General features: G+C 39.1%; 3 protein-coding genes across 3 annotated transcripts in view; all 3 read right to left on the minus strand.

Moving 5' to 3' along the window:
• Positions 1-2,483: 2,483 nt before the first annotated feature.
• On the minus strand, positions 2,484-3,062 carry LOC109731091 (large ribosomal subunit protein uL22-like; the record flags this gene model as incomplete). The annotated part of the gene is made up of 1 exon (XM_076005348.1): positions 2,484-3,062. A coding segment is annotated over one exon (579 nt), but the record flags the coding sequence as incomplete, so codon positions are not given.
• Positions 3,063-11,275: 8,213 nt separating this feature from the next.
• Positions 11,276-39,057, minus strand: LOC105876420 (short-chain dehydrogenase/reductase family 16C member 6-like). The gene is made up of 8 exons (XM_012774101.2): positions 38,931-39,057; positions 36,971-37,089; positions 36,090-36,436; positions 31,746-31,877; positions 22,966-23,065; positions 22,378-22,522; positions 12,967-13,092; positions 11,276-11,440 (listed from the first exon to the last, which is right to left on the minus strand). The coding sequence occupies exons 3-8, from the start codon at positions 36,408-36,410 to the stop codon at positions 11,314-11,316; spliced, it is 951 nt and encodes a 316-aa protein (XP_012629555.1). The 5' UTR covers positions 36,411-36,436; positions 36,971-37,089; positions 38,931-39,057; the 3' UTR covers positions 11,276-11,313.
• A 32,988-nt stretch (positions 39,058-72,045) lies between these two features.
• The window catches only part of PENK (proenkephalin), a 5,954-nt gene continuing 5,910 nt past the window's right edge, over positions 72,046-72,089 (minus strand). Inside the window, exon 4 of the mRNA XM_012774095.2 lies at positions 72,046-72,089. This exon is cut by the window's right edge and continues 945 nt beyond it. The gene's annotated coding sequence lies outside the window, so the exon portion shown is untranslated.

Here is a 72,089-nt window from a genome sequence, read left to right on the forward strand (position 1 = left end):
GAGGCTCCAGGAGAGCAGCCCGAGCCAGCGTACACCTGGGACAGATCTGGGTCACAGGGATTGCACATTCGTTCTTTATTTGGGTGAGAGAAGAAACACGCAGGCCATGCAAGTCTGGAACAGCAGGTGCAGGGGAGCGCGCACTGCCGTTCCGGTGCTAAGGATGTGTCTGCTCCGGGGGCAGCGGGACAGCGTGGGCGGCGCCGGGAATGGCGTGGGGGCGCGGGTGCGGGTTCAGGCCGGCGCCCTCGCCCCGGGGCACTGCCGGGAAGGGCTGGGGAGCGCAGAGCTGCTACGGAGCAGGGCAGGCACATTCAGGAACTGTAGGCACTGTGCTGTGCGGGCGGGAGACATGCGCCCCTTGTGCTTCCCGCCACAGAAGAGGGGCGCCGACCAGCCTGCACAGGAGCAGGAATGGGCCAAGGTGTGGGCGTGAGCGGCACCGGGCAGGGAGAGTGGACTGAGGCACAGAGTTGGGTGATGGGCCTCAGGCCCCGCAGCCTGCCTGCAAGGGTTCACATGGGTGGGCATGGGAAGACACCAGCCTTCCGTCATCTTCATGGCTTCTCTGAGCAGAATCCTGGGCTGTCACTCTTCTTTTTGGTCAGAAGTCCTGGGTGGACCTCAAGAAAGAATTCTCCAGAGCTTTTGGAAATCTCGCCAATAACCAAATGTGGGAGTACATCTTGGGGCTGCTCTGATGGTACAGCGGAAGGAGCCAGAGGTCCCAAGTCAACGTGGGGGGAACTCAGCGGACTGGCCATAGTCCTGAGCGCTAAGAAAGGATTTCAAAAGGGACCTTTTCCTCAAAGGATAAGAATGGACAATCTCTGATAGAGATGCTCAATTTGCCAATAAACATATGAAAAGGTGATCTAAGCTTATTCGAGATTTCTTTGACCTTTGAGCCAAAGAAATACATATTAAAACATTTCTTGACTTCCAATTGACAGATATTTTTTAAAAAGAGGATGTCTTCATGTGGGGGTAGTGTAAATTATGCATTTCTGGAAAACAAATATGTATCAAGAGCTAGAAAGTATATATCCTCTGACCCAATTCCAACTTTATCTTTCTTTACCAAATAATCAGGTACTGTCTGTGGCCTTCAGGAGGGAAACCAGGTCACTCGGAGTCACAGGTGGGAAGGAGACTTTTCACTCCATTGAATCATGTTACCTTTTCAGGAAATAAGTGTATTAATAAAAATAAATGGAACATTAATTTTAAAGAAGTATATGCAGATGGAGTACTCTATAACCATTTTTTAAAATCATGTTTTTCAAAGATATGGAAAATGTTCTTCACATATGAGTTTTAAAAACATAGTACAAGACTAAGTATATGCCTGTGATCCTATTACTAGTTTTCTATGAATATTTTATTTACATGCATTAAAAACACTGGAATTGAATTCACCATCTTAACATTTTTTATTATTGAGTAGTAGAATCATGGTTAATTTTAATTTTTTCTTTGTGCTTCTTTTGTGTCTTCCAAATTTTCTGTTATGTACATATTTGTATTTTATTATAAAATTATTTCTGAGGACAGATATACACAGATGCTTCCATTCCAGATGGCAGACTGAGCATATGCATTTATAGCCAATTTTCTTCCAAAATTCCTTTGACATGAAAAAGACGATATAAAAATGCAAATAAAAGCATAATAATGCTAGAAATAAGAAAGAGGCTACCAGTGAGGGCTGCCTAGAAGTTAGCAAACAGATGGATCCTATTTCCAGAAACCAGAACAAAAGATACCTTAAGCTAAAACACACTTGGGGAAGGCACTACAGCAATGAGTCATTGTTCCCAACAGAAACCCGGAGCAACTCCAATTCAAAACAAACACAGAGAGTGGAACTGGGACACAGGACACCCAGATTGAATAAGAGTGTTATTATAAAAAACAAAACTATGAAAGTATTGAAATAAAATATAGAAAATTTATTTTGTAATTTGGGGCTAAGCAAGGGGAAAAAACCCAGAAAGCATAAATTATTTATTTGACTACATAAAAAATACTAACGTCTCTACAGCAAGAAAATATCATAAGTAAAGCAAAATGACAAGCAATGGACTAGGAGAAAATATGTTAACATAAAGAATTGACTACTGTTAATTAGCCATGATATATAGTATTTCTACAGACCAATTTGAATAAGACAGTAGGAAAAATGGTTAAAGAAACGCACAGGCAATTCACAGAAAAAATCAGTACAAATAACTAAAAACACCTGAGAAGATGCTAAATTTCGCTGGTATTCGCTGGCACGTTGAAAAGGAATATCCTTTTTTTCATCCAAATGTCCACATATTACAAAAGTTAGATAAGAATCCAGGATTGGGAAGGGTGTGAAGGTCAGGCATTCTCACACTTTGTAGGGATACCCTGCAAAGCTGGTGTGTTCTTTATGGACAGAAGTCAGGCAGCAGCTGTCATGCCTTTTTTTTTTTTTTTTTTACTGTTATTTTCATTTATTTTATGTTACATCTATTTCCGTGCCATAAGTTTTGTTTCTTGAGTTTCTTCTGGGATATCTTTTTCTTCTGTGCAACCTCCTCTTCTGGTTTTGGAACAATTTGTTCCTTTTCAGTGAGGATCATCTCGATGTGGCAGGGGGAGCTCATGTATGGATTAATCCGACCATGAGCTCTGTAAGTTCGGCGACGCATCTTGGGTGCTTTGTTCACCTGGATATGCTCAATGACCAGAGAATCTACATCCAAACCCTTAAGTTCAGCACTACTCTCTGCATTTTTAAGCATGTGCAGCAAAAATTCAGCACTCTTCTTGGGCCACCGACCCTGTGTCCAGCCCCACGGTTTGGCCAGCGCACACCTACCAACTCCACCATTGTAACGTCGGAATGGTACACATTGTTTCTTTAAAGTGACATCTTTCAGATACTTGGTGGCTTTTCGTATATGCATACCCTTGATGGCCTGGGCAGTTTCACGAGTGTTCTTGAAGTGAACACGAAGATTTGAACCTCTTGACTTGCATGATTTTGTGGGGTTTTCTGGGTCAAGTGAATAGTGAACCGTTTTCACGAATCACCTCAGGCCGCTTGAGGGGAAGAGATGTCATGCCTTTTGACTGGTATTTCAGATCTAGAAATCCCTCATTTGTCAATCCCCCATATTGACATTTGTGCAGAAAGCATTTTCATTGACTAGTTTGTAACAGTAAATTAGAAGCTACTTAAATGTACATTTATTCCACGTATCATGATATAGTCTTATGATAGAATTCTGTGAAGCTGACAAAAAGAATGAAGTTAGAAATATATTTAACTGTCAGGTAGAGATCTCTAGAATGTGGCAAGTGAGAGAAAAAGATGGGATTATTCCATCGAAGTTAAATTTACAGAGTTATTCACAGAGAGCTTCCATGTTATCAAATGTGTAAGTTTGGTTTCCCAAATAACATACCACAATCTTATCTTTAAATTTGAAGAATGACACTAGTAATAACTCCGGAGAGTCACCTCTTTTAGGTTTGCTAGTAGGAAGCGCTGTCCTACCGAGACTGGGGCCAACAACACCCATGCCCTGCCAGCCCTAGCAGCCTGTGTACCTGACTTTCTCCCACCATCGGGGGCCTCCTTGTGCCCTTTCTCTGCTGCCACCCATGCGCTCCTCTGGATCCCAGCCTAGCCCCTCCCAAAACATGCCTGTTCCTGAGGAGCAGGGTCCCAAGGATGAATGAAAAAGAGGAAGAGGAGAGAGCCATAAGATAACAATCACATCTGGCTCAGCAACAAAACTGAGGAGGAAGCTGAACTCTGGGCGTGTGGTCAGAGGCTGGCAGGCAGCAGCATCATGTAACTGCACACCATCATCATTGGTCTGCTGGTACATTTCACCTGTCACGGGCAGTTCAGGTATGTCAGTATATATTGGAGAAACTGCAGGTGAGTGAAATTCACGTGTAGAAAAGCCGACGCAACGTTCGCAGCAACTTAGGTGGAACTGGAGACCGCGATCCTAAGTGAAGTATCTCAGAAATGAAAAACCAAACACCTTATGTTCTCACTAATAGGTGGGAGCTAAACGATGGGTACACACAGGCACAAAGAGATATAAAGGACATTGAAAACCAAGTTGGGGGGGTGGGATGAGAGGGGAGGTGAGGGATGAAAACTTCCCCGTTGGGTATAATGAACACCATTTTGGTGAAGAACACACTAAAAGCCCTCACTTAAGCTTTATACAAGGTATCTATGTAACAAAAACATTTTTACCCCCTTATATTTTGTAAACAAAAAAATTAAAAAATATATACTCAGAAAATAAAAAAGCCAAGGAGGTGACGTAATATAATTTTGACTTTTATAGAATATTAGAGCTACATGGAAAGGATTTTGGAAATCAGTTAAAGCCAGAAGTTTTCTGTGGATTTGCAGAAGTAATGTGGGAGATGTGGGATCCTCACCACCAAATTAACTAGATCAGTTCTGCTTAGAATGTTCTCTGTATGGGGGAATAGCAAGGGTTATGGCCTTAGCTTTTGGAATCCGCCCGAGCTGGATAGAGGTTGTATAGCCTTGTGCTTGAGATCTAGTTCTACCCCTTATTGGCAGCATGACCTTGGGTAAACTGCTATGTGACCTCTCAGAGTTTCAGTTTCTCATCTATGAAGTGGACATAACAGCACATACCTATTCTGGTTGTTGTGAGGAATAAATTATGATAATGAAAAATATTCATAGCTAACATAGCTGAGTACTTATAAGCACCAGGCATTTTTCTAAGTTCTTTACATGTTCTAACCATTGAGTTTTATTACAGATGAGGAACCTGAAGCATGGAGAGATTAACTTGCTTGGACTTACAGTTAGCAGTTAGTGACACCAGAATCGCATTCCAGACGGGAATAATCTTAACCACAGCCATACTCTTAACCATGGGGCTCTCTTGCCTCTTGTCATAGATAACAAAATATTGACAGCTATAATTTATTGTGCATTTATTCTGTGCTAGGCACTGTGCTAAGAGCTTTATGTGAATTGCTATAAAGCAATTCCTATAGCAATTGAGTTGTGGCTTGTTATTATTCCCATTTGACAGAGAAGAAAACTGGGGTTTTACAATTCTATTTGGTCAGTTGGGAGTTTGAATTTGAACCAAGGAGTTTCACTCCACCATGTGACCTTTCTTACAGAAGATTCAGCACAGTGTGTGACAGAGGGGCAGGGCCAGCTTCAGGAACCTGTTAGGTTGCAGAGTCTTCTGCTCAGAAGGGCCCTGTGCTTAGTTTGATGCTTTACATTTACTGGCTTAAAATCCTTCATGATTTATCTTTGAACTTGTGTTTTGTAGGTGAAGTTCAATGGGACAATGGAGCACGCACATGTGCACAGATGGTGTGCCTGGTGGCAGTATGCACACGGGGTTGTGGTCCAGGAGCAGCCTATGTGTGACCGTCAGGCTTCAGGTACAGTGGGCTCTGCAGGCAGATGCATGCCTTGGGGGAGTTTAGAGTCCTGTGGGGCCCCAAGGAGGTGGATGAGCCTGGACCTGGGCTCAGATTGGGGGCCTGTGGTGTCAGCAGCAGCAAATCGGGGGAGCCAGGGGCTGTGCTCACAGGAGAACAGTTCCACATGGGGACAGTACCAAGATCAGGGGTGGAAGGCTGGCTTGCCTGTCATATCCAGAGTCTGTCCCCAGGCATATGCATGAAATATTAACTTTCCCATCTGAGCACCAGAACAGGAAAAGCCAGTGCTTGGCCAGTAAGCTGTGTCAGTAAGTCATCACAAAATAAGATTGTATGCATGGACATTTCAAGAAAGCATTTCACAGAGTTATTAGAATTCTTCAAAGATTTAGAATTTCTGGTTTTGAGAACTGCTACTATGTTACAAACCAATCATTGACAGACTTATAGAGATTCACAAGTTACCGGAAAAGTCAGAGGAAACATTAAAATGCCATTGTATAAATTAGCACTTAAAATTAGACTTCCATGTAACTGATGTGTATGAGAAGTTCAATGTTGGAAATATTGCGAGGAGTTCAATGTTGGAAATATTGCTCCATGAAATTCATCAGCTCTAGACGTACTAAAATTTATGTTTTGAAGTAATTTGTCAGAAGTACAATTTGTCAGTAATGTTGTCAGAGCCTATAACACACTCTTAACAGTGGCATCAGCAGAAAGTTCCTTCTCAAAATTAAAAATTATTAAAAATTATCTGCAATCTTTTATTTGCCTACAGTGACAGGTGTCATTTTCAATTATATTGACTGAACATGAAGTTGCTGAAAGTATAGATTTTGATGATCTAACAAGTAAATTTGCAAAAAAAAGTGAGTCTGAAAAATTTTCTGACCAATCAAGTTATCACATTAATAAATTATTATTTATTGTATTATATGAAAATTATGAAACCCCAAGTTTTACAATTATTTGTAATTTATAAGTTTCTGTTGTTACCCATATATGAGAATTATCACTAGTCTATTTTATAACTAATGCAATTTTTTAAAGAAAAATGCTGGGCTGGGCGCGGTGGCTCACGCCTGTAATCCTAGCTCTCTGGGAGGCCGAGGTGGGCGGATTGCTCGAGGTCAGGAGTTCAAAACCAGCCTGAGCAAGAGCGAGACCCCGTCTCTACTATAAATAGAAAGAAATTAATTGGCCAACTAATATATATATATAAAAAAAATAAAATAAAATATGAAAGAGAAGACAAGTGGCCCCACTCAAAAAAAAAAAAAAAAAAAAAGAAAAATGCTTTACATTTTAGTACCTTGCCCAGCACCTTTTTTCCCCGCTTTTTGAACAGAGGCCCCACATTTTTATTTTGTACCAGGCCCTGCACTTCCTGTCCCAGCTTTGCACAGCAGTTCTCTCAACTCTCAGCTCCCTCTTCTTGGCAGCGCCTTGAAGCTGCCTAGAACCACGGCCCCCAGAAACCTCTTTTCTGCTCCTGACCCCGTGGTGTTTGCTAGAGGCATCTTTTCTTCGTTTTGAGAGGAAATTGTGTATAGTCCATGCTTTACTTTCCTCACCATTTCTTTGATTTGCTCCCAGTATTTTTTTTTCCTTTGTCATCATGTGATCCAGATATTGGAGCTTTTATGGGCCAACTTTGCTTTCACCCTGGATAGACTCAAAGGCCATACTTAGCACTTTGTCAATAACATCACCCCAAACAGATCCATCTAAATAGGGCACTAATCGAAAAATTTTGTGAATAGATGAGAAACAGAATCCGTATCACATAACACATAGCAGAAATACAATAAAGCCCCCATTTCAGGGCTTCCCTGAAAGTTTCTTTTTCTCTAGCTAGCATGTCACAATTTTTTTTTCTCCCCACAGTCTCTCAAGAACCCTTCTAATGTCTTAAGCAATTCAGATCCAGCCCTAAGCCTGCACAACAGAGTGAACCAAAGGCCAGTGGGGAGTCAAGGGCCACCTACTCTTCTCAGTCCTGCTTCTTGGTTCAGGCCTAGGGATGGGGTCTTTCTTCATTGCAAGAAGCTTCTTAAACTCCTCCCAGAAAAAGCATGTTTCATCCTAAGGTATAATTCTTCTAGGAAAAGATATTGTCCATTTTCTTTTTGGCGTCTCTACTTACCTTTCATTGTTTATTTTTTCTAAATTCTGCAAATTTATCCTTAGCTTTTTTAATTTTCTTTTTCTGTTACTGAGTTTTATTTGTGAGTCAAAAGTATGTTTAATAATTTCACAAATATTTGTGCTGTACACTTAGTTTTTTAATAAAGACTTATTACAAGAACAAGCCCTATGTGATTCTATTACTCTTAGAGATTTTCAGGATTGGAAAGGGTCAGAAAATTTAATCATTAACCTCCTTTGATTTTCAGAAATGGCAAACTTATTAACACTCAAAACAGTCATTTTTATCTTGGGCAACTGTTATTATTAGAAAGCTCTTTCATATATGTTAAGGCAAAAGCTGCCTTTCAGTATTAAAGAAAAGAAAAGGAAAGGAAAGAAAAGAAAAGGAAAGGAAAGAAAGGAAAAGAAAAGAAAAGAAAAGAAAAGAAAAGAAAAGAAAAGAAAAGAAAAGAAAAGAAAAGAAAAGAAAAGAAAAGAAAAGGCTTATTTGAAAAAATGAACTCAGGCAAAAGAAAATGTTATTTTTCAAAAGCTGTTGGAGATTCTAAGTAGTCTCTTTTAGAGTCATCACAAACTTATATTTCATCAGTTTTTAAAATGTTTTCAAGCAATTGACTTTAAAATGACTAATTCATTATTAAACACTGCTTTCACATATTTTTAATTTTTAATATTTCAGACTATTTTTACTGCATTGGACTGGGAAGACTTTCGTAGGATGAGAAAAACTAACAATTATAGTATTGTGCTAATGTAAACATGAATCTTCAATTTTCCAAACTGACATGCTTGTGAAGTGTTTTAAGTACAGACTGCTAGTAAGGTGGGAGTTATGCATTAAAAGTCTTATCATATCCATATGCTTTTTGCGAACTGGTTGGAAGGAAATAATAGAAGTGACCAAATTGCAGACCAACTCAATTCAGTGTTGTTACTTTTGTTAGATTTCATAAGCATAAGAGAAGATTTAGAGAAACATTACATGGACAGCTGCTATGTGTTCTGAAATTTCAAAACAGGAAGAAAAAGTACAATGCCCACTAGGGAGACTTTTAAAGTTCAAGTTAACATTCAGACTCAGGAGACAAGCATGAGAGAGAGCCTGCTCAGAGGCTGGGAGAAGGAGCCACAGGTGTCAGTGGGTGGTGTTGGGCATTCCTCCCACCTGCTGGGGTAGGCCTTGCAGCAGTCCATGCAGCAGTCAGTCAACACATAGGTCTGCACAGGTTTTCTCTTCACATGCCAGCTTCAGTGTGGGAAGACTCACACAAGGCAAGTGAGTACTTGCCCTCATGTCCCATAGAGCCAATAATTCCATTAGCACAGCTTCCAAGTTCCAAGTTACCAGAATCCCTAGCCCATGGAAGCCCGAAGTGTGGTGTCCCACCTCATTGAGTATTTCTAATTCATTTATAACTTCTCCCAGTTGATTGCAAATTACCAACCAGAGATTCTTTTTATCATAAACAATGTTGCTTAGAAACATATTTGACATTTGATGCTTACTGGGTTACCAGGGGAACACAGCTAGGAAGTTAACCTAAAAGAAAATTTTATGCAGAAAGGCAAAAGGTTTTGTTAACATTTTATCCAAAATATGTAAATACAAATGAAAGGTAACAGAAGAATATACTGTGCAGTTTCTAAATATTATAAACCTAATGAATGAGAATTTAGACTTTCAATAATATTAACCAGGGAACAGGTAAAACCAAATCAACCCCAAAGTTCCTGTGTAGCTAATAGCTATTAGAAAGATTTTGTACCTTATTAAGTGACTTCCTTATTCAGCTCTATATTTTTAGTACCATAATTAGTAGGTAGCAAGTAGATATATATTAATTGAATGAATAAGGGAATGAATAAAAGACTCTCCTTAGACTAGACAAATAAAAATAAGACAGGCCCTGTCACTGACAAGCATGCCCTCTCCATTGGTAAAACCACCATATGCCCATGTACAACCCTGGGGGCCTGAGGTCCAGCCTGTCTGAGATTTGCTACCATTGCCAGTGACCTCAACCCCTCCAGCAGAAGAGATGGCTTCATGCGTGTGCACATCCCCCTAGAGCCCAACGACTGGCTTATAAGGCATCCTTGCCCTAAGCAAAGCCACACCACAGTAACTGCAGCCTAGGCCACTGGGGTACTCACAGAAACTGCTAATGTTGGTTATAGCCAAAGAAATTATAAACAGACTACACTACTGTGTCCACCCAGAACATAGCCAAAACACTTTACCCAATTGACACTACAGGACACATCTATAGGAAAAAGGTCTTTCTCTACAAAAGCTACTCCATAAAATTGAAAGAAGTGACTGTTCCACAGTTGTTCAGATATCACCATAGGGACATAGGAAATATGAAAAAGCAAAGAAACGGGACACCTTCAAAGGAATGCAATACTGTAGTAAAAGACTCCAAAGAAAAGGAAACTGATGAAATGCCTGAAAAAGAACTCAATGTAATAATCTTATAGAAACTCAGGAAAATATAAAAGAACACATATGGACAATTCAGCAAAATTATAAAAACAATTCATGATCTGAATGAGAAATTCAACAGAGGTATTAATACAAATCACAAGCATGAACCAAATGGAAAACTTCTTGGAACTGAAGAATTCAATAAATGAAGTAAAAAAGACAAATGAGAGCTTCAACAATAGACTAGATCAACAGAAGAAAAAACTTCTGGGCTTGAAGACAGGTCTTTTGAAATAACCAAGTTAGAAAAAAATTTAAAAATAAGAAAAAAGAATTAAAAAATGAAGAAAGCCTATGGGGCATATAGGATACCATTAAGTGAACAAATACTCACAGTATGGAATTTCTAGAAGGAGAAGAGATAGAAAAAGGTACAGAAAACCTATTTAATGAAATTATAGCTGAAAATTTCCCAAGTCTTGGGATAGATATGGACATTTAGATATGGGAAGCTGAAAGATCAACCCAAAAGGTCCTCTTTGAGGCACATTATAGCCAAGCTATCAAAAGTCAAAGACAAAGAGAGAATTCTAAAAACAGCAAGAGAAAAACATTAAGTCACATATAGGGGATTCCCTGTCAGACTAACGGCAGCTTTCTCAGCAAAAACATTACAGACCATGAGAGAATGGGATGACATATTCAAAGTGTTGAAAGAACAAAACTGTCAGCTGAGAATACTATATCTAGTAAAGCTAACCTTCAGAAATGTAGAAATGAAGTCTTCCTCAGACAGTCACAAACTGAGGAAATTCATCATCGCTAGACAAGCATTGAGAAATGCTTAATGGAGTTCTACATCTGGAAGCAAAAGGGCAGTGTCCACCCACCATCATGAAAATATCCTCAATATAAATGGTAGATCATATACATGAGTAATAAAGAGAAAATAATCAAATGTAATCACTTCAGAAAACCACCAACTGCAAAGATAAACAAGAGAGGAAGAAACATATTATATTTAATGCCCATTGAATATAATGGGCTTATTTACCAAAGTAAAATGATGTTCTTACTTATCAAACTAAAAAATGATAGAAAAGACTAGATAGGTAGTTTGAATGCTTAGAAAAACAACTGATGTGTAATTTGTGTCCTGGGAATAAAGTCAGCACTTGTGAAAGCTTCAGTGATCCTTGATAGACTGGAATGCTTTAAGCATTAAGATGAATTCCAAATAGTCTATCCTTATCACACTTTGATCACCACATTTGTGGCTTCATTTATTGGTGTTTTCTTTTGGTTTCAATCTGAAGTTCATTTTCTTGCTCTCTCCCTTTGAAAGAGTCCATGCAAGTGTCCGCTCCAAGGTACTCACTAAGGGCAATCATCATTTTTGGAGATATTATTCTAGAGGAAAGCAGAGAAAAAATTATATTCCTTAAGAGCAATAAAAGAGAATACTTTGCAAAGATTAAGTGCAAATTACACACAGTTCAAAATATCACTTAGTGGGAGGGCTGAACAGAGACGTGCTATGTCACACCTGAGTGCCATCAACATCCTCAATGCCAATGGCTTTCAACTTTGGCTACACTTTGGAATCACCCTGGAGCTCTGAAAAGTCCCAATGGTCAGACCACAATTTATCCATATATCACACTCAGTGAGTTCTGTGAAAAGACTACATATATTTTTATTTCATAGACTAACAAACAAATGGTAGCAAAATCTAGAAAGAAAGCCAGACCAATTAAAGCAGAATCTCTGGGGGGTAGGGCCCAGGAATCAGTAGTTTTAAATGTTCACCAAGTGATTCCAATGTGTACCCAAGGCGAGGATCCATTGCTTCAGTTCCTTGAGGATAGAGGCTGTATATTCAGCTCAGTTCTGCTTAAATCAGCTCAGTTCTCTCAACTCAACTCAACTTATCAAATATTTCTTGTATGCTTATTAAATGTTGGGTACTGTCTTGGGCCACAAGCCTGGAGCAGGAAACAATTCAGTCAATGTGTTCTGTCCTCAGGGAACATGTAAGCTAGCAAGCAACCACTGCTGCAATGAGTGCTCCAAAAGGTAGGGACAGGTATGATAGGATGGTACAATGAGAGACTTTGACCTACCTAAGCAATCAAGGCAGCTAAGGAAGAATAGAAACTATGTTGAGTAGATATAAATAAAATATTGTATTTACCAATAACTATAATTTTATAATAGTGAATCTCTGCTTGTGCTTTCTATTCTGCTAGCACTTATAGCAGAGGATGATGGTAAGAGTTTAAGCTCTGTAATTAGATTGGAAACTTTGGTTTGAAACTTTGTCCCATCATGTATTAGCTGTTTAACCCTGAAACAATTACTTATTCCCTTTAATACTCATGTTCTCTAAATGCGACACAAATTCATGCAAAGCTGTAAGTGTAGTAGCTGGCATATAGTAGGCACCCCATAAATGTTAGATATGGGCCTAGGCAGAATCTATTTACAAATACCTTGGAGATCATTGCACAGGCCTTGTCTGAAGTTGTAGGAGCTCTTTCACTAAAAGCAAAGAACTTGCCAAACTTGTTTTTCTGGCAAAGCAACACACTTGGTTTTCTGTCCCTTGTTTTCAAAATAGAACTTCGTGTTAGTCAAACTAAATTGTTGACCAAAATCAAAAGCATACAAACAAACTAAAAACTTCAAACAATTTGTGTGCTATATTTTTCTGTGTTGCAACAAAATGTGCTCTGCAAGGGCTGAATAGTTGCTAAATTTTGGTTCAATGTCTGAAGTAACCAAGACACAGCTAGTAATAGTACAACAAATTGTCCTTGTACTATCAATGGTCTTCCTCTCATCATTTATAAAAAATAAGAAGTTGCTTCTAGGCAAGATAGTAATGACTGGACAATTTGTTCACAAATAACCAAGTGAGGCCATTATTAACTTACTGTTTAAGAATCATTGTGAAATATAAAAATTTGGGTATTAATACATAAACTTGTTCCTCTAAAATAGCATTTACAATGGTTTTGGCCACATACTCCTTCTCCAGTAATGGTAACAGAAATGGATACCTGGAATAACAATAACAAAAAGTGAGATAATCAGAATGGCAATTTTTATTGTCATCATGAGCATCGATTAATAAATTTCAGATATGGAATTATAATATATAGCTGTATATATATCGAACAAAATGTAAATCTTAGGAATTACCTTGTGTTTTCTCTCATGACCAATATTGGGACCAGTGCTAATATATTTAATTTCCTAGAGTAATTCTTCATGCTTTTGTTGATTTTCTGCTATTTGATGGTCTGAACATACAGAAGCAATTGCTTTTAGATATATATATTTTTTGGTATCTTTTTTCCCTCTTTCTTCCTCCCAAATATCAAACAATTGTATGTCATTAAGAAGCAAAAATTCAAAAATTATCTTCTGAAAAATATCTTTTGAGCATGTGTAATGTATCATTTTAAGCAGATTATTGTTGTAGCATTAAGCAGAAATAGATGTTTGTGAAATCAATAGAAGTTGAAATGGATAAGAATATAAATAAAGATCCCATAAGGTATTACTTTGACATTTTATACTTTTATATTCTTCTTCTCAATTACTTAAACCATATCCCCTCAAAAAATTCTGTTTATTTGGGGTGATTCTTGGAATCTGATCAATTTTCCATAATTGAATGTTGACAATTAGTCTTTATATTTTATTCTCCTAAAGGTTCTTTAGAAGTATAACCTAAAGGGCTCTAACATTTATTTAAAAATATATGCTACATATAATTATTTCATTCTCTAACGTTTTAGGATCATTACTCTTTCTTTTTCTGGAGACTCCCTTTTTAGCTTTTGTGAACCTAAAGACCCCAGGCTTATGAAAGTCATCATTTAACATCTTTGCCTCCACTAGCTACTATGCTCCCATCCTGGCTGCTCGTGCATTCCTTCTGTGATCTTGATAATCTAGCTTTTAATTGCACTTAGTCACATATTATTATCAATTCTTACTAATATTGTTATTTTAATAATAATGTTAGAAACAAAGAAGTAAAGACAATAATTTAAAAAATGTATATGTAATACAGTTACCTTATATATACATACATAGGTATAAATACGTAAGTTTATTATAAATATTGCTGATATAAAGCATGTATAGTACATGATTTACTATGACTAATAAAATGCAATACTTTTTGTTATAAATTCCATATAGTCAATTACTTCTCTCAGAATGCTTTTATCAATTTTTGTTGAATTCTTATGTCACAAATATTCTATGGTAGGGATATGCCACAGTTTGGTTAACCATTCATCAGTTGATGGATATTTGGATTGTTTTTGCTTTTTAGCTGTTATGAATAATGCTGCATGAACATTTGTGTACAAGTTTTTGAGAGGATGTATATTTCATTTCTTTTGAGTATATATCTCAGAATGGAATTGATGGGCCATGTGGTGACTTATGGTATATTTAATATTTTGAGGAACTGTCAGACTAATTTCCAAAACAGTTGCATCAAATTACAATACCACTAGCAATGTATGAGGGTTCCAATTTCTGCATATCCTCACCAACACATGTTATTGTCTGTCTTTTTTAGCATAGCCCTAGTTGATGTGAAGAGTTGCTCATTGTATTTTATTATAATAGTTTTGCTGACATATAATTAATATACCATAAAATTCACTCTTTTAAAGTATTAAATTTAGTGATTTTTAGTATAGTCATAAAGTTCTTCATCATTAATTCTAGAACATTTTCATCATTGCCTTCCAGAAACCTCATACCCATTATTAGTCACTCCTAATTCTCCCTTTCTCCAACCCCTGGTAACCAATAATCTACTTTCTGTCTCTACATGCTATGAATTTGCCTATTCTGGACATACATATTTCATGTAAATAGAATCATAAAATATGTGGCCTTTTGTGTCTGGTTTCTTCCACTTAAAATAATGTTGTCAAGGTATATCTTTGTGGTAGCATGTACCAGAACTTCATTTCTTTTTATGGCTAAATAATATTTAACTTATGAATATACCAAATTTTGTTTATTCATCACTTGATAGATATCTGAATTGTTACCACCTTTTGGATTCTATGAATAATGCTGCTATGAACATTTGTGTACAAAGTTTTTGTTTTAATTTTTCTTGGGTAGACACCTATGAGTGGAAATATGATAACTTTATGTTTACCTTTTTGAGAGTCTATCAAACTGTTTTCCAAAGTGGCTGTACTATTTTACAATCACACCAGCAATATATGAGTGTTTCAACTTCTCCACATTCTCATCAACATTTGTCACTGTCTATTTGAGTATAGCCATCCTAGTGAGTGTGAGCGGTTTATCATGGCAGCTTTGATTTGCATTTTCCTAATAACTGATGATACTGGGTATCCTTAATGTACACATTGATCACTTGTAATTTTCTTTGGAGAAATGTCTATTCAGATCTTTTGCTAATTTTTAAAATTGGGTTACTTTTATTTTTAAGAACTCTTCATATTCTGGATAAAAATTATCTATGAGATTTGCAAAAATTTTCTCTCATTCTTTGAGTTGTATTTTTACTTTATTGATGTTCATCGAAGCACAGTTTTTAATTTCTATGAACCCAATTTATTTATCTTCTGCTGTTGTTGCTTATATTTCAGTGTCATAGCTAATAAACCATTGTCTAATCCAAAGTCATGGAAATTTATACCACTTTTAAAATAGTTTTTTTGGTTTTATCTCTTACATTTAGTTTTTTAATTTATTTTGAGTTAATTTTTGTATATGATGTGGGAATTGGGGTCCAATTTCATTTTTTTGTGTATGGCTGTCCAGTTGTCTGAGCACTATTTGTTGAATAGAATATTATTTCCCTATTGAACTGCCTTGGCATCCCTGTTGAAAATCAGTTGAGCATAAATGTAAGAGTTTATTTCTATACTCTCAAATCTATTCAGTTGATCTCTATATTGTCTATGTTAGTACCACACCATCTTAATTAGAGTAGCTTTGTAGTAAATTTTCAGAATTGTGTCCATTTTTAACCACTTCAGTTCCGGCATCGACTATAGTTGATAGCTATAGATGAACGCGCACAGCTGAGCATTAACTATAGTCAATAGCCACAGATGAATGCTCACAGTGACATTAGCCGACAGCCATGATATGACTTTTCTAATTTTCATTTCCCAAAATAAAATTGTGAACATTTAAAAATAACGTAATGAAAACATATATGTATATGTTACCTATTCTGATTTACATTACAAGTAAAGCTGCCTGTAAAGTAAAACAAGCTTTCAGTGCTTGAAAGCCTTCCTCATCACACAAGAGCAAAACGGATTCGTCGTCAATGCACAGCACAAACTATTGTGCGGACTATGAGTGCCGCCTGTGGGCAAGGTGTCCCGGCCGGTGAGTGCGGTACTGAAGTGGTTAAGTCAGATTATTTATTTATTTATTGCTATTAAGTTAAGCTCTTTATATAGTCTAGTCATTATATCCTCAATGGATAGTTTGAATATATTTTCTTCCATTTTTTGGGTTATTTATTCACTTTATTGTTTTTTTTGTGCTGTGCAGAAGCTTTTTTGCTTGATATAATTTCAATTGTCTATTTTTGCTTTAGTTGTCTGTGCTTTTGTGGTATTGCACAAGAAATCTTTGCCCAGACCAATGTCCTAGAATGTTTCCTCAACGTTTTCTTCTAGTCGTCTCACAGTTTCAGGTCTTAGATTCAATTCTTCAATCCACTTTGATTTGGTTTTTGTGTATGGTGAGAGATTGCAGTAAGTTTTGAAATAGAAAAATGTGATTTGGTACAACTTTCTTCTTCCTTTTCAAGATTGCTTTGGCTTTCTGAGTCCCTTGCATTTTCATATAAATTTCATATAAATTCATTTTTTAAATGCTACTTGTCAATTCTTGCAAAAAAGACAGAATTCTGATAGGAACTGTGTTACATCTGTGGATTAGTCTGGGAAGTATTGACATCTTAATAATATTAAGTCTTCCAGTCTACCAACATGGGATTTTTCCTATTTATTTAAGTTTTCTTTAATCTTTTTCAAAGATATTTTGTAATTTTCATGGTGTAAGTTTTGTAATTTTTATGTTAAATTTATGTTTAAGTATTTTATTATTTTTGATGCTATTGTAAATGGACATGTTTTATAATTTGTTTTGGATTGTTCATTACAAGTGTATAGAAATAATAAAGAGTTTTATAGATAGATTTTATATATTGATTCTGCAACCCTGCTGAATTCATTTCAAAGAGATATATATATCATTGATAATACTTGAGTGTTTATGTGTGTTTATGTTGCATTCCTCAGGATTTTCTATATACAAGGTCATGTCATCTGAGAATAAAGATAGTTTTACTTCTTTCTTTCCAATATGAATACTTTTTATTTCACACTTTGCCTAAATGTTCTGTTGAATAGGAGTTCAATCAGATTGGTGAAGATGAATATCCTTGTTTTGTTCTTGATCATTAGGGCAAGGTATTCAATCTTTCACCACTAAGTATGATATTAGCTGTGTGATTTTCACAGATGCTGCTTATAGTGTGTAGATGTTCCTCAATATTTCTATTTTCTTTAGTGTTATATCAAGAAAGAGCATTGGATTTTATAAAATGCTTCTTCTGTGTGTGTTGAGATGATCATGCAGCTTTTGTCCTTTAGTCTACTGATATGATGTATTACATTAAATTCTTTTAAGATATTCATCCAACCTTGCATGCCCAGGATAAATCCCATTTGATCATGGAATACTACTATTATTATATGGTGCTGGATTCAGTTTGTTTGTATTTTCTTGAGGATTTTTGTGTTTCTGTTCATAGGAAGTGTTGGTCTTTAATTTTATTTTCTTGTGATGTCTTTGTCTGGTTTTGGTATCAAGGTAATACTGCCCTCATAGAGTGAGTTGGGAAGTGTTCAGTTCTCTTCTATTTTGGGGGAAGAGTTTTAAAGATATTGGTATTAGTTCTTTTTCAGGTATTTGATAGAATTCCCCATGAAGCCATCTGGATCTGGGCTTTTCTTTGCGGGAATATTTTTAGCTTACTTATTTAATATCTTTGTTTTAAGTCTATTCAGATGTTTTTTCCCTTCTTGAATAAGCTTTGTTAGTTTGTGTCTCTCTAGGAATTATTCCATTTCATCTAACTTATCTATTAAATAGTTTTATGGCATGCTAGTTTTTTAATAGTATTTCCATATGATCCTTTTTTTTCCCCGTAATGTCAGTAGTAATTTCCCCTCTTTTTTATTACTGATTTTAGTAGTTTAAGTCTTCTCTCTTTTTTTTCTTTCTTTGTCAGTCTAGCTAAAGTTTTATTAATTTTGTTGATCTTTCCAAATAAACAACTTTTGGTTTCATTGATTTTCTCTAGTTTTGTACTCTCTATTTCATATATTTCTGCTATAATTATTATTATTATTTCTGCTTGCTCTGGATTTACTGTACTTTTTTTTATAGTTTCTTAAGTTGGAAGGTTAGGTATTTATTTAAAATCTTTCTTTAATGTATTCATTTACAGCTACAAATTTCCCTGTAAGCACTGCTTTAGCTGTATCACATAAATTCTAATATGTTGTGTTTTCATATATCTGTAAATTCAAAAAAATTACTTTTTTATTTCTAATTTCATTTCATTTTAGTTGGAGAACATATTTTGTATGATTTCATTCTTTTCAAGTTTATTGTTGGTTGTTTTATGGCTCAGTATATAGTCTATCCCAGAGAATGTTCTATGTGTACTTGATAAGAATGTACATTCTGCTGTTTTGGGGTGGAGTGTTCCATAGATGTCTATTAGGAATACTTAGCTTATAGTGTGTTACGCCCTTTTGATCACAGGGGCATCCTTTAATACTTTTTAAAATTATATTTTAAAAGTTATTTTCATAGTGGTTTTTCTAGGGCATGTAATATGCATCTTAACCTATCAGAATCAGCTTCAGATTTATACTCTCTTAATTCTAGTAAGACATAGAAACTTACTCTTATATAGCTGTATGACTTCTCCCACTTTGATGCTATTATTATACATATTATGTCTATATATGTTATAAAATCAATAACACTTTGTTGAAGTTATTATTTTATAGATTTTATGTTTTAAAGAAGTTGAGAGAATAAAGGAGAACATGTATATATTTATAGAGTTTATTATATCAAACTTCTCCATTTCCAGTTTTCATCTCTTCCTATAGATTTGAGTTATCATCTGGTGTCATTTACTTACTCTAATACAGCTTTGTCTCCACCCAGCTCCTTTGTTCCCTTATTGGCAAAAATATTACATTTCTATATGTTGTAGGCCCAACAATACTATTATGTACATATTGTTTATGCAATTGTATTTATAATCAAGAGAAGAAAGAATATATATGCATTCATACTATCTTTTAAAAATTACCTACTTTATTACTTTTACTGTCACTCTGCTTTTTTCATGTGGATTCAGATTATTCTCTGGTATCACTCACTTTTACGGTAAAGAAACTCCTTTAGTATTTCTTGTAAGGTAGGATGCTAAGCAACAAATTCTCCACTTTGATTTGCCTTCATTTTTAAGAAATAGTTTTGCTGGATATAAGATTCTTGGTTGATAGTTTTTTCTCCGCAGTACTCTGAATATGTCATCCCACTGCCTTTTGACTTCCATTGTTTTGGTTGAGGAGTTGGCTGTTAATCACATTTGGGTTCCTTTGTATATGATGATATTTATTTCTCTTGCTTTTCTCAAGATTATCTTTTTGTTTTTGTCTTTCAATATTTTATAACATATCTGGGTGTGGGACACCCTGTGTTTATCCAGTGAACTTGGAGTTCATTGAGTTTCTTGAATATCAAAATTAATGGTTTTTTTTAAATCAAATTTAGGAACTTTTTAGCTATTGTTTCTTTGAATATTTTTTTCCTGCTCCTTTTTCTGTACCCTTTCTTTATGTTATTCTCCTTATGTATATGTTTACATATTTAATGGTGTCCCAGATTTCTTTAAGGCTCTGTTTCTCTTCATTTTGTTTTCTCTCTTTTCTTCTGATTGCATAATCTCTATTCATCTGTCTTCAAGTTCACTCAATCTTTCTTCAGCCAGTTCAATTCTACTATTGAGCTGCTCTAGTGAATCTTTCTTTTCAGTTATTTTTCTTTTCTGTTCACAAATTTATATTTGATTTTTTCTTTACATTTCTATCTATTAAGATTTGATGAGACATTGTCCTCATACTTTCTTTTTCTTTTGAAACATAGATTCCTTTTGATTTTTCAACCTATTTATAATAGCTCTTTGAAGTTTGTTTGCTAAGTTCAACATGTGGATCCCCTTAAAAGTAATTTCTATTGTCTATGTTTTTTTTCTGTATAGGTTATATTTTCCTATTTCTTTGCATATCTCATAACTTTTTTTGCTAAAAAGTTGGTATTACAGATAATATATTTTAGGAACTCTGTATAATACTTTCCCATGGGGCTTGTTGTTATGGTTGTTTGCTTGCTTATTTAGTGACTTGGTAGACTATTTCAGTAAAGTCTACTTCTCTCTTCTACTGTCAATGTGTAGCTTTTATGTCATCCCTCAGAGGATGCAGTCTTGGATATGCATACAGCATTTCTGACTGTCAGGAATGACTGTAGTTTTAGAAAGGCAATGATTTACTTTCTATTTCACTTAATCTCCTAGTTAAACTTCTGGCTGGTCTGCTTCTACTCATATCACAGCAAGCTCTTAACCTCCACAATTTTCTATCTGGCTATACTGTTCTTTTTGTATTTTGATTCATGCTCTGATCCAGTTGAAGTCTGGCCTGTGGCAGGGTGGAGAGTTGCCAATCTTTAAGGCTGGTTTTGACACTCACCTGGCAGAACATCTGTGCTATGGATCAGGAGATAAACATGATAGGAAACTCACTCTTCACCACCTACTCACCCAAATTGTCCCCATTAGTCAGGATGTGAAGGCTGGAGAAAGGATGGCAGGAAATAGTGCTGCCAACCAGCTGCTGCCATCAGCCTGTATGGATCTCCCACAGCCCAGAACCTGGGAGGATGTGGTCTGCTGATATTAATTGCTTTTAAATCTACTCAAACAGGTCTTCTGTCTTAAGAAGCTAGGGAAGGTGGGACCTGCCACTTGACTGCTGAGCTTACTGGAGCAGTTCTCTCACAAGAAAGAGCTGTTCTGGGAAAAGGAACTGCCCTCTTCACCAACAGCCCTTCTCTGGATTTTCCCTATCTAGTGGGAGTTGGGATGAAGGAACAAGCACTATCTGGATGAGGTTATTCACCCAGTATAGGCCTTCTACTGCATGGAGCTGTCAAAATGGGACTTGTTCATGTTTCCCTGCTGCCAAACTATCCAGAATAGCTCTTTCACCGCAGAGAGCTGACACAGGTGGGAACTGCCACTTGATTGCCAAGTCTACTGAAACAGTTATCCCACAAAGCAGGGATGTAGTCTCTAGCCTCAGTGCCATGGCCTTCCAGTGTTCTTATTGAATTTCCATAGATTTTGTTGAAGAGATACATCTGAATTTGTGGCATGTCCTTTGATCAGTCTCCCAAGATTTTAAATGATTGTCTTTGCTAATTTTGTCCAGCTTAGTAGATGTCTCTTTGGGAGAGATCTTTCCTTTCTACATTCTGTCAACTCTTCACCACTGGTTTTGGAACTCTTTATTTAATTTTATAGTATCACTGGACTATAAATAGTTTCATTGCCAGCCTTTTTAGTGGCTGTCTCTCTCTTTTACAAACATAGATGATTCATGTCATTTGGATCATATCAGTATCATTTTAAACAATTGTCCTCATATCTAATTTACACTTTTCAACATACTCAACTAATTGGCTCCCTGTGTAAAAGCTCTCACATCTCATTTGCATTCTAGTTTGGACTGTTCTAGCCAAATTTAACCTTTATACCAAAATCTCTCTCTGTAATACTTCCCCACATATCTTAATCATTCTTACAAAACATTTTATTTTTGTAGTTGTTTATACAATTTTTTAGGAAAAAATTATTTTCTCAATACTACCATACTAAATATTTTAAAAAGTTCTCACTATCAATATCTCTGTTATATTTTAATATTTTGATTAGTATTTCTGTTTAGTTTTTTTACCACATCATAAACTTTATAAATATATTATCTTTAAATTGAACAAATTTATGAATTTCATACATACAGAAATTTTTTCTTTTATTAAATTAATCATTCAAATTGTTTCATTTTACTGTCCATATTTCAAAACTTAAAATTGATCAGGTGATGACATATATCAGAAAATAATTATAAGAGCAAAGATTATTATAAGCGTTCACTTACTTGGTTGTACAGCCCTCAAACATTCCAGTTTTGATGAAATATGGGCACACGATGGTGGTTTTAACTTCACTTTTCTTTAATGCATTTAATTCAAAGAAGAGAGATTCAGCAAAGCCAAAGGCTGCAAATTTACTTGCAGAATAATCTGAAACAAAATGAGGAGCTATTAGTAATAGAGTTTCACAAGTTAATTCTTGGAATTATTTTAAAAATTGAACCCCTCCCCCTTTCTTTGGCTTGCTCTTGGGGACAAAGCATCACTGCTAAAGTTATTTATGTGGACAAACACTCCACCCCTGTCCCACATTTTTCCACACTCTATCCCAACAAAAAGATGGAAATCATTTGGATTTTTCTTAACCCCAAAATACCAATGAGCCAATAGATACCTTCTTTTTTTTTTTTAAAGATGAGAATATCTCTTTTTATGGAAATAGAAGTGAATGCTGACATTATAAACAGAGCCTAATGTTCCAGAGATTTCCCTTGGTGCAGGAAGAGCTTCTGTCTATCTTGGAAGAGTCCTAATTTTTGAGTGCTGTGGATTGGGGAATACAAATCATGTACGTGGCAAAACAAAGTACTCACCTGATAGTCTACTAATACCAGCTAGTCCTGCTAGACTTGAAATACAGACCAAGTGACCATGGTTAGCTTTAATCATGGCAGGAAGGAAGGCCTTGTAAGTCTGGAAGGTATAAATACACTGTGTCAACATTTCATTGATTTATTACTTTATTTGCTCAATAAATATTTGATGAAAATTTACTAATTCATTTAACAAATACTTATTTAACAGTTCTGATGTGTTAAATTCTGGGGCAATATAAAAGCAGGTACCATATAGTCACTATTCTCAAGGTTATTAGAGTTTATTATGTGTTAATCTATGAGATATTATTTGATTTCTTTTTCCTTTGAAGTAAACTATATGAACATTTTATATTTATGGTTGGCTAAAAATCTTAAAGCCTAATTTTTCTAGTATGCTGAGCTCTTCCATATAGTCTTCAGCAATTTGTATGAAAATTTAATGCATTTACCTTTCTGGCTTTACCATAAACAAGATTTGCCCTCATCCCAATGGGGATTGGCAGAATGGGAGAAATTGCTTGAGGAAGGAGAAATTGCTTGAGGAAAGGTGAATTTCAAAGCAAGGTAAACTCATTCTGGTAAATAAAATGATTTGGAATTGTCTACCATGACTTAGGTATAATATATTCTTAGCCATTTTAGTAAACTTTACTCATTCATCCTCAAGCAATATAGTAATTCAGTGTTCTAAGTCCCCATGCCATGATCCTAGTCTCTGATAGACCCCGTGTCACTGGGGACCATAGTTGGCTGAAACGTGGATGCTCTGGGTTCTTTGGCAGTAAGTCCTGAAACTTGGGGAAGCCTGTTGTTAAGGAAATTCTTTCTTTCTGTCTGCGTGTCGTGTCATTGCTTGTTTTTTAAACCCTATTTGGGGACCTTTGTTCTCTTTTGTCCCATCATTACCATTCACTTCTGCCTTCTCACCCTGTATTCAGGTCTGGTAATTGCATTAGTAGCCAGTCCCAGTTTTATTTCATTTTTATTGGATATCGAACCCCCTTGTGCTCCTTGTCAATGTTTTCTTTGCTGTCGTTGCCACGTGGCCCATTCTCGGTGGTCCCTCTCAGTCTGTCCCGAGGTCAAGACTTATTTCTTTCCCCAGCAACTGGTCAATTTTCATCCTCAGGGTTGCTTGCTCTGCCATGGCCACAATAGCCATCAGAAGGAACAGAACTTAAATAATTTACTTTTGCTTTATGATTATCATCATATAGATCAGTGACACCTATTTAAAACCCTAAGGCTCCAGATTTATCTTTGGTTTTTTGGAACTTTGTCTGTTTAGCCTATTTGGAGACTTCAGCTTGTTGGCATTCTGACAAGCTAATTTCTTTTGTTGCCAGCTTTCACTCCAGATTATAATTGTCTTTTTGGTCCTCGTTGCTCTATTTGTAGGGAAGACTTACAACTTTTACAACCAAATGTCACTCCCTGTCAGTTGTCTTGTTTACTCAAATATCTTTTTTGTTATATCCTGTTTGCTGGACCCCATGGGCCTCATTCTTCTGGCCAACTTATTTTGTATAATGAAGGTGCGCCATGCCGTGCGAGCCTCCTTGTCTCCCTACCCCTGGCAAGCGCTTGCGGCTCTATTGCTCCTTTCTTTTCTTGAGGAGAGGGAGGTGGGAATCTGAAAGACCAGACAACTGCTTTTTGCCAGGCTTAGGAAGACCCTTGTGTCAAACCAAAACCCTGATCAGACATGGGGACATTTGCAAGCATCCCAAAGGATTCCCCGCTAGGGTGCCTCAACAACTGGGAAAATTTAAGCTAGAAAGTCTAAAAAGGAAAAGGCTTATTTTCTATCGCAATACTGCCTGGTCCCAGTACCAGCTTGGAGACCAGGGAATTTGGCCCAAAATTGGTTCTTAGAACTATATATATATATATAGTTTTAAGACTATATTTTTACAATTGGAGTTATTCCATAAAAAGAGGGGGAAATGAGAAGTCCCCTATATACAGCCTTCATAAGAGACTTTGTGAGGGACTTCCTACAGCCCTCAACCAAGATCTAAATTAGAGAAATAGCTGTAGGATGTTTCTGACTTGAATTATTCCCAGGCACCAAGAAACTGTGGGGGACATTCTAGGTGATCCCCTTTTAGCTGACCCCTCCAGAAGGCTTGCGCCCACCCCTCCAGCCTCCTCAGTCGCCCAACTCTGAGGTGTGTTCTCCTGCACAGGTCTCTGCCCCAAGGTCATTAGATACCCCTCCCCCTTATCCAGCAGGCCCCAGTCTATACCCCTGCTGCCTGAGGAAGTCAGCCCTACTGGCACCACCAAGAGTGGGGCCCTGTAACAATCTCTTGAATCAAACCTGTGCACTTGTGGGAAGTGGCTGATGGAGGTAGTGGGTTGATCAGAGTAAATGTGCCTTTTCCTAAGTCTAATTCAGCCTTATGCAAAGAAAAATTTGGCCAGTTTTTGGAGGATCCAGGAAAGCTTATTGAGGAATTTGTTACGTTGACTATGTCCTCTGACCCGACCTGGCATGACTTACAGATCTTACTGTCCACCTGTTGTACCATGGAGGTGAAACAGAGGATGCCTGGTACTGCTCATGAGCACACAGATGGAACAGCCACTCAAAATCAGGGCCACGTCTTCTACCATGTGGGGAAATGTGGTCCTAGACCTTGATCCCAGTGTGACTACCAGAGAGGTTCCCAAGACCTCAACCGCAGGAACCACACCATAAGGTGTCTGATACAAGGTGTGAAAAGGGTGCGATCAAGCTGGTCAACTATGAAGGGTTAGGGAAGTGACCCAGAGAAAGGATACAAACCCTGCTCTGTTTCAGGGCTGTCTAGCAGAGGCGCTTAGAAAACATACTATACAAATGCAGACCCTGAACCTTCAGAAGGATGTGCTCTTCTGGGCATGTATTTTATCATTCAGTCTATTTCTGATAGAAATAGGACCCCAAACTCCATGAGCCAACGTTTAGAAATGGGCTTTGGAGTTTACAGCAATAGGGACAGAGCAAAGGAAGTGGAGAAAACTAAGAAAGACCCCAAAGGCACAATTGTTGGTGGCTCCTTTAAGACCTCTGCTGCCTCAGGGTTACCCATCCAGAGAAAGTACCATGAGGTTGGAATCTGGGAAGTCCAAAGTAATAAAATGTCTCTTTTCTTTTCCCTCCCTGCCCTCCACAAAGAAGAGGGAATGCCCTTTCAAATACTGCGTATCTCCCTAGACTCCTTGGCCGATGTTGTGTTGAACAACTGAAAAAGGGAGAGTTTATGCTGTTATCAACACCTCATTTTGCACATGAGGCAACACTTCCAAGGAAGTAAAAGTAGACACCCTACAAATCTACCAATAGGCTAAATTGTATGTAATTTCAATAACCCCTTTGTTCAAACCATCTGGGACTCTATTAAAGAATACCTACCAAGTGCCACTTGGTTTCTGCTTCTACTGGGACTCTTAGCAGCTGTATTATCATTGTTGCTTTTTAGCCCTTACTTGTTCAACCTTCTTATAAAGTTTATGTCTTCTAGAGTACAATTCCACATAAACATGATGCTGGCAGAAGGCTTCCAACCATCCCAACTTCCTATCCAGAAAATTAAAAAAACATCCTGCCTTGGGGACCTTTGGATCAGGTATCCACAGATTTATACTCCACTAATATTAGACAGGGCCTATGCCCATAACATCAGCACGTTAGAGAGAAGATAGACCCTGTCCTTCTACAATCCCTTAAGATTAAGGAGGAGTATATAATCTCAGAGGGGGAGTGAGAGAGGAGTTCAGCAAGGACTAGTTTCACAAGACACAGATCACATCATCCCACTAATAAAGCGGGATGAGTAAAGGAGCCAGCCAAAACAGCTAAAGCCAAGATGATGATGAAAGCAACTCCTGGTTACCCTCACTACTCATTATGCACTAATTATAATACATTAGCAAGCTAAAAGAAACTCCTACCGGTGCCATGACAGTTTACGAATGCCATGGCAACTGCCAGAAGTTACTCTAAATGTCCTAAAAAGGGAAGGAAGCCTCAATTCCGAAAACTCCCCACACCTTTTCCCCCAAATCCACGAATATTCTGCCCCTTACTTAATACACAATCTGGAGATAACCTTAAATATAGCCTGCCAGCAGCCCTGCCTGTGCAGTGACCTTCCTTTAGTTTCTTGGTTACTTGGATAAACTTGCTTTTGCTTTACTCTGTTGGCTTGCTCTTGAATTCTTTCCTGAATAAAGCCAAAAACCCATTTGGCCTACTAGTTTCGAGATTTGCCCACATCAACTCCTCTTGCATTATCTTATAATTTTTCAATGTCACCTCTTTGATAATCTTTTAATATCACCAGTGATCATGTTGCTTTGTAGTGTTGACTTAAATTACTTGAAGATTTATGGTAATATCATATTAAGTTGGGTCAATTTATAAGAAATCTTTGGTTATCGATAAAATTTTTTAAAAAATTAAAATTTATGTTAATAGAGAAAAGGTATCAAGTCACCAAGCACAGTTTTGACTTATTTTTTTGTAAAGCTTCAATTGAGATGGTAAATTCAAAGTATTAATAGTATATACTTTGCTTTTTAATATGATGATAAAGTTATTTATATTTTAAAGTTATTGTTGAAAGCTAAAATAATATTGTTACATAAGTATATATATTTTGTATGTTTAAGCTCATGTACATATAGAAGCACATACTAAAGTTAATGAGCAAAAGGAACTATATATGATAAAGATGAGGGGCCTGGTAGCTTAAAATTGGTCCTGGAGTGTTTAGTCTGCTATAAACAAGAGGGATTAAAAGATTATTCTTCACCTTTGTATAGTCTGCCCCGAGAGCAGAGATTCTTATCTTGTCAGAATATACTTACTCTGAGCACTTGAGCCCTAACTAACTTTTGTTATACCATTAAATCAAATAACCAAATATTATTAAATCAAATAATCAAAAATTGTCACATTTCAAAGATCTAAAGTCCCTTAATAATTATATTGTTAACTGCTGTTAGGTTTATTTTAAAAAAACAAAATTATTGTTGCTCTGGCTCTTAAGGTAGCCATTTACAACCATTCAGGAATTTTTGTTTAGAAAAATAAAACTGTGGAGGTATTTTGCATTCAAAGTTACCTCTGGCACTTCTTAGGTGACCATGACCTGCTGCCTAGCCCGAAATTCATGACATGGCTAACAGCAGCAACAGGGGTACTAGAAACATGTGGTACATTTGGTGTGCTGCATTTCTTAATTAGCTGAACCTTATTTTAGGACCTTCCATGAGGAAATGTGGAGGAAGAACCATCAAATCCAAAAGAGAAACTCACCCTTTCTGGGGTGAATTTATTAACACAGATATGTTGCAGCAGAGACTGCCCACTTGCTAGGATGCATAGAAAGAGCCTGGGGCTTTGTCTGTGTTCTAGCTGTAGTAATTAACCAAAGCCTTATAAAATAGCTATGCCTTACACCCCAGTAGCAGTTTCTACGTTCTCTAATTTGGTATTTTTTGGCTATTGAAATGGATTAACTAGAGCCATTCAGTTTTATCACCCATAGGAAGTTTCTGGGCTCCTTCCTCTTGCTTGAAGGCTTCTGATACTACACATCAGAAGTTGAGCCTTGTGAAGACAAGGCACAGTAGGACATACTCAAAATCACGATGTGGCTTAGACTGCACCCAGGACGGACTTACTGGTATAGGCATCCTAGTGTGAGCGCCATTGCTGCTGTGAGAAGACCCTTGTAAGGCTACGCCTAGCACTGAATCAGGTCAGTGGAATCTGCTTGGTCCAGGAGCAGATGGCTGTGTGAAAGCAGACCCTGGCCAGGCTGGAGCAGAGCAGAATTAATTACATACCACTGGATCATGGAATCAAAGGGAAATTTTATGTGGCCGAGGCTATATTTTCTGATAAGCATATGAAGAAGCCCTTTTTCTTTCTTCTTGATCTATTTCTAATCTTCTCTCCAGGAAGCTATAGTTGTGCAAGCTGGAAAGAAACTCTTTTTGGACGGTGTCTTAATCCAACTGATATCCCTTGAATTCGGGGAAAATGCCTTATAGGAAATCTTAGTTTAGATTATAAATTGAGTGAGTCATCAAAGAAATGATGATAATTCTAGTACTTGAAATTCAGATGAATATTTTCACAATGGATGAAGCTTAGAAAAACATATGGAATAAAATTTGACTTATTCTAATCACCATATATCCATAAACAATCAAACCATTTTATAGATAACAGGTATTAATATAACATAACAGGTATTAATTGCCTTTGTTCACAAATCTACTTGGGGCAGTAGGCAGTCCCAATGGCTGTTCTGAGATCCTTTATCTTTCGTGGTGAGGGACGTACACATATGTTCGGTAAGCTTGATAACACAACCATAGCATAGGTGTTCCCTATTTAAGAATAAGTTTCATGTGATCACATTTGATAAGCCCACACTTTAGGAACACTGGTTGTAGTTAATATGTGGAACTGATGCCAACCAAGCTGCCTCCCCAGGAAACTGGACTGATACCTGTTCTATGGCTTCCACAACCCCTTCCAACCTTCTAGGTTGTAAGGGAAGTCACTTGCTAGCAGGCCAGGAACCTTGGCAGGTCTGAGTTACATCAAGAAATAAAGGAAACTTCTCACTGGAAGTACTGCAAGCAAAACCTAGTGGAGACATATTTCTTGGGTTTGGTTTCCTAGCCACAGAATAAATGAGCTAATAGGAGCTGTAGAAAATTTTTTTAAAAATCTGTTGACTTCTAAGATGAATGAAGATTCCTTCCATAATCTTCAGATGGAAGTTGATTCCCTGGTTTTATTGGTTACTCAGAATCATCGTCTCTAGATCTGCTGACACACAACAAGAAGGCTTATGTGTGTTTATTAATATCTCTTACTGTTAACTATGTAGGTGGTACAAAGCAACAACAGAATACACACAACATAAAGGAAAAAATTCAGAGACTGCATGAGGCCTGAAGAATGAGAGGGAGCTACTACGTTAGTCAGGAGAAAGAATGTTCTTGTCAGAGAGAGAACAGCTTGTGCAAAGACCCTCAAATGAGAAAGAGACAATGTGTTGTGGGCTTTATTCAGGATCCTTGGAGTATAAAAGTGAGCAGAAAGTAGAGAAAATGAGAGATGGGAGACAGACAAGGAAGGATGTTGCCACGTCCTGCATGGGCTTACAGGTTATTCTAAGTACATTTGGAAGCGTCTGAATATGTGTGAGTGGGGGAGTGAGATGATTTGATTGATGTGTTTAGAATCACCTTGTTCCATATGAAGCCAGGTGAGAAGGCACCAACATGGAAGATGCAAGGCCACGAGGAGTGCTGGCGAGACATGAGGATGGCTGGGCGGGAAGTGTGGTTGGGCATGCCATGCCGGGAGGGCCAGGGATGCTGGGGGGAGGAATCAAGGATGATCTCTAGGTTTGCGTGTGATTAGGAACGGGTGCACCCTAGCTACATCGACCAAGCTGGTATTTCCCCTTTCTAAAGGAAAGATTTTGGGGTGGGCGATAGGAAAGGGAAGCAATAGTTTTCACACATGTTTATAGAATATCTGTTACATGTCGAGCTCTGTGCTAGGTGCCCACTGGGGCTCCCACTGGCTTCCCAGTAACCAAGAAAGAAGACAGAGGAAGCAGCTGTGAGACTGGTACGCAAGTGTAGAGTGGAAAGAAGGAGGAGCAGGGACACTTGAAGCAAGCCCATTTCAGGGTTGGTCCTACTTTCAGAAACACAGAGGACTAAAGTCCAGTCCTTCCTGCCCCTCCTTCCCCATGTCTTCCATGGCCTGGGTCCAGCCACCTGTCGTCCTGAGAGACCTCCCAGTAGAAATGCCTCTGGTAGCTCACGTCTCCTTTGACTCTTACCCGTTTTCTAGACTTGCACTGACCAAGGAGGCAGCCCCTAGGCATGTGTGGCTATTTAAGCACGCATTTAAGTGAATTATATGACATATAGTTAAAAGTTTAGTGACTCAGTCCCATTCATCACATTACCAGCACTCAATAGTCACAGATGACCAGAGGCTACCGCACCAGGAAGCACAGCTGAAGCACATTTCCATCGCCAGAGACAGTCCTGCCCAGCAGAGCTGCCCAGCCACTCCAGGCCTCGGGAAGACATTTCTGAGTTATAAATTCACGAATTCCCCTTCTGTCGAGAGTCCCTCCTCTCTCACTTCTTCCTTCTATAAGCTTGTGCCACCTCTTACCAGTGGCGTGACCTTGGGGACTTTATTTAAACACGTGGGGCCTCAGTTTCCTTATTTGTAAATGAGAATGAAGATGGCTCTGTGGTTAAAGCATTTAGAGAAGTGCCCAGTGTGGAGTAAGCGCTCAGTAACTGCTGGCTGTCTTTGTTTCCGCCGTGAGGACACACAGTCTGGCATGCATGTTGCCCCTCTCTAAATATCTCTGCTCTCCACACACACTCCTCTTTCTCTCACGAGTGGGCTGAAGCTCCCGTGTAACTGCTGTCACATTCTCAGTTTGTCTTTCGGTAGGAAGGTTTCTGAACAACCTAATAATCTTGGGACCAAACCAGAGAGGGTGGAGGGAAAGGAATTTCTCTGAGAATTTGGAATAGGGCAAGGTCAGGAAAAATACAGATGGGAGTGGCAGAGTGAAACCTAGCAAGGATGGGACCCCACCAGCCCATCGACAGAAAACTCCCAATGGTCTATTTACAGGCAAATGCATGAACAGATGTTTATAGAAATATGTGGAATTTCCATAAAGCCCAGTAAAGAAAAATGGAAGGGAAAGAAGACTCACCCAGAAATGAGAGATGGCATTTACAAGGAAGGATCTCTCCACCATGTGATCCGGAGTGTCGAGGAGGAGCTTTGCCGATACGACGCCAGCGTTGTTAATGAGGATGGTCACGTCGCCAACTTCTTTTCCGACCTGGTCAGAAGTGAGACCAAAGTTAATTCAATCGAAGTATTGCATTTTGATATTTGTTTTCCTAAGTCACGTTTTTGTTTTTGTTTTTTCTCATTTTGTTCAGGTAGTTTGTTTAAAACTAGATATTTTATCTTGAAATATAGAAAGCTGGCAGTTGTAACCTTGTGAGGAATTATATTTTTAGAAAAACACACTTTGATTTGGCAGTTTTCTCTAAAGAATCCTGATTTTTGTGTGGAGATTTCCTGCCGTATATGGCAGCATATTGCCTTTGCCTCCCGTCGCTGCCGAGCCCGTGCCCTTTCCCCGGCCACTGACCGGCGGGGTCTGAGCGACTCCGGGACGGCGGCGGCTCGGGACGGCGCCTTCAGATGGCGCCCTGTGTTCTGACAGCACGGCCGCGCGCTGCGGGCCCTCCGTGGCGTCTTCTCCCAGACGCCTCTGCGAGCAGGACGATGAGAGCGCAGCCAGCCCCCTGCAAGCCGGTGTTGGCATGAGGCCGCTCCAAACGCGGGTGCGTTTGCTCCACTGCCCACAGACTTCTGGGACGCCGTGGCTTCTGCCCCAGGCACCACGCCCGATTTATGTCCTGTCCGTGACCGATACTTCCCAGAGGTCCGCAGCGGCGCTGCTGCTACTGTGCCTTGCCAGTCCCCAGCATTTTCCCTGGCGCGCCCTCTAAACTGTCCACGTGGCCTGCTCGCACGATCTACAACCCACCGCAAGCCCTGCTCAGAGGAAAGCGTGCTCCAGGAAACCCTGGACGGACTGCTTCTCTGTTTTAGCATTTTTGTCGCAAATTATGGCTTATAGGGAACGTTGATAAAGCTGACCCAGCAGCAAAGCATGGAGCATGTTCAAACAACAACTTGAGGAATTTTTTTTCCTTCTTTTTTTCCCTGAACTGAATCTTTTGGCTGATATGACAATCTGGTTGTTGTTTTTTTTTTGTTGTTGTTTTTGTTTTCCAAACAAGAAGCATTGCTTGCCCTGACTTGGTTTTCTGATTCCTGGTCCATGGTGGGTGCGCTGCTATGTGTTGAGCCTGCCAGGTAACACGATTTGGAGATATTAGGTAGATATTGCTGCTGACGTAGTTGGCTGGAATGAGCTAGGAAAGGAGGAGTTCATACTGCTGAGCTGCGGTTCGACTGAGGGATTAGACTCCTCTACTTTGGAGAGAGGCAGAACAGAGGAAAACATCCACAAGAGGCTAACTTTAAAACAAAGGCATCCCACCGGCTTGGTGAAGTAATCAGTGTGAGCACGTACTCCATCTTAGACTAACGAGAGAGATACAGGGGCCTAAGAAGGAGGAGGAATCTTTGGCTTAAGGCTTTCCTGAATACGTAAGAAAAACTCAGCATTTGCCGTCATCCACTTCAAGAAGCCCTGAGCCTTGGGGACATCAGAGCCAAGAGGAATTTTATCTAGATCCTAAGATTTAATTGTCACTGTAACTCTGAGAGGCAGTTTAGGAAGCTATTATTATCCTAGTTTACAGACAAGGAAACAGAGTTTCTGAGAAATTAAGAATTAAGATCTTCCCAAAAGACCCACAGCTTTTGGGAGGAACAGCAGTGATTCATGATCAATTTGGATTCATACACAAAAGCTGTTTTCAAGCCAAATTTACTACTGTCTTTAGCCAAAATGATTATTGCTGTAACAAACAAATCTCATATGTGTGCATATGCACACACACATATACAAATAATTATTACTGATTGATTGGACCTGGAAATTTGGGAATAAATTGCAAACCTGGTTATTCCAACAAAAAACAATTTATTTGTATATGGGCTTTCTATGTTGGAGATTAGCATGTTACCTTAACCTAATCTTGGGACGTTAATTACTGTGCCCCTTTAAAATGCTGTCATTGCTATTTGACTCCCTCACAAATTTCAAGGATTTGAGTAATGCCTGTGGCTGGTTGAAATTTTTGTAGGTAAAGTCTAACATTAGTATTTGGGTTTCTTGGGAGTTGGTAAGTAATGGAAATTAAACAAAAAAGCAGACAAAAAGTAGTTGATTTATACAAATTCTATTTATACGACTGTGGAAAAGAAGGAATGTTTAAGATACATTTCAATGGTGAAAAGATAATTTTAGGTTAAAATTTTTCACTTGGTTTTCTACTAGATAGCAAGCAAATTTTAATCAAGAAGGAAAGATGGGGTGGGGAGAAGCAATTAACAATACTTTTGATCAAAGGAAGAGGATTATGGAGGGTTCTTTCCATTGCTCACACATTTGCTGATGGCCCTTTGGGGATTGCAGGGGCTGTGATCCCAGATGGGGTCATCGCTTAGCTCTGTCACTTATGTGCTTGTGGCCTGGACAAGTTCCTTACACTCTTTCTGCCTTTGTTTCATAATGAATAAAATGGAGATAATATATAATAGATATAAAAGACATCATAAAAGATGACATATGCTAATGCTTCAGCAGATAAGACTTTTTGCAAGATCAAGACCTGCCTAGTTAGTGACACTGGGACTGGAGCCCCTGCAAAGTAGACAGACTGTTTCCTTCAGCTTGACACCAAGAGTCTTATCCGTATACTTTTCCTGCCACAATGTCTTTCTCTTTTGCAAAATGAAGACTAATTTTGATTCCACTTGCTGTGTTCTAAAATATACTTAGATATCTGTAATATACATATTTACATTAGCTGGTGATAAAGAGCAAATCCTGTGGGGCCCCCAAACAGGGAAGGAGGCAATAGAAATAGAAGGAGAAGGGTGACGAAGGTGGTTCAGAAGGTAAGTGTTCCAGAGCAATGATTAAATCAATATTTTTTTTGCATGGATCAATATGCAAATTCTATACATGAAGCTCAGATTGCCAAGGTGAAGGAAAATCCTTTGGGGATTCTGTTATGAAACTGCATGCACCCTTTGTGTCATGCATAAGAGAGCAGACTTTGGCTCCAACCTGTTCGGGTTGTAATCTTGGCTTTGCCAATCACTAGTTTCATTGTCTTGGGCAAATTGCACATTCACTCTGTTCCTCAGTTTCCTCATTTGTAAATAGAAATGATGATAATGATATATGCCTAAGAGGGTGATGTCGTGTTGATTAAATGAGCTATTATGTGTACAAAATTCTTAGAATAGTAACTATTTGTAATTATTATTATTATTTTTTTGGTGCTACCTTGACCCTGGCTAGAGGCTGGTCATTTCCTCTTCATGAGTAGCCAATTAAGTCCACACAACCAACCACGTCACTTATTGCACTCTCACACTCTGTGCCACTATATGCCCATCCTAGTCACCCCTGGGCCAGGTACTTGACAGCCAGGGTCAGCCCCATGAAATTATTCTGATTAGCCAGTGCTAAACCTGCTTACCCTGCCTTGCCCATCCCTTCCTATGGAAACATCTGCCTCTTGACTGACCCAGCACTTTCCTGTGGGCCTGCATGCTGTGCTGTGTTCTCCCTGAGGGTCTGTGAGTGTAACAAAACTAGAACTCCACCCTGCTTCTCTCTCTCAATCTGCATCTGCCTCACCACACCTTACTCAAGGGAAGATGGTTAAAGCACTACTTGAAAATTTACCCAGTGCTATTAGAGTATGTGATAACTACACAATAAGTGTTTGCTGATATTTAGATATTTAGAGTGTTTATCAATATTTAGTGTGGAGTTAGAACAGATATCAATAGGCTAAGTCTAGGAGGAAATGCACTTAGCATATTTTAATTTTTCTACCTTATATTTCATATTCTTTATATCCTCAGTACATGTTGATAATGGATCTGCATTAGAATTGTGAAATATAGAAAGTTAAGTTAAAGTTGAATATGGTGAAGATTATCTGGTTCAATCCTTTCACGTCATAGATGAAGAAACAGGAACCTAGAGAAGGTGAGTAACTTGACAAAAATTGCACAACCAACCAGTGGCAGAGCCAAGACTAAGCCCAGGTTCTATGAACTCCTGAAGGTGAATGAGTCACCCAGAAGGGCAGCTGGGAACATTTGGCTCAGAAGGCTTATCAGATTCCCACTTGCATTGCTTTGTGCTGTATTCCTTTTTTGGACGTTACAGAGTCCTATTTCTGACATGCAGAATTACGTAGGAGACACATAGAGATCTTGGGGGAAGTTTATGACAAACTCCTCTCTTCCTCCCTTTGTAAAAGTGCATACGAGATACAGTATTTTTTTCAGGCGTAGAAGCAAAGCACACCAATCAGCTTACCTGATCAGCAACTCTGTAGACTTCTTGCCTGTTGCTACAGTCACATGTGTATGCAAATACTCCCACGGCACCCTCTTCCTTGGCCAGTCTACACGTTTCCATATTGCCTTCTTGATTAATGTCCCATAGAACTAAAGTGGCTCCAAGGCTAGCAAAATGTGTGGCCAAGAGCCTCCCAAGTCCACCTCCAGCTCCTGTTATAAGTACTATCTCTCCAGCAACATTCTTTTTTCTCTTGGGAATTATCTTGTAAGCAAAAGATTCTAAAAGGTAATATAGAAATTTTCCCAAAAACACGAAGGTGTCCACAATCATATTCATGTTGATTGACTGAAGAAAGGAATGTCCTAATAAGGAAAAAGATAGCTGATAAATCTGTAACACTATGACAACAACTGCACTACAAATAAAGCATTTAGTACAGGGAAATTTATCAATATCTTTGAGACATTAATGCTCCAAAATATGTCTTTTAAAATTGTTGCATTTTCAAATTTTATAAGTAATGATTATGAGCATATTTTATGTTCACAGGAACCTTCCCAATTTACAGGGCACTTTCTTACACATAATTTAACCTATAGGTAGGTCACAGATTACTAGGACAGTTTTATGGTTAAACACATAAAGTCTTTGAGCCTTGACTTTCCCAGTATTATTTGACTAGCAAACAAATAGTTTGGATTCTCAGTCCAGTCATTTTTCTATTATATGAACACACTCAATGATCTTATATCTAATAGAAATTTGCCTTTCATTAGGCAGTTGTTCAATAATGTATAAATAATATTATAAATAAAGCCTGATGTGTCCTTTTATCTTTATATTAACTATATTCTGAAAGATATTATCCTTGGAAAATTTTAGGGACTTCCACTTACCTCAATGTTCACTAAGAGTTAATGCAGATTTCAAATTTATAATCAGGAAAGAGATGAAGCTGTAGAACATTCACTCTCTTCTTCAAGCTTATGTAGACTTTTCTGGCTCAAGCACAATTCTAGAAACATCATTACAATGATGAAATGAAACCATATCTTGTCATCTATGAAAAACCACCATGGGTATGATGGAGAAGGGCATTCTGCATCACAGGATTTTATATAGAGAATAAGAGGATTGGGACTTTCCTCATAACTTTTCTTCAAGAGAAAGTTTGTTCTCAAGGTAGATGATTTATCTTGAAAGGAATTCAAGTAGCTTGCTATGGCAATCGGTAAATTTTAGCAACATACTGTTATGCTTTGGGACACTCTGAGGACAAGAGTTTTGACATTTCTCCAATCATTCACTGTTTAAATGTTCCCTGAACTAATAGACTGCACTCTCAGACTGCTGAGAGCATTCAGTTTTGAAACAAAGGAAGAAAGTACATTTGACTCCTGGCGTAGGACGTGCTGGCCAGAAGAGACGATTGCTCCCGGGCGGGTCCCTGGGCAGTCATGGCAACCAGGCAGTTAGAAAAACAATCATGAAGCATTACAACGAGCAGACATTTATCAGGTACTAAATGGCACTGTGTGCTTTTCATGTTGCCTTTTATTTAATCCTCAAAATAGCCCTTTGGGGTAAACACGAGGCTCAGGTAGGGATGTAACTCACCAAGGGTTGCACTATTTGTAAGTGGAACTGGGATTTGAGCCCAGACTCTATGATGCCAGAACTTCTACTCTTTTCACCACTACATATGTAATGCCCTAAAATAACTTCCAGTTAACTGGGCTTTGAAACACAAAGACCTTCTTTCATTTTTCAGGCATGTACTACTGAGTTCTTGGGGTTAAAGGCTAGCCCATGAGATTGAGGTAAGTGTTAGTACCACCATCACACTAGTGCAGGGGCATGAGCAGGATTCACCTTTGGAGGCATGGATTCGACTGCTGGCCCTGTCACCAACTAGTTGAGGGCAAGTTTTGCCTCTCTGAGCCTCAGTGGGTTTATCTGTGAAATGGGCATAATATTGAACCCCCAGAAATGTGATACATATTGAAATAACAAATGTTAACAAAGAACTTTATAAATTGTAAAATGCCACACAAATGTTAGTTTCACTTGCCCAGAATCCTCTTTGACAATGGCACCAAGTTTGCAGTCAGCCCGCCATAATTAAAGATGTTCAACGCCAAGGTATGGGAAGCTTTCCTCTACAGTTTAGGGCTGTGCCTCGACCACAGAAGTGTGAGGAGGGCTCGGGAGAGGGCTGTGCTGGCAGCTTCGGCCCTGGTGCGCACTGGCACACGCGCGCTTTCCCTCTCCTTCCCCTCTCGTAGCTTTCTCTCTCATCTTTTCACCACCTCTTCCCCTCAACCCGCCAAGAGCTTTATTTATTTATTTATTTTTGAGACAGAGTCTCACTTTGTTGCCCAGGCTAGAATGAGTGCCATGGTGTCAGCCTAGCTCACAGCAGTCTCAAACTCCTGGGCTCAAGCAATCCTCCTGCCTCAGCCTCCCCAGTAGCTGAGACTACAGGCATGCGCCACCACGCCCGGCTAATTTTTTCTATATATATTAGTTGGCCAATTAATTTGTTTCTATTTGTAGTAGAGACAGGGTCTCGCTCTTGCTCAGGCTGGTTTCGAACTCCTGAGCTCAAACAATCCTCCCGCCTCGGCCTCCCAGAGTGCTAGGATTACAGGCATGAGCCACCGCTCCCGGCCCCAGCAAAAGCTTTAAAAGTGAGCAAGAAGAATTAGAGAAGAGAAATAATGAGACATTGGAGATGACAACTAGAATTCCTTTCCGCCCCTATTTAGAAATTGCACTGCCTTGTGCTGAGAGACACTGATCCTAACAGTAGGCTCTTAGAATGTTCCCCCGAGAAGCCAAAGGACCTAACTTTACCTGCAGAAATGCTGCACTCGGCAGCACGGGTGTCCTCACAGCAGCTGAGCAAACAGAGCTTGTGTCAGCAGCTAGAAGCTGTCTCTTAAATAACTCTGGTTTTGCTCGGCCTCCCACACCTTCCAATATCCATGTGGGCGCCGGATCAGGCAGTGCCAGCCAGAGGGCCTGCCTGGGCTTCGCCCGCGCTTGCGCAGTCTGTGGTATGGAGTCTGCACTTTCAACTCCCACGGCGGCCTGGAGTAGAGCTGTGTCCTGCCAAGGCGTGTGTTCCCAGTCTTGACGGTGCGGCGTCACATTCGGCCTCCAGGGAGTGCCCAGAAATCTTTATTCCTACATTGAGGACATAAACGTTTCTTTAGCTCAGTTAGGAAAATGTGAAATATAGTTGCAGACTCATCTAAACAATTTGATGCTCAGGATACAATGTTTTCACCCTATTTTTATTATGGGAATTTACCAACATACGTGAAATTTGAGGAAATGGTACGCAGGTGTTCCAAGAACCTAGATTGAGCCAAACCACTGGACCCAACATTTTACTATATAGCTTTCTGTCTCCTCCTCTCTATCTCTGGCTGAACCATTTGAAAATAAACGGCAGATATCATGATGTTGTATTGTGAATACTCAGCCCTCATCTTTTAAGGAGATAGCCTATATAACCCCAAGAAAATGATTATATCTAATAAAATTAATATTAATTCCATATTATCATTTAATATTAATCCATGTTAAAATTTCCCTGTTTATCCCAAATATGCAATTAAGATTTATGTATTGCATCTGGTTGTGATATCTTTTTAATATCTTTTTTGTTCAGAATAGCTCTGCCCCATCTTTCTAAAATATTTATTTATTTCTATATCACTGACTTCCTGAAGAGTTCAGGCCAGGTGTCATATCCCATATTCTCTCAGTTTCTTTTTTCATGTTGTCATTTACCTGGACTTCTTTTTCTTGTATCTTCTGCAACCTTCAAGTTAGAGTTAGAGGCTTGATTATGTTCAGATTAAACATTTTTGGCAAGACAACGTTATACAGGATGTTGCACACCTCACTGCGACACATCGTAACATCCACTGTCAGGCTGTTCGCCTATTACTGATGCTAATCCGGCCCTAGGAGGAGGAGGCAACCACAGGCTTTCTCTATCATAGAGGCACATTTCCCCCTTTACAATCACTAGGAGCCTCTGGGATGGTACTTGGGTATCATGTGACTATCTTGCTCCCCACAATCTTTCTTCTTTTTTTTTTTTTTTTTTTTTTTTTTTTTGAGACAGAGTCTCGCTTTCTTGCCTAGGCTAGAGTGAGTGCCGTGGCGTCAGCCTAGCTCACAGCAACCTCAAACTCCTGGGCTCAAGTGATCCTCCTGCCTCAGCCTCCCGAGTAGCTGGGACTACAGGCACAAGCCACCATGCCCGGCTGATTTTTATATTATATATATTAGTTGGCCAATTAATTTCTTTCTATTTTTATGGTAGAGACGGGGTCTCGCTCAGGCTGGTTTTGAACTCCTGACCTTGAGCAATCCGCCCGCCTCGGCCTCCCAGAGTGCTAGGATTACAGGCGTGAGCCACCGCGCCCGGCCCACAATCTTTCATCTAATAATTACTGCCCACCTGCCCCAGCCTCCCCACCATCAACAGCCCCCCATGTGCCTCCTTGGTTACAGTTGATGAACCTGCTCTGGTACGTCATTGTCACTCCAAGCCCACGGCTTACGTTAGGACTCAACCTTGGTGCTGTATGTTCTATGGGTTTTGACAAATGTGTCTACCACTGTAGTAGATACAGAATAGTTTCACTGCCCTAAAAATACCCTGTGCTCTGCCCATTCATCCCTCCTCCCTCCTAACCCCTGGGGAACCACTGATTTTTTTACTGTCTCCACAGTTTTGCCTTTTCCAGAATGTCATATAGCTGGAGTCATATGGTATGCAGCCTTTTCAGATTAGTTTCCTTCACTTAGTAATATGCATTTAAGTTTCCTCTATGTCTTTTCATGGCTTGATAGCTTATTTCTTTTTAGCACTGAATAATATTCAGTGCTAAAATTAATAATGAATAATATTCCATTGTCTGGAGGTACCATAGTTTTTATTTATATCCATTCACCTACTTGAAAGGACCTTTTTTGCTTCCAAGTTTGGGCAATTATAAATAAACCTGTTATAAATATCTATGTGCAGGTTTTCATGTGGGCATAAGTTTTCAGCTCTTCAGATAAGTACCAAGGAGCACAACTGCAGGGTCATATTGTAAGAGTATGTTTGGTTTTGTAAGAAACTTCCAAATTGTCTTCCAAAGTGGCCGTACCATTGTGCATCACTTTGGGAGTGATGTTGAGGAGCAGGTGTGAAGGGTCGGAAGCAATGAGTGCAGGCTGTAGAGTTAGACAGGACCCTCCCTGAAATGTCCAGGGTGGCTCTGATTAGCACAGTACTCAGGTGTTTGCTCTTTTATTCAGTATTATTGAATTTGCACTATAAGCAAGGCTTCCAAATCATCATTTTGTTTTCTGTGGCAATCATTGACATCAAGGTGTCAAGTGTCAGCTCTGGGCAGTGGCACGGCCCTCGGGCAGCCACTGCCCAGCTCCACAGGAGGCCCGAGCTCAGTGAGGCCTCCAGACGCCGCTGGCAAGAAGAGTGGGAGCACAGGGGGGTGAGCTGCCTAAGCGCCTTGGTCCGTGGAGGTTGTGCTTGAAACCCCGTTCCTGCCAGGAAACTGCATCTTGCCACTGGCAGTTTAATCGTCACTTCACTGCAGCACACCATGTCACACAAAGCCACAAGGGCCACCAGACCCAGGCACAGACATAGCACTTTAGGGCTGGGCATGGTGGCTCATGCCTGTGATAATACTTTGGGAGGCCGAGATGGGAGGATCCTTTGAGGCCACGAGCTTGAGAACAGCCTGGACCACATAGTAAGCACCTGTTTCTAAAAAGAAAAATTGTAAAAAGCTTTTTAAATGAAAGAAATAGCACTTTAGCTCTCTAAATTGTCTTAGCTCTCAAGCCTTCATTTCTACTAATAGCAGATAATCAATCTTACCAATTCAAAAATATTCCCTATGTCTTCTAGGTTACAGCATAGTCTCTTTTGGATGGTCAATTCGAAATTCTGTACCTTGTCTCACTCCACTGGGTGTCATTAAGACATTGCCGGGAACTGTGGGTCTTCCTGGTTGAGTTTCTTCATGGCTTTTGGTGTTGACGTAACACCCCTTTGTGGGCTTCTATCTTATGGTGTCTCCTGCTGGCGTCTCCACCCACCCTGCTGTGCACATGCTGGGTCACACGCATCACTCTGCCTCCTGAGCCCAGCAGCGATTTTCTCACTCTCCTCTCGGAGTTATCTCTAGGCCTTTATCCTGAAGAAGTGGTTGTCGGGTTGTGTGTCCTCTTTGTGTAGTGGCTCACTGGGCTTGCAACAACCTCTGCCCCTTCCTTTCCTTGGCTGAGTCCTCTAAGCTCAGTGTCTTTGGAGAGCTCATGAAACATTTATCTCTTAAGTTTTTATCTCAACATCAACTCAACTTCAAACAGCCTCCAGAGGTTTGTTTTGCATCTGAAGGCCCCGTAACCCTTTGTTTTGGTTACGTAATTTTTAAATTCTCTTTTCACTTGGGCAATAAACCTCAGACACAGAGGACTTGCAGGAGCCCGCGGGTCATCACTGGTCACCCGAGAGGGCATGCGCAGGCTGACAGCTGGCTGGACTATGCCTCCAGACCTCACTACCACCTTGCAGCTGTTAACCGGGAAGTAACACCACAGAAACAATGCCTGAGGAGGAGAAATTTCATGTGAAGAAAAATTCAGGAGCAACGTTACCAAAGCCTCGTTATGATGATCTTTGTTTGCCCTGGCCCTGGGAAAGGGACACAGGACATTAAACATCCAGGGCAGAAAAGTGCACTGAAAGGAGGAGTCCAGACCCAGATGAGTCTGCCTCCTGTCCAAAGAGGAGCCAGTGTTCTCAGCAAAGCATTTAGTATCCAAGAATGCAGAGCATCTTTTGACTCAGACACAGGAGGCTTTTGGGAGCTGGGTTAGGGTCCAGCAACTGTGATAGGGGTTAGAATTTGACCTAAGCGGCTAACGCTGTGTTGTTCAACAAAATTGCTACTGGCCATCTGCCATGGTCTGATGCCCTCCCAAACTCCTGTGTTAGAGCTTACTCTCCAATGTCGTAGTATTAAGAGGTGGAGCCTTTAGGAGATAATTAGATCATAAAGCTCCAACCTCATGAATGGATTAGAGCCCTTATAAACGGGCTCAAGAGAACTAGCTAGCTTGTTTTTGTTTGTTTTTATCCTTTCCGTCCCTTTTGCCATGTGCGGACACAGCCTTCATCCCCTCTGGAGGATGCAGCAACAGGCGTTATCTTGCAAGCAGAGGGCGGCCCTCACCAGACGTTGAATCTGCTGGTGCCTTGACCTTGAACTCCACAGATCCACAACTGTGAGAAATACATTTCTGTTATTTATAAATTACTCAGTCTCAGGTATTTGTTATAGCTGTTGGTACTAAGCAAATTGGTACTAAGGAGTGAGGTGTTGTTAATAACAAATACACGAAAACGTGGGCGTGGCTTTGGAACTTGGCAGTGGTTGGAGGCTGGAACAGTTTGGAAGTGAATGCTTGAGAAAGTAGATTTTCGTGAACAGATTAGGGGAGATTTTGATGAGAGTACAACCTCAGTCTTCTTTGAGATTATCTAGGTGGTCATGATCAGATTGTTGTTAGAAATATGAACAGGAAAGGCTATTATGGTAAGGTCTTAGATTAAAATGTGGAATATCTTATTGGAAACTAGAGGAAAGGCCGTCTTGTTACAAAGTGGCAAAGAACTTGCTGAATTGTGTCCGTGTCTTAATCTTTGTGCAAAGCAGAACTTTCAGGCAATGAACTAGAATATTTGCCAGAAGAAATCTCTGAGCAAAGTGTTCAGGGTGCTGCACGGTTTCTCTTGAGTGCTGATAGTAAAATGGGAGAGAAGAGAAATGCATTGAAGAGGAATTTATAATCCAAAGGGAAGCATATGTTAAAGAGTTAGAAATTCCACAGCCTGCCATGTAGTAAAGAAAGAAAAGGCTTATTTGGGAGAGAACACCAGGGTTTGGGTAAGTGACGATGCTATTCATCAAAACTGTGGAAGAATGACCCCATACACATTTCAGAGATCTTCCAGGCTGCCACTCCCATCCCTGGCCCAGAATACTAGGACTTTGAGGGCAGAACAGTTTCAAGGGAGGGGCCCAGGGACCTCAGGGATCTCGCTTCAAGTCTCTGCTCCAGATGTTCGGGTGCAGCACTCCTCAGCGGCCTCAGCTGTGGCTCAAAGTGGGCCAGGTGTGGCGTGGCCTGCCGCGCTGGAGAGAAGCAGCCGTAAACCTGGGCAGTGTGTGTGCAGTGCCAATCTGAGGGTGGGCTGAGTGAACGAGCAGTGGAATCATGGCTGCCTCCACCTAGAAACGAATTTCTGATGTTTATAAATTACTCCAGTATCAGGTGTTTTGTGATAGCAGCATGACTGGACTGAGGCATGAAGATTATGCAATTCCCATAGCTGAGTTTCAGAAGAAACGTGACATGCAACGGGAAACATTCAAGCATCAAGATGGGAAGCAGCAGTGCATGATGGGAGCTCAAGATGACAGTAACTTCCACTGGACTGTGCACACAGCTGTGGGATTTGAGGTGAACGTAAATGGAGTTATAGAAGAAGTATCTGGCTGGGAGTATGAACATGCCATTGTTGGAGAGACTTGGCCCTTGGAAGAACTCAGGGAAGGGAAATTACCAGCCTAAATGAGGAAAGTGGTTGTGAGATGTCCAAAAGGAAGTGATGCCTAAAAAGACTTCACATTAAATGAATTTTCAGAGATATTTTTATGGTATTGAAAGTACAAATTGTTGAAAGCTGATCCAAATTTAGAAATGTGTGTGACAATTCACCAAAGCACAGAAGGGATACTCTCCCTGTATGTACGTTATGAGGAAAGAAAACACTTAAATTCTCAATGTTTCAAACATTTTAAATTACCCTGCACAAAGTAAATACTAGTTTTACTATTTTTAACTTTCCCCATATATTTATAACCAACAGGAAGAGAAGTGTTAATGTTTTGACAAATTGTTACTGGTCATGGCATGGTTGTCATTTTTCCCATTGACTATTAAGATTATCTTGTATGATTGCAGCTTTCACGGAAATTTTGTGGGTCATTTTTATGGTCTTGCACTACTGTTCTGTGGTTTGATTGTCACCTCCCAAACTCACGTTCAAATCATTGCATTGTAATAGTATCAAGAAGTGGAATCTTTACCAGGTGAGTAGGCCATGAGGGCTCTGCCCTCATGAATGGACTAATGACATCATTGTGGGAGTGGGTTCCTTATACAAACACAAGTTTGGCCCCCTCTTGCCTTTCCCCCTTGCCCTCTCTTTGCCCTTCTGCACGTCAGGATGCTGTAAGAAGGCCCTCACTGGATGATGGCTCCTTGACCTTGGCCTTTCCAGGCTCCAGAGCTGTGAGCCAATACATTTCTGTTCGTGATAAATTACCCAGTCTGTGGCATTCTGTGATAGCAGCCCCAAACGGACTAGAACAACTGTGCAAAGTGAGGCCCGCCTCGATGCAATAACATCCCATTGTGTGTTTTTAACTAATTAATTAATTTGTTTTTAGAGGTGGGTTCTCGCTATGTTGCCCAGACTAGATGTGAATTCCTGGGCTCAAATGATCCTCCCACCTAAGCCTCAAAAGTAGCTGGTGCTACAGGTGCACACCACTGCTCCTGGTGTGTTTTTTATATTTGAAATAATTTCAAACTTGCAGAAAATTTGCAAGAACAGGACAGAGAACTCCTCTATTTCTTTACCCCAGATTCTCTCTCTCTCTCTCTCTATATATATATATATAATGTACAATATAAATGCATATGTATTCATATTTTTATGCATTATAATTTTTCTTATTCTGTATGATGTCCCATTGCTCTATTGCCCCTTAATCCTCCAGTGTGAATTTCCACAAAACAAGGACATGCTCTTGCATAACCACAATAGGACCATTCAAATCAGGAAGTCAACATCTAATTCACAGTCTCCATTCAAATTTCTCCAAACATAAAAAACAAGTAAAAATGTTGTCTCTTTTTCCTTTTAGGTCCATAACCTAATCCAGGATTATGTGTGGCTTGCAGTTGTCATCCTTTTTACTCTCCTTTGATCTAGAACTGTCCCTCAGTCTTTCCTGGGTTTCCATGACCCTGGCAGTTTTGGAAAGTGCAGGCCTTTCATTCTGTAGGAAGACCCTCAGCAGGGTCCCTGTGTGTCCTCTTGTCCAGACTTAGGCCTTTCTAGTATTGTTGGGGGGAATACAGAAATCACGTTCCTAACCCCTCTGTGGCCCTTGACCTTGCCACCCCATCACCTCACTCCTGCCGCCAAGGGGAGGGAGGGCAAGGGAAATCCCGTCAGCATTGGAAATGACCTTGCTCTCTGGCACACGATGCCTAGGACCACTTTACGCTTTCCCTGCTTCAGGACTGGAACTGGAATCAGCCATTTATGTAAGGAATTCTGGCTCCTTTCAGTGGGTTATTGATGCCTAATCTGGGGTCTAGTGTTGCTTGTTACTACTGGAGTAGTAACGGATTCTGGGCCTTTTCTTTCTTTCTTTCTTTTTTTTTTTTTTTTTTTGAGACAAAGTCTCACTCTGTTGCCCAGGCTAGAGTGCCGTGGCATTAGCCTGGTTCACAGCAACCTCAAACTCCTGGGCTCAAGCGATCTTCTTGTCTCAGCCTGCCGAGTATCTGGGACTACAGGCATGCCCCACCATGCCCGGCTAATTTTTTCTATTTTTGGTAGAGACAGGATCTCGCCGTTGCTCAGGTTGGTGTCGAACTCCTGAGCTCAATCCATCCACCCACCTCGGACTCCCAGAGTGCTAGGATTACAGGCATTAGCCACCATGCCTGGCCTGGGCCTTTTTTTTTTTAAGTGGCAGAACCAGATAACATATATTTTTTAAAAGTCTAGACTTATTTGTATTTTCAAATCAATTTTAGTACTGGATCATTTTTACTTGTTTTTTATTCTAAATGCATCTTTTCCCTCTTACATTGAAAATCTTGCTTTCTACACATATCTCTCATTTCTTTTCTTTCAATATAAGCGGAATACTTGCAAAACAATTCAATATTACTACAAACAACAAAACTGCTGAGGAAATTTAAAATGTGCTTGGAGTTTCTTTTTAGCTCTGGAAAGTCTTCCCATAAGAACATATGGTTTAATTACTGCATTAAGTCAATCGAGATAAATCTTTTTCCACGTGGCTGCATTATCAATTTGATGTACAGTTAGGTACATTTGTTTCAGCTTGTTTAAAAATAAAAACTTTTTTTAAAGTTTCATTTTATTTATCATATGGAATAGGTAATTAACCTTTATTATAAAAAGGACAAAATTATACAGAAGGGTATGCACGGTGGTCTTCCTTCCCCTCCAGCCAGGACTGCCCCATCCTATTTTCTCTGCTCTCTCTCTCTATGTGTGTATATATATGAATATATATATGTATATATGTACATATACGTATATATATGTATATACACACATATGAGTATATACACACATATACATGTATGTACAATATGTTAGTATCTTTTTGTTTCTCATTCTTTTTTTTTTTTTTTTTTGAGACAGAGTCTCGCTTTGTTGTCCAGGCTAGAGTGAGTGCCCTGGCGTCAGCCTAGCTCACAGCAACCTCAAACTTCTGGGCTCAAGCGATCCTCCTGCCTCAGCCTCCTGAGTAGCTGGGACTACAGGCATGTGCCACCATGCCCGGCTAATTTTTTCTATATATATCAGTTGGCCAATTAATTTCTTTCTATTTATAGTAGAGACGGGGTCTTGCTCTTGCTCAGGCTGGTTTTGAACTCCTGACCTTGAGCAATCCGCCCGCCTCGGCCTCCCAGAGAGCTAGGATTACAGGCGTGAGCCACCGCGCCCGGCTGTTTCTCATTCTTATAATTCTTTTCACAAATACAAACACTGTGTTTGCTTCTGTGTGTTTATATATTTAATTGTTATTCCTCACTGATTCTCCCCACAAAGGTAAGCACTGTGCTGTTTCCTAAATGTTTGTGTCTTCCCCAAATTCATACATGGAAATCCTAGCCCCCAAGGTGATGGTATTAGGAGGTGATTAGGTCATGAGGGCACAGCCTTCATGAGTGGGATTAGTGCCTTTATAAAAGAGAGTTTGTATAGTGAGCTCATTCACCCCCTTCCATCATCTGAGGACACAGGGAGAACTTGCCATTTGTGAGGAACAGGCCCTTAGCAGACATCAAATCTGTCTGCACCTTGATCTTGGGCTTACCAGCATCCAGAGCAATGAGAAATAAATTTCTGTTTTTATAAGTGGAACCACATCAAGCTAATCTGATTCCACTTTTATATAACAGCTGCCATGGGCTCCTGGGTTGCAGGTCGCATAATGTGAGCATGCTCAGGTGAACCAAGCATGCAACTGTGGGCAGAACCTACATGCTCAGACCAAGGAACAGGGACTTAATTAAGAACCAGCACTGCATGCAGGATCCAGGAAGCAGTGAGATGGAGCCCAGGCATGACCCCACGGCAGGGTCCAGTCGGACCATGCCTCATTATCCCATGCTTGTAAAACCCGACCTGGCCTGCAGCTCAGAGAGACAGATTTGAGCCTGACTTCTATCTCCTTGCTCAACTGTCTGACAAATTTTCTCACTATAAAAACCTAGTGCTTCATGGCTTGGCTTTTCATAGTGAGTGGGCTAATAGACTGGGTTTAGTTCAGTGCCATAAGCTACCCAGGGTATGGTATTTCATTATAGCAGCCCAAATGGACTAAGACACATTATTTGGTGCTTTAATCTTTTTCCTTGAAAATATATCCAAGTGACATTTACATATTTATACACAGAAACCTTTCTATTTTTTCACTTCTGTGTAGTATTCCATTTTGTTGATAGTTTCCAAACATTGCTATTTCAAATAATGCTACAAATAATAAGTTTGAATAAATATCAGTTTGTACTTTTGCAGGTATCTATCTAGTATAGGTTCCTGTGTTGGGGCTTGCTGGATCCCAGGGTAATTGCATTTAATATTGTTAGATATTGTCGAATTCTTGCCTGGGCTGTGTCCTCCTTACATTCCTATGTGTGAGGGTACCTTTTTAAAAATTTTTTACCAGTTTTTTGAATAGTCTGTGTTTTTAAATTTTTAGATTTTTACCAATCTGATGAATGAAAACCAGAGTACCAAGGAACTTTTACTTTTTTTCTAATAATTAATTTGTTATTTTTTCATTTGTTAAGGGCCATTTGTAATTCTTTTTTTGTGAATTGTCATTTATGATATATATTGGTTTTTACTTTTGATTTCTACATTGTATGTATTAGTCATTTACCTCTTTAACTCTGACAGGTGTACTAAATATTTTTTCCCAGTTTGCTTTTGTTCTTGGACTGTTTATATATATTTTTTGCCATTTAAAATTTTTTCAGTAGTTGAATTTATCTGTTTTATTTATAGTTTCTAAATTTTGAGTTATATTTTGAAAGACCCTCCACAGTACAAGTTTAAAAGTAAAGGAAATCACATATGTTTTCTTCTGACAAGAGTCTGTTTTAGATCTTTGATCTAAAACTTTTAGATCTTTGATCATTTGGATCTAGTGATATAAACCTTATAGAAGAGGATTCAGCAATATCTAACAATACCAAGGATACATTTTCCCTTTATCTCAATAATCTCCAATTTATACGTATATGACATGAAATGTGTGTATAATTTTACCTTTTAAAATGATTACCAGTTATACAAACATAATTTCTGTTAAAAGTCTATCTTTAACACATTGGCTTGAAATCATGCCTTTATCATATACTAAGTCCTCATGTATATTTGTGTCTGTTTCTATATTTCTATTATGTTTCTTGGTTTGTCCATTTATTCATGGACTATTCTATTTTAAATATTAAGGTTTTATATTTTTGTTTCACTATCTGGTAGGGCCACTCTTGAACATTTGCTATTCTTTTTTTTCTCACATCACCTCAAACATTTGTCTTTTCTTTGTGTTGGGAACATTGCAATTCTTCTCTTCTAGCTATTTTAAAATATACAATAAATTATATTCAACTATAATCTCCCTACTGTACTATTGAATACTAGAACTTTCTTTCTATGTGCTTTTCTTTTTCATTGTTTTCTTATTTATTTTTTTCTTACAAAATTTAGAATCAACTTGTTTAGTTTGAGGAAGAAATGCTGTTGGTATTTTTATTGGGATCAAATGTATACACAAGAAGGATCAACATCTTTATGATGTTAGAACGTCTTTTCTAGAAGACTAGTATTTCTTCCTTTATATTCCAGGTCTATTTTTGTGTCTCTCAGCAATATTTGTAAGTTTTCTTTTTTTTTTTTTGAGACAGAGTCTCACTATGTTGTCCAGGCTAGAGTGCCGTGGCGTCAGCCTAGCTCACAGCAACCTTAAACTCCTGGGCACAAGCGATCCTCCTGCCTCAGCCTCCCAAGTAGCTGGGACTACAGGCATGCACCACCATGCCCGGCTGATTTTTTCTATATATATCAGTTGGCCAATTAATTTCTTTCTATTTATAGTAGAGATGGGGTCTCGCTCTTGCTCAGGCTGGTTTCGAACTCCCAACCTCGAGCAATCCGCCCGCCTCGGCCTCCCAGAGTGCTAGGATTACAGACGTGAGCCACCGTGCCCGGCCTATTTGTAAGTTTTCTAATACAGATTTCTCACTTTTTAACCTTTCACTACTATGTGAAAAGTTAGGTTGTGCTGTGGTAAGTAGTAAAATCCTGCAGCTCAGTGAGAAAATAAACAAATGGTCTGTGTCTCACCTTGGCCATGGCTCTGCCATCACTGCTGCTTCCACATCGTGGCACCTCCATAAATAATATCACCTCACACTTGCCCCTGAAGAGGGAGAAGGAGCACAGAGGTGGCTCACTGATTCTCAAATGTCTTGGCTGGAAGTGACACTTGCTTATTCTACTCATAGTCTGAGTTAGTCACATGGTCTGCCTACTAGCAGGGAAGCAGAGCTTTCTTGTGTGTGCCAGAAAGAATGAGCACCAGATGTAGGGGAACACTGTTTAATCTTAGTTATATTTTTAAACTAGTTGTTTATATGTACATGTAGTATTAATTTCTGTATGTTGATTTTATATGGTGCTATTTTACTGCATTTTCTTACTGTAGCTTTTCAATTGATAGTCTTGGATTTTGCAGGTATACAATTGTACCATCTGTAAATAGAATAGTTTTATATTCATTTCTCATACCTGTAATTTTTCTTGTTAAATTGCATTGACTAATGCCTCCAGGACAATGTTAAACAGTAGTGTTAATAGTGGGCCTTCTTGCCTGGCTCCTGCCTTCTGTATTTTCTCATTAAATTGGATGCTTTACCATCAGTCTTTACTCATGAAGGCATGCCTCTTCTCTAAAGCAGGGGTTACCTGCAGCCGTTCTCCATCCCACTCCATGACAGATATTGCTAACCAGAGTCTACTGTTAAAATAATTAATTGGGAGGCCATTAGGCTGAGATGGTTGCAGTACCTTTAGCTCCTACTTAAGCAAACTGAAACCTGACTAACTCAGAGTGAATGGTCATAACCTAGGAAAACAAAACTTAAGCTCACCAATCAGAAACAATCAACTAGCCTCTAACTAGAGACTTTACCAATCAGAGACCTTCACTATCCTCTAACTAGGGACTTTCTACTTAAACCAGTCAAATGTTTTCTTTGTCTTGCTTCTTTGAACATCTTTTCCTTTTGTGCTCCCTTTGGTGGAGCCCTGAACCACTTGCAGTTTGGTGCTGCCTGATTCATGAATTGTTATCTGCTCAAACAAACTCTTTAAGATGTTGATATACCTAATTTTATCTTTTAACACTACTGACCTCTGACATGGCCTAGGATTCTTTCCAACCCTTCCTAGAGATTAATCACACTTGGCAACTGGGGGGAAATCTCTGTGCCATCCATGCCCGGACAAAGCTCTGCTAGATGTTGGCTTTTCCAATTACACGAACTACTCAAGTCCTTGTGGATTCAGCTGCATCTGGCACAAGACAAGACAGAGATTACTCCAATGATCTATTGCAAGTTCCAGTGCGAGGAAATGAAGTATCTGCCTTGTTTACAATTGCATTCCCTGGCACATAATATGTGTGTAATAAGTAATTGCTGAATATATTAAATAGCAGCCACCATGATGGCCTGAAACCTGAGCTGCTAAGGTGTTTGGATTCTGACCAGAAAGCCCAACAGAAGATGGGGATGCCAGAAGCTCTCTACAGAGACCTGTGTGGGTTCTGGACAGTCAGTGGTGTTGAGGTGACCCAGGATAAAAGTCAACTGACTTCTCTGGCAGCATTTCAGCAGCTGAATATTTTCTATTCAGGTGAAGGTGGGTAAGAGGTAGTGACAAGGAGCAAGCTGTTTATATTCCCAACTCTGTCCCTTGCTAGAACTTTCCCCAGCTTGGACTGACGTCTCTTTTCTTCTTCCACAATTGGCAATTGATAACCCCAATTGGCAATTTAGGGACAGAGGGAGGCAGGTGGCCCTTCCATGTTATTATGCTTATTGAATATTAAAGAGGGAAGAATGCCAAATAAGAGTTACTAAAACTGTGGTTTAAAAAATTATTTAATAAGTCACATTTTAATCCAGAAAACACAATGCAGTATAATTTTGATAATGATGCAACTACCAGATTTATTTAAAAAATATTAATTCATGATGCTTGCTCTCCAGGTGAAATGTTCTGCAATGAATATAATCTTCCAGATCTTTGGGTAGACTTCTATGGGTGAATACGTGTAGGATTTAGTTACATGAAGCCCAGGCCTATCTCCCAGCACTCCCCTACCATCCTCTCAACCAAGTCTTGGGATGGGGCGACCCTGGACCCTCTGTCTCCCACAACTCTCAGTTCATCTTCTCCATTTCAGTGCACAGTGACACCTTTTTTCTTGAATTATTGTCTGACCTGCTCATTTTTTCCTTCTATTGATAATTGACTTTAAAATATATATGTGTTATCCTTCCAACTAATTTTTAAGTCATGCATTTAGTCAGCAAATATTTTTCGTTTTTCTTCTTTTTTTGAGACAGAGTCTCACTCTGTTGTCTGGGCTAGAGTGCCGTGGTGTCAGCCTAGCTCACAGCAACCTCAAATCCTGGGCTCAAGTGATCCTCCTGCCTCAGCCTCCTGAGTAGCTGGGACTACAGGCATGCGCCACCATGCCTGGCCATTTTTTTTCTATATATTTTAGTTGTCCAGCTAATTTCTTTCTATTTTTTTTAGTAGAGACAGGGTCTCTTGCTCAGGCTGGTCTCGAACTCCTGAGCTCAAACAATCCACCTGCCTCGGCCTCTCAGAGTGCTAGGATTATAGGCGTGAGCCACCGCGCCCCCGCCTCAGCAAATATTTTTCAAATGCCTGCTTTGTTGAGACCTTGTGCTAGGCTCCAGGGATAATAGCTATGACAAAGTAACAAGGATTATAATTTTTTTCTTAGAAAGTTTAGTGGAAGACAGATAGAAAACACCCAATTGAGCAAAAATATTTAATTCCAATTACATGTGATGGAGGAAAAATGCACTGTGCTCAGAGAATCTAAAACAGATCTTACCTGGTAAGATTGATATATTTTGTGACTTTGTAGCATCTCACACTATGCGTCTTCAGTAGCTACTTATTAATTGAATAATGGGTAAACCAACATTTGTGCCATTCATAAAGCACATAAAACTTAATTTTTGACATTAAATGGATGAAAAATGACAACAGATTTTAAGATAAAATTTTTAGTTTTTATACTTAAAGAAAAGTTTATTATGTGCAGATACTTGGTTGGTTTCCTTTTACCTCTTAAAATTTACTGAAATATGTCCCATGGTTCCAAAATGTAATTATAGGATAGTAATGAATATTTTGAAGTTATTTGGTCTATGCCAGAATTTTAATATCAGACTAAAGCTCAATAGCCAGCCAAACACTAAGAAACCACATTTGCTAATAAAATGGTATAGAAGACTTAATAGAATACTTAATGTTCTGGCTGTTGTGAAATTTTCTTAATTGCACAAGTTGATTTTGAAATTTTTACAACATCATAGGTACAAGGTACAGGGTTAATTGTAATGAATGTTGGTTTTCTCAGGCTAGTTAGGCTAGATGCATAGTGATAGCAAAGAATAAGTAAAAGTCATTTTCAAGAAATAATTTTAGTTAAAAATGAAAATGTAAATCTGATCTACTTTAATAAAATATACAGAAGCATTTTTTTCTTATCGGAATACTAGGCTTTGTTTTATATAATATACAATTTTATGCAGAGCACAACATGTAATCAGTCCAGGCCTCAAGAGCTTATGAAACTAAAATAAAGACACCAATTGCACTAACAGCCACACAGAGATTAACTGCTACCTCCTTATGAGCAGCCAGGAGCCCAGAGCTCAGGGAGATTGTGCATCAGTCATGCAGGAGACCTTAAGCTAGACCCTGTTCCCTCCCTCACAGCCTAGTACTCTTTCCACTACACCACATCTGAAAAATCTAACAATTAAATATATATCAAATTAAAAATATATACACAGGTAAAAACAACTCTATTAGAACAAAATCCATTTAAAAGCAAAAGGAGTTGCAGAACATAACATTCTATATCAATTCAGGTCTGGTGAATTCCTAGAGCTTAGGGGCACTACATAGTTATGCTTTGCTAAAATAATCCACTTAAATTACTGTGTGTGTGTTTAGACACATAAAATGCGGTCTCTTTCCTGGAGCTGGGTATTCCTCCCTGTGAGTAGGTTGGAATGTTGTTACAATATATTTTGACGGGCTCTGAGAAGGGAAGGAAAGACCCAGAGTGGAAATGGTCACAATTCTGGTCATCTGAGGAATTTGAAATCTGTCTGACCCCACAGTGGTCTCCCCAGTCAGAGTTTTCTAGTTTCCTGACCAGCATGCCGTGCAGATGGCCAGGCCTACTGAATAGCCTGGTGTGACGGCAGGTGCTGCCTCACTGTGGGCACCGCCTCTCTGCGCCCTTTTCTTCTCCTCCACGTCAGGGACTTTATCTGCTCGTCAGTGCGTGCTGGGCCCCAGCCTCCATGCAGTTAGGGCCCCAGCAGGATAACCCTCAAATTAAGATAACTCAAGTAGAGTTTAATAAAGAGACTATTTGCAGAGATGTGGGCAGCGCATGAGTTAACTGCCTGGGAGAATGTGGTACTGGTGGCTGGTGACAGCAGGCCGCTTTGCCACCCCTGGGTCTAAAGGAGCAGAGGCAGGGAGTGTTACCAGAACCGTTACCAGGACCGAAGGCAGAGAGAGGCAGGGTGGAGAGGAATCTGAGACCTTTAGTCCATGGACACAGTTAGCCAGTGGCAATTCTGCAGGGAGGAGCTGGAGGTAAAAATAATTTGTCACTTACTCTCTCATCTGCTGGTGCTTCTGCTCAGTCAACCCAACAGGAAGCCAGAGAGCAATGCAGCCCACTGATGTCACCCACTGAGGTAGGCGGGGCGAAGGGGTGTGGGGTACTGGGGGGGAAGGGAGTAGCAGAGCAGAGAGGAGGCTGTTTATCAGAAAGTCACTCACAAGCCTAAATCAAAACCTGGCCACTTTAAGAAAGGTGAGGCAAAGCTTGTCTTGGTTTCGTGACAATGACTGTCGAGACCTTTGTATACTTTGCTTTGTCCCAATTCCCAACTTCAGCCCTCTTCTGGCTGCCCCCTCCCCCCAATAATTTCTGAGTGAGCTTCTTGTTGTTTTTGTGACCAAGCACTTCTACTCTGAATACATTGTCAAGTAGACACAACCTACAAGAATGCCTAAAAACTATTTGTTTGACAGATGAGTAGGCGTAACTTGTTAATAGTTTGGCCCTATCTCAAGTAGTCCTCTGTGCAACTTGTCTGTCTTTTTTGGGCAGCACTCTTGGTTCCCATAACCCAAGTTCTTTCCTTGGTCGATTGCCTCACTGCATTCCTTGGGTTATAAGTTTTCATCCTGTCCCTATCATGGTTGGGTGGGAAGAAGGAACTTCTGGGCAAAGTATACCTGAGAAGACAAGTCTGGAAACATTGACTTTCCAACCTTCTTTCCTATTCCTTTAAGAATTTTTACCTTCTCCTCCAGATTCCCACTTTTGGAAGCATATTTTCGACATAGCTACTATGTTAAGGAGTCTTTATTTGTCAGACACTGTGGTTCACATCTGTTTTCTATGCATTTTGAGGCCCTTTTAGTACTTATCACTTTCTTGCTCTAGACAGATACTCCTTTCTGAGCTTTCAAAGTTGGACAAATGTTGAAACATTTGTCCAATGTTGAAACATCTGAAAGGGTGGACTATAGAGTGTATGGCATAAGCCTCGCTTATTTTGAAATGAATTTCTAGTTTTAATTAAATGGATAAAAAGTCTAGAGTTGACTTAGTAGATGGGTTGGTTCGCTGACTGAGACAAGCTCTGCTTATTCTTTCAGCTCTTCCTGGAACCTCAGATGAACCCTAGGGTGGCTGCTAGGAGGCTTGGAGCTCATGGTTGATGCCACCCAGTATTAAACACCTTGAATATTTTAGGAAAAATGGCACAAGGACTTGGAAAGTGTGCTTACAATTGTGGCATGATTTTGCTTCTAAGATGTGTTCAGTGGCAGGTCTCTGAAGCAAACAAGAAAAGGAGAATGGTAGCTGGTTTCCACAGCCCTCCCTAGAATAAACATTTCTTTTTCTTATTTTAACCCTCTTTAAAAGATAATTGACCATGTAAAGCAAAAAAGAGTAATGATTTATTGAAGAGTTTAAATCATATGTAGAAGTAAAATGTATAACAACAATAGCATTAAGGCCAGGAGAGGGTTAATGGAAGCATATTGTTGAGGTTCTTATATTATACATGAAGTGATATAATATTACTTGAGGGTAGATTATGACAAGTTAAAGAAATATCTATAAACCCAAAAGCAACCATTAAAAAATAAATGTCCACAAAATAAAAGAAATAAAAGAGAATGATAATTAAAAATACTCATTTAATCCAAAAGTAGGCAGTAAAAAGGAGAAAGAGAATGAAAAAATAGATGAGACTATTATATAATAATTAGCAATATAGTAAATATAAATTCATTCATATAAATAATCACATTAAATATAATGGTCTAGAAAGCCCAGTTAAAAAGCAGGGATTGTCACATTGGATAAAGAAAAGCAAGACCCAACTAAATATAACAACTCAAGTAGGTTAAAAGTAAAAGGTTAGAAAAAGTGATACCATTCTAATAGTAATTTTTTAAAAATTATAATGGATATATTAATGTCAGACAAAGTGGATGTCAGAATAAGGAATAAAGAGGGTCATTTCATAATAATAAAGAGATCAATTAATCAAGAGGATATAGTAACACTATTATGCTTATATACCTAATAACAGAACTTAAAAATACATATTTTAAAACCCAATAGAGCCATGAGGAGAAATAGACAAATTTGAAATTATAGCCAGAGATTCAACATCCCACTCTCAATAATTGATACAACAAATAAACAGAAAATCACCACAGATAAAGAAGATTTGACAACTCAACCAAGCAATTGGATCTAAATGACATTTAGAGCATGCTCTACTCAATAAGTACAGAATACACAGAATATTTACCAAGATAGACCATATTTTGTCCATAAAATAAGTCTCAGTTAATATATAGATATTCAAATTATATAAAGTATGTTCTCTGATCACAATGGAATTAAATTAGCTATCAGTAGAAAAATAATTATCTGGAAAATACTCAAATATCTGGAAACTAAATAACTCACATCTAAACAATTGAATCAAAGAGAAAACCAAAAGGGAAACTAGAAAGAGCTTTGAGCTGAATACAAATGAAAACATTACATCAAAATTTGTGAGACTTAGATAAAACAGTGCTTAAAAAGTAATGTGTAGTACTAAATGCCTCTATTAGAAAACCAGAAAGATCTCAGGTGAATTCCCTAAGCGTTAAGCCCAAGAAACCCAAAAAAGAACAAAGTAAACAGAAAAAGAAAATAAGAAGGAAGACTAGAAATGAATAAAACATAATACAGAAAAATAAAAAAGAAAGTTAATGAAACCAAAAGCTGGTTCTTTGAGAACATCTATACAACTAATAAGTCCTTAGGTGAACAGATCAGGAAAGAAGAGGGAAGACACATATTGTCAATACAAGGAGAGAGAGGAAGCATCATTATAGATCCTCTGGACAAAAAGGATAAAAGGTAATATCATGAACAACTTTATGCCAATACACCTTATAAGCATTTATAACAACTTTATGCCAACCAATTGGGTGAAATGCACATTTTTTGAAAGATATGAACTACCAAATTTCACCCAAGAAGAAATAGACAACTGAATAGCCTTATAATTATTAAAGAATCTGAATTTGTAGTTAAAATTTTCTCCTTCCTTCTCCCTAAAAAAGTTTACTCCAGGTCAAGATGGCTTCACTGGTGAATTCTATTAATATTTAAAGAAGAAATAATACTAATTATATATAATATTTGTAGAAAATTAAACAGAAAAGACTACTTCTCAACTCATTCTGTAAGTCCAGCATTACCCTAATACCAAAACCAGAAAAAGATATTGACAGAAAAATAAAACCACAGACAAACATCTTCACAAACAAAGAGGCAAATATTCTTATTGAGATTTTAGTAAATTCAATCCATCAATAGATAAAAGCATAATACATCGTGGCTTAGTGGCTTTTATTACAGGAATGCAATGATAGTTTAACATAAAAAATGTAATTTACCACAGTTGTATACATATGTCATACCTCATCATTTTAACATTTCAATAGACACAGTCAAGATTTTGATAAAATAAAAATTTATTTCTTTTAAAAACTTCTGGCAAATTAAGAATAAAAGGAAACTTTCTCAATGTGATAAAGTACAACTCTGAAAAACCTGCAACTAACGTCATACTTAATGCTGAAAGTCTAAATGCTTTCCCCTTGAGATGTGGAACAAGGTCAGGATCAACTATTATCAATTTTTAGAAGTTCAAGCCAGTGCAATAAGGCAAGAAAATGAAATAAAATGGATACCAATTTGAAATTGAGAACCAAAAATATTTTTATTCACAGATGACATCATTGTCCATGTAAAAAAATCCAAATCCAAAGAAATATACAAAATTAAGCTACTAGAACCAAAAAATATAAAATAGCATAAACACTTTGAAAGAGTTTGCAAACAAGTTTTGATAGTTTATTAAAAAGTTAAACATACATCTCCTGTACCATTTTGTCATTCTTCTCACAGGTATTTATTTAATAAAAATGAAAGTATATGTCCATACAAAAATTGTATATGAAGGTTCATGAGAGCTTTATTTGCAAGAGCTCTAAACTGGAAGCAATAAAAAAAAAAAATCGTCAACAGGTGAATGGAGAAACCAATTGTGGCTTATCCATAAAAAGGAGTGAATTGTCATACATGCAACATCATGGATGAATTTCAAAACAGTTATGCTGAGTGAAAGGAACTAGATAAAAAAGAGTGTTTTCTGTATGATTCCATTTACATTAAATTCTAGAAAAGGCAACTAATGTCTAGTGACTGAAGCAGATAGTGGATGGGGAAAGGCAGGGGTAGGAAGGAAAGGAGGGATTAAAAAGTGGCACTAGAAAAATTTGGAGTAGGATTACACTTATTATTTTGATTTTGATGATAGTTTCACAGTTATAGAAATATGTCATAACTTACCAAAATTTTAACCTTAAATCTGTACAGTTTATTATATATCAGGCATATACTAATAAAGCTGTTAAAATGTTTATTAGCTTCATAAAGAGAATTGAGTAGCTTGCTTTCTACTCTTGCTATTTTTAATTGCTATATAATAGTTGTACATATTTTTGGTGTACATGTGATTTTTTGATACCTACATACAATGTGTAATGATCAAATCAGGATAATGGGGATATCCATAACCTCAAACATTGATCTTTTCTTTATGCTGGGAACATTATAGTTCATGTCTTCTAGCTATTTTGAAATATATAACACATTATTAACTATAATTTCTTACTGTACTCTTGAATAGTAGAAATATTCCTTTTATCTAGTTGGATTTCTGTACCCCTTCACCAACTTCTTTTCATTCCCCCATTTCCCTTCCCAACCTCTAGCAACCATCATTCTCTACCTCAGTGAGATCCACTGTTTTAGCTCCCATGTATGAATGAGGTCATGTGTTATTTGTTTTTCTGTGCCTGGTTTATTTCACTTACCATAATGACCATGTTGCTGTAAATGACAGGACTTCATTCTGTTTTATGACTAATATTCCATTGTGTATACATGCCATATTTTCTTTATCCATTCATCCATTGATGAATAGCACCATTCACATCCATTGTGAATAGTGCTGCAATAAACATGGAAGTGCAGATATCTCTTCAGTATACTGATTTCCTTTTTTATTTTTTAGATATATACCTGGCAGTGGGATTGCTGTATCATATGGTAGTTCTATTTTTTAGATTTTTGAGGAATCTCCATACTTTTTTCCATAGTGGCTGTGCTAATTTACATTCCCACCAACAGTATATGAATATTTCCCTTTCTCTGCATCTCCTCCAACCTTTGCTATTTTTTGTCTTTTTGATAATAGCCATTCTAATTGGGGTGAGATGATATCTCACTGGGTTTTGATTTGCATTTCCCTGATAATTAGTGATGTTGAGTATTTTTTTTCATGTACTTATTGGTCATTTGTATAATATGTCTTCTTTTGAGAAATGTCTATTTAGGTTTTTTGCCCATTTTTAATCTGATTATTTTTATTTTTTGTTTTTGTTGTTTTGCTATTGTGTTGTTTGAGTTCCTTAATTCTGGCTAGTAATCCCTTGTCAAATGGATAGATTGCAAATATTTTGTCCCATTCCATAGGCTGTCTATTGGTTGATTGTTTCCTTTGCTGTGCAAAGCTTTTTAGTTTGATATAATCGCATTTATCTATTTTTGTTTTTATTGCCTATGCTTTTGAGGTCCTTATCCAAAAAGTCTTTGCCCAGCCCAATCTCCTGTAGATTTTCCCCAATGTTTTTTTCTAGTAGTTGTATAGTTTCACGTCTTATATCTAAGTCTTTAATACATTTTTGAGTTGGTTTTTGTATATGATGGGTGTTAAGGATAGCTCTTGTTATTTTTGAAAATAGTTTTGGCTATAGAATTATTTAGTCAACTGAATTTTTTGCCCTTTCTCTCCCTCGTTATTTTTGTTTGGAATTTTTATTTTGCTTTAAAAATATATAAAATTTCCTTATTGAAACAGTATTAATTAATATTATGGTTTCTGGAACAGTAAAGAGATAAGTTATAAAAGAGTCTCAGTGTTAAAAAAATTATACTTAATTTTTTGTTTACCTGTGTCTAGATTTACCTTTTCTCTTTCCTCTTTTCCTTCTCCATTCACTATTCTTCTTGCTGAAGTATATCTTTTAGTATATTTTCTAGAAAGAGTTACAAAGTTTCTTAATATTTATATTATTCAAATTTATCTTCATTTTACACACTTAAATGCTAGTTTAACAGGATATAGGATTTTGGCTTGAATCACTTCCTCCTCTCCATATCCCTCTTTTCCTCCACTACCTTTAAAAGATATTTTTCAACATCTTCTAGCATATATTATATCTGATATAAAACCTTCAGTCTGCCTGTTACTCCTTTGTAGGTAATTTGTCTTTTATCTCTGGTAGTTTTGATATTTTTTCTTTCCTGATGAGATTATAAGGTTATACTAAGTATAACCTTATAATTATACTATACTATAGTTATACTAAGTATAACCTTATAATTATAAGATTATACTAAGTTTCACTATAGTATACCAGATGTAGATTTACTTTATGTAACCTACTTGGCACCCTCTTGTTTTCTATCTTCAGATTAAAGTATGTTTTCAATCCCACAAAATATGCAGCCACTTAAAAAAAATAACATTTACTGAGATATAATTTACATACTGTAAAATTCACTCTTTTAAAGTATATAATTCAGTAATTTATTAGTATATTTACCAATGTGCAACAATCACAAAGCTAATTCCAGAACATTTTAATCACTCCCAAAAGACGCCTTATAACCATTAAGGTCACTCCCCATTCCTACTGTCCCTGAACTAGCGGCAACCACAAGTCTACTTTGTGCCTCTATGGATTTATCTATTCTGGATATCTGATATACCTGGAATCATACAATATATGACTTTTATGTCTCACTTCTTTCATTTAGCATGTTTTCAAAGTTCATGCATGTTGCAGCATGTATCAGTATTTCTGTTTTGTTGTTGAATAATATTCCCATGTATGGATATACTACATTTTACTTATCCATTCATTTGTTGATGGACATTTGGGTTTTTTCTATTTTGTGGCTATTATGAATAATGTTATTATGAACATCATGTACTAGTTTTTGTGTGGATGTATCTTTTCAAGTCTCTTGACATATACCTAGGAATGGAATTTCTGAGTTAGATGGCAACTTTATATTTAACTTTTTGAGGAATTATGAAACTTTTTTCCAGCTGTGTATAAGGGTTTCAACTTCTTCACACACTTGTGATCAATTGCTTCCTTTTTTATTTTTATTTTCTTAGAACCAGAGTCTTGTTCAGTCACCTGGGCTGGAGTACAGTGGTGCCATCACAGCTCACTGCAGTCTTGAACTCTTGGGCTCAGGTGAGCATCCCACCTCACTAAGCCTCTCAAATAGCTAGGACTACAAGTATGTACCACCACACTTGGTTAATTTCTTTCTTTTTTTTTCCTTGAGACAGTGTCTCGCTATGTTGCCCAGGCTGGTCTCAAACTTCTGGCATCAAACCATCCTCCCGCCTCAGCCTCCCAAAGTGCTGAGATTACAGGTGTGAGCCACAGTACCCAGCCTTTTATTCACCTTTTTGATTAAAGTCTCCCTGTGGCCTTGAGGAGCCACTGTTTTTTCACAATTTCTTCTCTGTCATCCTGTGTAGTCTCATATTCTGGAATTGCTAAAAGATATTTAAAAAAATTCTTTTTTTATTTTAGTGTATTATCGCAGTATAAGTATTAAGGTTACGGATATTGCCCATGCCCCCTCCCCCCTCAAGTCAGAGCCTCAAGCGTGACCATCCCCCAAATGTTACACATTGCACTCATTGTGTTTGTATATACCTATCCGCTCCTCCCCCCTCCCACCTGCCCAACACTCAATAAATGTTATTCCTATATGTCCACTGAGGTGTTGATTAGTTAATACCAATTTGCTGGTGAGTACATGTGGTGGTGATTTTTTCCATTCTTGAGATACTTCACTTAGTAGAATGGGTTCCAGCTCTATCCAGGAAAATACAAGAGGTGCTCTATCACCATTGTTTCTTAAAGCTGAATAGTACTCCATGGTATATATATACCACATTCTGTTAATCCACTCATGAATTGATGGGCACTTGGGTTGTTTCCAAAACTTTGCAACTGTGAATTGTGCTGCTATAACATTCAAGTGCAGGTTTATTTTTCATAAAGTGACTTTTGGGTAGATGCCCAGTAGTGGAATTGCTGGATCAAATGGTAGATCTACTTGTATGGCTTTGAGGTATTTCCATATTGCTTTCCACAAAGGTTGAACTAGTTTGCAGTCCCACTAGCAGTGTAGGAGTGTTCCTCTGTCTCCGCATCCATGCCAGCATTTGTTGTTTGGGGACTTTTTGATAAAGGCCATTCTCACTGGAGTTAAGTGATATCTCATTGTGGTTTTGATTTGCATCTCCCTGATGATTAGAGATGTTGAACATTTTTTCATATGTTTGTTGGCCATTATTCTGTCTTTTTTTGAGAAGTTTCTGTTCATATCCTTTGCCCATTTTTTGATAGGCTTGTTTGATTTTTTCTTGCTGATTTTCCTGAGTTCTAAATAGATTCTAGTTATCAGCCCTTTATCAGATGTGTAGCTTGCAAAAATTTTCTCCCATTCTGTGGGTTGTCTCTTTGCTCTCTTGACAGTTTCTTTGCCTGTGCAGAAGCCTTTTAATTTGATCAGGTCCCATTTGTTTATTTTTGTTGCTGCTGTGATTGTCTTTGGGATCTTCTTCATAAATTCTTTGCCTAAGCCAATGTCTAGGAGACTATTTCTAACATTTGCCTCTAGAATTCTGCATGTGGGGGTGGGGCTGTCTGAGACCCGCAGTCTGGAGCAGGTCCCCCTCCTTTCCACCTTCTTCAACTCCTCGGCTTCTCCTGGTCCTCTGTCAGCAGGCCAGACCCCAGGCCACTGGGTCTTCCCTGGCTGTGATGCTGGCCAGGAGGCTCCCTGTGCCGAGTCGCTGCCTGGGCTGGGCATGCCGCCCCCCCCCCCCACCTTGGGAAGAGGGTTGCCCTCAAGCACACTGATCTGCCCTTTAAGCCACACATACCCTTGCAGGCTCGTTCACGAATATCCCCTCTGTGCCCCAAGCAATGCGAGACCTGGGTGCATGGGATCTGGTCCACAGGTCTGACCTCTGGGCCCCAGGATTCACTCCCTGACCCCACCTGGGAGAGGAGTGCCAGTTCCAATTCACCCACGGGAGCCCAAGCTGGGTCTATGTCTCTCAGCCTCAGGGTCTGCCCCGTTCTCCTGGAATCACCAAGCCAGCAGCACCTGGGAGGGCTGGCGGGTAGGGAGCTCACAGTCTGAATACCCCTCAGTCATCTGAAAGGGCCCAAAAGGGAAGGTCCCATTCCCTGGAGATGCCTCCGTCTGGTGGCTATATTGTCTCTCTCAGCAGTCGCGGACAGGGAAGGGGGAGGGGAGAATGAGGCAATATGGCGCCTGCCATGCGGCTTGGGTCTGTGCACACAGAGGTGCCCCAAGGGAGTTGGGAGCCTGGTGCCGCATCCACTACAGGCTTACCGTTCACTGGCAGTGGCCATCCCTGCGCCAGTGTCCACAGGTCTCTCCACCTGCTGGGGAGCCCACCAGCAGTCCGAGATGCAAGGGAAGGGGAAGTCAACCACTCCACTTATCCTTGCCGCTGGTCTTCAAGCTTCTTGGGAATCTCTTCTTCCAGTTCTCCTCCGCATCCTCCCATGGAGTCTTCCCATAGTCTCCAGTATCCCTCCTTCCGACCCTCATCCGATGTTTGCTCGTCTGCTTGGTTCTTTCTTCTAATTTCTTCTTGAAACTGTCTTTTTTGCAAAGTCACTCTGTCTGGTGGTGTTTCTCATCCACCATCTTGCTCTGTCCCTCTAAAAGATATTTTTGAAGCAATTCGATCTATTCTTGTCATTTGTAGTTTTTTTTTTTTTTTTACTTAAAACAATTTTATTTTGTTATGGGTTAGCTCTTCATCACTTTTGATTAGTATCTTTAACTGTGTTTAGTCTAGAATTTATCTTGTATAATTAGACTTTATCCCCAATGACTATAGACTTCATCTATTGCTAACACATTTTAATTTCATAATTTCTTGCTTCTTTTTCATGAATGGCCTTCCTATTTTTATCTCTTTGAAAATAGTGAAATATTTGTTTTATATTTTTTCAGATTGCTTTAATATTTGCATTTCATCATGAGTGAAGTCATCATTGCATTTGTTGGTTCTCTTTCTTAATATTATTTTCCTTATGTACTTTAGAATTTTATGGTGTAAATAAATTTTACATTGAAGGTTTGGAGCCACTTCCCCATAATAATATGGCCAATCCAGTGGCTAAGCTGGCAAGTGGCTTTGTTCACATCCTGATTCCTCAACTGCATCTGATTATTCCTACTGCCTCCTTTGATAGATGGGAGAGATCTGCCCTTATCTGAGGTCACTGGCAGTGGACCTGGTTCTTGTACCTTGTCTCTTGGTCCCAGTTATCATGAAGTAAAGGCGGCTGCCTCCATCAGACACCAGCCTCAGAGCCCAGTAGTCCACCATTTCAGCTCTTGCTCAGTGTGCTGTTTATGTATTGTTTCTCTGCTGCACAGAGTTCATTATTTTAGGCATAATTATGTCTTTTAAATTAAAATGATTTACATATCTTTGCTATGAGTTTGGATGGGAACAAAGACTCACAATCATACTTATTGAATGCCTATGGCAAGCAAAACAGACATAGTTCCTATTTTCCTAGGGCTGTCTACTTGTTGAAACAGAAATTAATTACACAAATTAATAGTTATAAAATGAAATGAGTGCTGTGATGACAAAAGCACTAACAAACCTCCAAACAAAAAAGAGTGTTCAATGAGAGTTATAATGAAGGGACCTAACTAGACTGAATCTGAGTAGGAGTGTGGAAGCGGACCTTTGGAAGTCATTAATAATAAGGCAAACAAGTATTAATGACTAGCTTTCTAGTGTAATTGCTTTGTAGTTCTTGACTAATATAGAGTGAAATGTTTTATTTTAGTGGCTCTTAAATTCTGATCAAATTTTATAAAGTTTTTTCCCTTGCTAGAATACCTATTAAGATCCTGAAGAGCAAGAATTCAGTCATATACAATCCAGTTTTTGTTGCATTTGATGACCTTCAGGTGTAGTAGATCTCAACTTGACCAATCTTCCTGTGCTAATTCAAGGAGAATGACAGACTTCAATTTAGAGATTCCTAATAATATCAAACCATTTCTTCTTGGTCCTCCTTTCATAGTTCAATATTCTTCTGTCCAAAGGTGCTATGCATTTCATTTACTATAGCAGCCATTACTAAATGACACAATTTTGGGAAATTGATTAGATCAATAATTTAATGCATGGATTAGTGGTTGCCAGATTGTTTTATGAGATTATTTATGCACAAAGGAGTTCCTGCTGATGATGTAGTCCAATTCTAGAATACTTCTGGTTTTTTGTGCTTTATTGTACAAAGCATGATTTAACATTATAGCTGTCAGTTTACCATCAGAAGACAGTTACACTTGTTTCCTATTTGGAGTAACATCCCATGTAAAACACATGTGATTCCTGGAATTTTAACAAAGTTAAATTCTAAAGGTTTTTCAAGAGACTTATAATTTGAGGCATTACAGGGATAGCTTAAGAAATACAAGGATGATGGATAAGTTTGTGGAGATTCTAACAAGGAGATAAAAATGACTCTTGAAGGTATTTTATAGTTTAAAAAAAACTCATGCATTTCATGAGTATAAGGCAATTCACCATAGGGCAGAAAATAGTTCAGACGTGTTCCCTGAAAAACATATTTGAAAGGCAAAAGGATAGCTAAGGATATGCAGATGGTTAATAAGCATACCAAATGATGCTTAATCTAATTAGTAATTATGGAAATGTAAATTAAAAACAAAAAGACTGAAATTTAAAAAGACAGATAATTATGAAGTATTGGTAGGGCTTAAACTGCAGGTAGGAGTTCACATTAGTATGAACTTTTTAAAAGCTCTTTGACACTATAAACTACATTTCAACATATGCATACCCTGTGATCTGGCCAATCTACTCCTAGTTACATACCCAGGAAAAATGTGTCATGTGTGCTAAGATACGCAGTCAAGGATATTTATAGTAGCATTATTTGCAATAGCCTAAACATGGAAACAATGTAAGCATCCACCAACAATGAAATGGAACTGCAGGATTTTCATACAGTGGAATACTATATGGCAGTAAAAATACTAAACCACAACTATATGCAACAGCATGGGGGAATCTCACAAATAAAATATTGAGCCAAATAGGTAAAAAAGTATGTTTCCATTTAAATGAAATTTAAAAATAGGCAGACTAATCTGATTTGTCCAAGTCAGAAGCATGATTACCTTGAGGGAGAAGGAAGAATAGGGAATCTAGAGCGGTCATGGGTCAGGTTTTTGAGGTGCTGATGAAACTCTCTCTCTTGACCTGGACAGTGGTTTATGGTATGTTTGCTTCACAGAGATCCAGTTAGTGCACTTATGATGTGTGAAATTCTGTGTGCATGTGTTATACCTGATTTTTAAAAAAGAGAGAAAAAGTGTAAGCACAAGATATGGATGGGTGTATTTAAGTTTTTGCCATGCTCCCTCTGCAGGTGATTTTTATACTCCTTTCCTGTGGAGACACACCTTCTTGGCCAATAATATTGCTGCATGTTTTGTTTGTATTTTCATTCTGAAGGCAATGGGTGAGCATTGTAAGTTCTGATCTTTGGTGTAGGAATCGATAAAGAAAACTTATTTATTGTATTTGCATTACAAAACACTGAAAGTTTTATATAAATTTTTAAACGTAAACTGAGATGCTTTGATAGATGAAAAATGAGGACAGATATGTAGAACATTCTTCCCTCAGGAGAATGAGGTGAGAGGTAACTTGTTCTCCATGGCAGAAGGCAAGATTTATGCATATCAGTATATTCTGCCACCACCCTGCTCTCAGCCTCAAATTGTTTTCTATCACCTTGAGAAGAAAACCCCACACCCTTTCCTTTCCCAGCGTCCAGGAGGCCTCACAAGGCTTGATGCTCCTCCACTAACCCACCATGTCCCCATTCCTGGGCATTGCACTTGCTCTTCCCTTCATCTGGAATCCTCTTCCATGGGATGTGCCAAATACAGCTGGCTTCATGCACTTGTTGAATGAATGAACTGATTTATGTGGGGATACTTCTGTACATTTCAAGAGAAGAAGAAAAACAAACATGTAAATACAAGTATTCAAAGCTTTACACCACTCCCGTCTTCTCCTGAGAAACCTTTGTATAGTAGCCCAAGGCTCAGAATCTTTATGCCTTTTATTTTTGCATAACTTCTTTTTTTTAAAAAAGATGTTATTTTTTAGGGCAGTTTTAGGTTCACAGCAAAATTTAGATTTTGCTCAATTTCCCATGTATTCCCTGCCCCAGACACACATACCCTCGCCCATGAGCAACATCTCACCATCTGTAGCTGTTTATTTGCTACAGTCGATGAACTTGCATTGACACATCATTGTCACCTGGAATCCATCACTGACATTAGGGTTCACCTTTGGTGTTGCACCTTCTATGGGTTTGGACAAATGTATAATGCCATGTGGATAACTCTCTGATTACACAGGTTTCACAGGTTTGTAACTGTGAAGAACAAAGTATGAAGAGGTTCTGCAAGTAGTTTCTGCCTCCTGGGACACAACTCTTAGGAAATAAGCCCCCTACCTGGTGATCGGGACTGAGGCTGACAGACAGCATCTCGCTCTCGGGAGACCCAGGGTAAAGTGGGACCGGTGGGGAGAGCCCAGGATCCAACTGGAAGAACTGGGAGGCTGACCAAGAGCGGCAGCCAGACTTGCAAGTGCTGGGTATGCCGGCTGTGGCTGAAGGACTTTGTGCACCTTAACACACGTTTACTCATTACAACAACCTGAAGAGACAGAACAGGGCAGTAAGGCAGGGAGAGCGGTTCACACAGCCAGCTGGGATCTCCGTTCAGGCAGCCTGGCTCCAGAGCTCCCAAATGAACCCTCGGAAGGAACCCAGACCAGGGCGCAGGCTTGGAGGTGGGGCCCGGGAGGCCCAAGCGCGTGGGAATGAGGCGAAGAGGCAGCCAGCCCTGGCGGAGGCGCCGCGTGGAGCGGCAGCGCCCTCTGCAGGCGGTGTGGGTCTCCATGCCGCCCTGGCCGCCCGCCTTCTCCCCACGCTCTGCAGCCAGCGGCGGCTTCCGGTTCGCCCCACCCTGAGCCCTAGTCCTAGGCTAGTCCCAACGCTGGTCCTTCTCCTGTTCACGGAGCTCGGAGCATTTGTGCTGAGCACGCAGGGAGGGCCAAGGGCAGAGCCTGGTTATCTGCGTTTGGAACAGCCTCCCAGGAGACCTGAGGCAAATGCGCCTCAGAATTTAAATAGGATGCTCTTGAAAACATCAAGGCTTTAAGGGTTAAAGAAGCAAAATTCTAATGACAGAATTTCCGATCGAAGGCTGGATAGCACAGAGCATATCCTGGGGAGGCCTACACAGCACCCTTCAAGTCGTGTTGTGTGGACAACCCCCACACTCACGGTTCAGGACCGCCTGCGGCCAAGGGTCCCGCGTGAGTGGGTGGTCTCGCGCGAGTGGGTGCTCCCGCGTGAGTGGATGCTCTCGCGGGCGCGCAGCCTTCCAATCCTCTGCGGCGACAGTGCTGCTGTGGGGTCCCTCTCCTCAGGGCGTGATACGGGGCGGCGGGCGAGTGGCTGTTAACCCCTCACCTCGCGCCTCCAGTGTTTTAGCCTGTTCTGCACAGCTATCCTGAGATAGAAAAGAAAGAGCTCCTAGATAAAGAATTGTGCTTCCTTTGAAAAATGTATTCATCTGATGGCGACCTGGTGTTATTTTCTCAAACGTACCGTGTATGATATGTATGTTTACATATTGTATTACTGTAAGATAATAATCGTATTATCTTATCAGGAAATGGGCATTTTCCCTTTACCTGTCTCAAGGATTAGGCTGAACTTCTGTTTCCAAGGTTTGGGAACCTTTCGCTCCTGAAGAGAGAATTAAGTGACTTTATTCCTCAAAACACCAGCCCGTACCTCTCCCAAATCTAATCTGAAGATGTGTTTTGTTTGACCCACAGTTTTAAATGGAATCAACTGCCAAAATGTAAAAATGTAGTATATTATTTTATGAATTTAGGTTTCTGGTTTCTGTGGAAAAGCCTGACGATACTGGGCTGGCACTTGCAAGGGAAGCAGTTGGCTCAGGCCGAATAGAGACCTGCTCCGTCCGCGTGCTGCAGCCCCCCACTCCTATGGCTCCTGCCGGGGATTTCCTAGGGCCAGCTCTGTTTATCCTCTTCTTTCAGATCTGCTTCGCTTCCATCACTCGCATCTCTAGTTCAGGAGGAGGAGGGCTCCCAGGGATCTGCCTGTAAGCAAACGTTAGTTTACCAAGGGTCAGGAAGGTAGATGGCAGTTGGGCTCTGCAAGGGTGGGGATCTGTGACCCTTGCACTGATCGGGAAGGGACAGGTCTTCTAACAGAGCATGGTCACGTGGATGTCCTGGGAGCCCTGGCAGGGTTGGGTGTAAAGTAATGACTGGGGAAGACAGTGGAGCTGCATCAGAATGGAGCACACAAGCTTGGACAGTGGGTGTCTTGTGGGCAACCCTGGTGGGCTGTGAAACGGAGACTTATCCCCTGCTTTCCCAAATTGCTACATTGTAAGGGAAAGGATTGCTGGGGGGGGGGGGTCCTGAAAAAATAACTTAGTGGATAGGGCTTGAGCTGTATGTAGCTTCAATTAGAAACATGAAGAAAAGTTACATTTCTTATATGTGAATGTTCCATCATAAGTGCCTTGTGTTGTGGGAGTTTGCCTTAAAAAACACTTGCAATACCTTTCCTGATTATCTGGTTATCAAATTAATTCATTAATATATTCATTCATCAGATATTGGAGAAACTGCTACAGTTATAGCATAAGGGTGTACAATGGTGACCAAGATGTAGTCCCAATTCTTTCTAGTGACCTGGATAGGACATAAGGGGCTGGAGTGGGAAGAATATTGATCAGGGATGAGAAGGTTGAGTTTTCATCCCATTTTTATCCTCCAACTTCTAGGCAACCTTGGGCCAATTACTTTATCTTTCTGGGCTTCACTCTCTTCATTTGTAAAATGGGGGCTAAATTATCTTCAATTTCTTACCAACTTTTAAAATACTTTACTGAAGAAAAGAGACATATACATCTGACATCAATAGAGTTTTTGTTTTTTTTAAAATGAGGGAATAGCTAGTTCCTTTATCAGGCTTTGGTTTTTCTTCCTGTATCTGATTTCTACAAATGAGAGTAAAAATATACAATATACTTTACTTTTTACTTCAATGTGTTTACTCATCTAAGATTCATATATGAGGAATTAAATTTAAAAATAGTTTGTGCAGTCACAGCTGGGAGGAGGCCAGTGATTATTCTGTCAAAAGCAGATGGTTCTACCATCCCTGGGCCTAGGATTTATGGTGGAAACCTAATGGTGAATGAAGGCCTTGGAGAAAAAGAGACTGACAAGAATATTATGCAGTTGGGGTAATAGGTTTATTATATCTATATACAAGTA

This window comes from Microcebus murinus, chromosome 7 (assembly GCF_040939455.1).
Source record: "Microcebus murinus isolate Inina chromosome 7, M.murinus_Inina_mat1.0, whole genome shotgun sequence".
In the NCBI taxonomy this organism is placed as follows: domain Eukaryota; kingdom Metazoa; phylum Chordata; class Mammalia; order Primates; family Cheirogaleidae; genus Microcebus; species Microcebus murinus.

Bases quoted from the DNA above. Each gene is read 5' to 3' on its own strand.
- LOC105876420 (XM_012774101.2), bottom strand. From the start codon at position 36,410: ATGAATATGATTGTGGACACCTTCGTGTTTTTGGGAAAATTTCTATAT. The intron at 23,066-31,745 runs GTGAGTCTTCTT...TATACCTTCCAG, and splicing joins ATGCCATCTCTCATTTCTGG to ACTTACAAGGCCTTCCTTCC. The intron at 11,441-12,966 runs GTAAGTTAATAA...GCTTTCCTCTAG, and splicing joins TTCACAATGATTCTTAAACA to AATAATATCTCCAAAAATGA.